We start from the raw sequence: 61,683 nt of genomic DNA, 5'->3' as shown, positions 1-61,683 counted from the left end.
ATAAACGCCTCGTGGGTACGCCCGATAGTCTACGGGCATATCGCACCAACTGTTTTAGGGACCCATCTCGCGCCCATGCACGACACGGCCTCGCGTGCCCCTGCACCACGACCTCGCGCGCCACCAAGGCCCCGCACCACGGCCTCGCGCAGCCACGCTTGCACACCAGGCGGCCTTGCACCCCAGCAGGCCCTCGGCCTCGCGCAGCCACGCCCGCACACCAGGCGGCCTCGCGCCCCAATAGGCCCTCGGCCTTGCACAGCCATGCCCGCACACCAGGCGGCCTCGCGCCCCAGCAGACCCTCGGCCTCGTGCAGCCACGCTCGCACACCAGGCGGCCTCGCGCCCTAGCACGCCCTCGGCCTCGCGCAGCCACGCCCGCACACCAGGTGGCCTCGCGCCCCAACAGGCCCTCGGCCTCGCACAGCCATGCCCGCACACCAGGCGGCCTCGCGCCCCAGCAGACCCTCGGCCTCGTGCAGCCACGCCTGCACACCAGGTGGCCTCGCGCCCCAGCAGGCCCTCGGCCTCGTGCAGCCACGCCTGCACACCAGGTGGCCTTGCGCCGCAGCAGGTCCTCAGCCTCGCGCAGCCACGCCCACAGCATCAGGTGGCCATGCGAATGGGGGCACGCGTCAAAGGAGCCTCGCCCCCAAGGGCCACGCATACCTAGTGGCCTCGTGTGCCTCTCCTTGCGCACCGGCCACGTCAAAGGCCTCAAGAGACATAGCCTCCATTAGACACCCTTCAGCCATATACCAAGGGCCTCGTAGTGTGGGGGCTGCAAAGTGATGGTTTCACAAGATGAGACCCTCATCCCATTTGTAGGCGTCATGCTTCATCACACACACTCCAGGCCCCGTTGAAGAGGTCTTACCTCTCTTCCTGAGGTAAGTGCCACCAACGGGGCACCACTCTCCCTATGAGTCACATGAGATGAAGAGCAATATGAGAGACCCAATAACTATTAGGTATAGAGCCAATAGTGGAATAGATGACTGAGTATATCGTTCATGTCAACACTCTAGCTTCCCTACACTTAGTAGGACGTGGAATAGCCTTGAGCAGATACATGCCTTGGAGAGGAGAGAATAACCATCGGGTGCATAGTACCCGTACGTGTACGGGTGCATGACGTACAACCATGAGGAGGACAGAAGCATGACCCTGACACCTGTATCACACAGGTAGTGGAGGTACGGATTTGTACAGAGAGTGGAGGCACTATATGCATGCCTCTGTCTATGTGCCAGGCTGACACTATGATCTTCTGCTCCACCACTCTTCCCATACCACAACCATCTGTGCTATTACTTTGACAGTGTACTTATGTACTATTTTGTCCCAAGGGACCACCATGTATAAGGGGCCATTAGAGCCCAACTATAAAAGGAGCTTGACCCCTAAGAATGAGGGGTTGGGAAATTCATTGTAAGCAGAGGCTATTGAGAAATATACCAAGACTTGCTCCATCATTTATCTGTGTTTACTTTTCCTTAAAGTTTATTCTCAATTCTTATATAAACATCACCTGACTTACCTTTGAGTTTTCCGATCTAATTTCGTTGACGAGATTTCACCGTCAACATGCCTCTTGAGAACGATTCATTTCCCGAGCCCTAGCTTATACTTAGTCACAACCAAGATAACAGATACCATTAATAATTTTAAAAGGGCTTCTAGATTATGTTCTAGTCTACGGAACATCGAATTCCACCTAACACAGTAGTAGAATCGATTATGAGCACCCTAGGTTAAATTCCCATGCTTAAAATTCCAAATTCCCTTAAGGGTCGTGGCTCAAGCCTCCCATGCCGCGGAATGGCCCCCAAATAGAGCCCATCCAAGCTTAGAACAAGACACGGGCCGCGGCCCTACATAGACCATGCTGCGGCCCGCCCTCCATCTCCAACACCTATCAGCTTTAGAGGACCGCGACTCACCAAGAACTATGCCGCGGCCCGACCCATTCGAACCCAGAAAAACCTCCATTTTTAACTCTCAAACCTCACTCAAAACAATCCAAAACCATCCCAATTATATATCATAACTATCACAAACATTCATGCATGATTTCAGAAGCTTAAGCCAACAAAAACCTAATCTAAAAACTCATCCAAACACCACTTTGATTTATGAAACCCTCACACTCAAGAACTCTAAAATCAATCAAGAAAACACTAGAATTAAAACATTAAATCATAAATTTGAGCTTACCTTCACTGCAGAACCACTCCTTTAAGCAAATTCTGAGCTAATTCCCAAGCTGGCTGTCTTAATTTAACCTTGAAGTTAAGAACTTAAGAACTCTTAGAATTCAGCCCCAACACATCATAATCAACTGATCAAAAACTGTAATTCAATGCTTAACTTATTTTATAGTTAGATTTCCTATCTTCCACTGTGTTAATCCTCCAAATCGTTAGCTCATATCACTAAATTCCCAGCCAAATCTCCTTAGTTTTCAGTGATTTTCCTTGAGAAAGAAGAAGAGAGAAGGAGAGAGAGAGGGTAGGGTCAGTTCTTGATGTTTCCATGGTTTTCTAAGTTTTATCCATCTATCCTTAAGCAATTAAGTCAATCCTGAGGCTCGGGGTGTCGAAAACGTACCCGAGGGCAAAATGGTAAATTTCCCCAGTATTCCCACCTAAGCTTCCTAACCTCAACTATATCTCTAATTATTTATTTCCATAACCCGATAACCTAAATGACCATCCAATACCTGAAATACCCCTTGACTTGCCCCAAGTCAAGTATTAAGCCCCGTTGTGACTTTCCCCCTAACTAGGTCCCTAAGATCGCCTCAAATCACATGCTGCAGATTTACCCACATAATAATGTGGTTCTGACAAATATAACATATAATCGCATTTTCATTCATGTAACCATATAAGCATGCTTATTACATAATCACACATTAAACTTAATAAATTCACACATAAACCAATTATGCCCTCCCGGCACACTAATCAAGGCCCTTAACCCATATTAGTGATTTTGGGTCGTTACAACTATCCCCTCCTACTGAGAATTTCGTCCTCGAAATTTACCTGAATTTCTCGGGATACTGATCCCGTATCACTGTCTCAAGCTCCTAGGTCGCTTCCTCGACCTTGCTATTTCTCCACAATACTTTAACTAACGAAATCTTCTTATTTCGTAGAACTTTGTCTTTCCGATCTAAAATCTGAACCGGTCGCTCCTCATAGGACAAATCTGTCTGCAACTCTAAGTCCTCATACTTCAGTACATGTGTTCTATCTAAGACATACCTCTGCAACATAGAGACATGAAATACATCATGAACTCCCGACAACGACGGTGGCAAGGCCAACCTGTAAGCCACCTGTTCAATCCTTTCCAGAATCTTGAAAGGTCCAACAAACCTAGGGCTCAGCTTGCCCTTTATTCCAAATCTCCTCACCCCTCGCAGTGGTGAAACTTGCAGAAATATGTAGTCCCCAACCTGGAACTCCACGTTCCTACGCTTAGGATCATCGTAGCTTTTTTGTCTACTCTGGGAAGCTAGCATTCTGGCTCGAATTTTCTCAATAGTTTCATTAGTCTTCTAAACCTTATCTGGCCCAAAATAATTTCTCTCACCCATCTCATCCCAATGAATGGGCGACCTACACTTCCTTCCATACAGCATCTCATAAGGGACCACTCCAATTGTGGACTGATAACTGTTGTTATACGAAAATTCAATCAATGGGAGATACTCACTCCAAGATCCCTCGACGTCTATTACACACGCCCTAAGCATATCCTCCAACACCTGAATCATTCTCTCAGACTGTCCATCAGTCTAAGGATGAAAGGCTGTGCTAAATTTCAACTGAGTCCCCATGGCTCTCTGCAGAGCTCCTCAGAATTTGGAGGTAAAGATAGGGTCTCGATCATATACAATAGACTTTGGAACCCCATGGAGACAAACTATCTCCCTCACATACAACTCTGCATACTGTTCCACTGTGTAAGTCGACTTTACTGGCAGAAAATGAGCGGACTTGGTGTATCGGTCCACTATCACCCACACCGAGTCATAGAGTCCCACTGTCCTGGGTAGACCTCCCACAAAATCCATAGTAATGTCCTCCCACTTCCACTCCGGAATACCCAAAGGCTGAAGCAATCCCGCTGGTCGCTGATGCTCAGCCTTCACTTGCTGACATGTCAAACATCTGGCCACATACTCCACCATATCCTTCTTCATCCCGGGCCACCAATATAATATCCGTAGATCCTGATACATCTTCGTGGTACCAAGATGAAGCAAGTATGGCGTAGTGTGATACTCATCCAGTATCTCTCGTTTGATCCCTTCATCTACCAGAACACAAATCCGCCCCCGATATCGAAGAATACCAGTCTCAGAAACACAAAAGTCCTTAGCTGTCCCTGCAAAGACATGATGTCTAACTTCCTGTAACTGTGCATCTACTAATTGACTCTCCTTGATCCGCTCTAGTAGGGTCGACTACAAAGTAATATTGGCCAACTGGCCCACCACCAACTCTATCCTTTCCCTGGTCATCTCATCAGCTAACTCTCTGGAAATCTAAACAAAACTAAATAACTGCCCCGAGCCCCTCCTGCTCAATGCATCTGCCACTACGTTGGCTTTCCCTGGATGGTAAAGAATGTCACAATAATAATATTTAACCAACTCCTCTGTCTAATGTTCAGATCCTTCTGGGTGAAAAAATACTTCAAACTTTTATGATCAGTGTATATCTCACACTTCTCCCCATACAAATAATGTTGCCACAACTTCAGTGCGAATACCACTGTTGCTAGCTCTAAATCATGGGTAGGATACTGTTGCTCATACTCCTTCAGCTGTCGTGACGCATAAGCTATAACCTTCTCATTCTGCATCAACACACAGCCCAAACCCATCCTCGAGGCATCACAATATACCACAAAATTCCCTTCTTCCGAAGGAAGACTCAGTACAGGTGCAGTAACAAGTCGTAGCTTCAATTCCTGGAAATTGTGCTCGCACTTCTCTGACCAAACAAACTTCTGATTCTTTTGTGTTAACTCTGTCATCGGTGAAGCAATCTTTGAGAATACTTCTCCAAATCGCCTGTAATAGCCTGCTAACCCGAGGAAACTCTACACCTCCGAGGTGTTCCTTGGCCTCGGCCAATCCCTTACTGCCTCCACCTTGGATGGATGCACCTTAATCCCTTCTGCACCAACTATATGCCCAAGAAAATTCACTTCTGGCAACCAAAACTCACACTTCTTAAACTTGGCATATAACCGATGCTCCCTTAACCTCTGTAAGACATGTCGAAGATGTCGCTCATGCTCTGCCTCTGAACTGGAGTACACTAAGATGTCGTCGATGAAAAAAATGACGAACTGATCCAAGAAGTTCTTGAACACCCTGTTCATCAAATCAATGAAAGTTTCCGGGGCATTGGTCAAACTAAAAGACATGACCAAGAACTCACACTACAACAAAACCCCATTTCAATAACACATCATTATAATACTATTAAAAAAGTATTATAGTATATATAAAGTTAATGAGTAAAGTAACACGCGGCAAGTGAAAAAAAAAGCGGCAAATTTTCCTTCTCATTTTCCCTGTCTCGGACCGAAGTCTTCATCTCTTTCTCTCTCTGTCTCATTTTCCATCATATTTTCCTTCTCTCCTTTCTCTTCCTACTATACCCATCACCACCTCCTCCACCTCCTCTCTCGGACCGAACCACTGCCTCTCTCGGACCGAACCTCCTATTGGAGCCTTGACGAAGAAAAAAAAAATGGAGCCAAAGTAAATCTCAAGATATATGCCTCCTCCTCATCATTTTCATCTCCATTTCAATTTTCATTTCAGAACCTGACAAAGGTTAGATCTTCCCTTGAGGTTTGATATTTTTTTTTGGATATTTATGTTTTGATTGTTGTGTTCTGCTGTCTATGAGCTCAATATTTTTGTTTCTTCATCTCACTCTAATATTGATCGATGCCAAGTCTTGACCCGCGGTGGTCACTTTTTGAGTATTTATGGTTTTGTTTTGAATATAATTTTGGGATTATACATGACGTGAATATGAATAATTCTTACTAAATGGATTCGGGTTTTTATATATGTATGTATATATTGCTTAAACATGGGTATAATCGTATCTAATTTGCGAATAAGAGTTTTTGGATTGGTAGATTTCAATAAGAGCGTGGCCTATGTTGTGTTTGAATAGGAATGACAGGGAATAGTTGTTTTTCTTTTTGGGTTTACAGCATTTGATGTTTTTCATGAAACACAATTTGAAATTAATGTCTTCTAATCCAGTGAATATTTCAATATGCCCTTTAATCTTTTTAGTAGCTTGTACTTTGTATTGTGTTTAGTTATTAGTAATGACTGCTGAGATTAGATTCTTTGGTTAGATTAAACAGCTTTAGAAAATTCTAAAGATTTCCTTTCAAAGAAACACTTATATTACTATGTTCTGTACCTTTAGAGGATTTCGAGGATGAAGTCTCTCTTTTAATTGCTGGAGACTCATGGTTCGTGGTTTTGACAATGGATAATGATGTAGGATTTTTTAAATCTGATCACAACATAAAACTAAGAACTCACTTCTGAATTATCTTAGCTTGTTTGATCTCACCAAGGAATTATCTTTTGCTGCTGGTTTTAATGAAGTTTGAAGTGGTTTGGTGCTATTATCAGTAATCCTTCCATAACTTTAAATTTCAGCCAAATGTACTGAACTATTGTTGTGGCTGGAAAGCATCAATTATATGTTTGTTTTGTTTTTAGACAGAGCAAAGGGAATTACTGGCTTTGATTTTCTTGTTCTTTTTTCACTTATTGTTTATGTTCTTGATTTTATAATTATCATTTTTCTTGATCTCATTGGTTGTCCTAAGAATGAGGATAATGAAAAGTTGGGTTTCATTTCTTTGTTGTTTGTATTTTTGTAAGAAATCAACATTCAGAGGCTGGGGTGATGTCTTTTATTTTATTTTTTGAGATGCAGAGGTGATGCTTTAAAAGTATTAATTATTATCAAATGAGTTGAGGTATTTTTTGAGCCAAATATTTGTTTGGTTTTGTGATTGGGGAATAGTGGCGTGTATGTATGTTTATGATCATATATTGCTATATCGTATAAAGAGAAAATGAACTCTAGTCTTGGTGTCTGGAGTGTAGAGAGATTTATTCTTCTTCTTTGTTTATGATAGACATACAAAAATTCAAATAAAGAAGACTATAACTTAACTATCCCAAAATTGAGAATAGTTTCTAGTATCCACCAATGTTATTCTTGTACTGACTTGCAAACTTTTTTCTCTCTTGGAAAGTGAAAGCAACTTTGACTATTCCAATTTGATGTAGATTCCTTAAATTTTCAATACAACTCCAATCATAATACTAAATATTTATTTTTTAAGACAAGGAGTAATAACATGTCTTCAAAATATTACCTTAAAAATCTTCATCCACAACTTACTTTTTTTTTAAATAATAATCAAATAGTAACTAAAAAAAACCATTTTTAGCCCATTTTTTATTCTTTGATAATTAAATAATTGTACATGCAAATAAAAAAGCATAGTAACACCTCCAATCGAAATGCTTTGTTCTTGTTGTTTGACAATCTCTTTTAAAGTGAAAGTGACTGTTTCTTTGTTTTGGTGACTCTGTTGAGAAGTTTGCCCAAGTCAGCCAGCCAGCATCACTAATCTTAGACCTAAGAACTACAGAGGGAGTGAAAGAAAGCATTGATCATTTTAGTGATAAAAAAATGTTATTAAGAGAGGGGGAGAACATAAACAACATCATAGAACAGCTCACCAAATCCAAAAAAGAAAAAGGAAAATAGAAATGGGACTTCATGAATGAATGGATTATATTTTTGACCGTTTTAGACCTCTCCTTGAAATCTCACTTTGTCATTCAAAATCTGAATTAGGCTTCAGAGACAGTGAGAGTTGCAAAATACTGTCCTTAATCAGATAAGGTAACAAATAATAGGTCAGTATGGTATCCTCGATTTTTGATTGAAAATGGATGAGAGAAACAAAATAGTAAGGAAAGTATTATGGAAACTGGAAAGGCTTCTCAGATTAGCTGGGGGCTGATGCCATTGTCTTACATATGAATGGTCTAGAATCTGTGAAACTGAGACACTAAAACACAGCTAACAAAGAATAGCACCACATTAACTGAACCATTTATTACTCATGTAGAATAAATCCCAATCTTGAGTTTTGAACAGTGGAGTGTATGTATGTTTATGTTTCTTTGTTTTTGTATTGGAGATATGATGTTTTAGTTTGACGCAACTATCATAGGAGTACAAAACTATTATTTTATGTTAAACTGATTTATCATATGATTATGATTAAATAAAAAATTTCATAGCCATAAATGGCTACTATAATATTTGGCTATATTGTTTTTATTAAATGGTCTCCATATAAGTTGGTTCACCATTTCACAAGAGCCTCATGTTTCCAATCATATCGTGTTCTCAAAAGTGTTGATGTCTTTGATAGATGATTATTATGATTAACAAAGAGAAGTTTTGTTTACTAAAAAAATGATAATGATATAGCTTTGAGGAGATAAGTTTTATGTACATAATGTGATTAGTTTTTTTTGGCATCACCTGTTATAATTTGACCTGTGTATAGAAAAAATTCAAAATCAGCTTCAGAAATTTCACATGGGTCTTAGCAATATCATCACATTTTCTTGGGTCTTTGTAATAATATGGCTAAGACCCATATTTGGCAATTTGTAATCCATGTGAAAATTTTCTTATGGGATATTTTCTTAGGTTGAGTTTAAGTATATATGTTGCTAGAATAATTGATTGTTGGATTAAAAATTTCATTTGCTTGATTATATTCATTATATTCATACAGTTCCTAACACAGACCACTCTTGCAATGGGGATTGGATCAAACTAGGTGCTGGTTCAATTACCATTTAATCCCATGTATTTAGAAAACAATCAAAACTTATAGTTGTGTTGTGTGAAATAGGTACACTCTCCTATCCATTTTGTCAAAATTTACTAAGTCATACTTAAAATGCCTTTAAAGTAAATGTGTGTATATATTTTATCCCCAAATTTTAAGATCAAATTAGATAAATTTTGGATTTCAAAGGCTGTTTTAATATCTATTGACAAATTTTAATTTTGTATTAATCTTTTAAGTATTGATTATATTCTTTAGGTTGGGGATCGAATTGGGAAGGAGCATCGCAAAGTTAATTTGCAAGAGGTACGGAATTTGTTCTTTTAACTCTTATTATTAATATCTTAAAAATGTTAGAGGAGTTTGAATATCTTAAATATTCATCCATAGAGAAGTAGGTTCTGAGTTTAAAATTGTGTGCTGCGGTGATAACGGAAGGTTGAAAACTTGTGTGTATTAGAGAAGTAGGTTCTGGAAATTTTGTTTGTGTGCTGTGGTGATATAAGGAAGAAATTATTGTGTGTTGTTTGAATTTTTTGACTTGGTATTGATAGATGGTTAGGTAAGCTTTTATATGTATAGATTAGATATTTCATTATATGTATAGATTAAATTTTTCATTTAGTCATATTGTTTTCATTATTTCCATATGTATAGATTAGATTTAATTGCCATAACCCAAGCTAAAATCTTGTCTTTGATCCAAACCCAATTAGTTAGTGGCTACCATTTTAGAATCTGATTTTTAAATTAAAAACAACACTAGAATCTCTTGAACTAGAGACTATTAAATGGATAGAAAATAAACAAGCAGAATTAACAAAAAATTGTGGTCAAGACTTGTGTTTAGATGAGCCTCCAATAAGATAACTACATAAGCATTTAGATAAGCCTCCAATAAGAAAGACTTGTATTAGAAGTTGTCTGGGCTGTTAGGTTGGGAAGATATTGTAGATAGAGAGTGAGATTTACTTAGAGAAGAATTTGGTAATCTTTGGGAAAGGGGAGCCTCTCAATCTAACTCAACCTAGTAATGTTTAGGGTTTTGGTCTATACCAGCACTGTCTATTAATTAATAATGAGGAATTTCAGTAGTTCTCTCTAGTATTTGGTTCCTCAAAAATTACTATAAGGTTTTCAATCAAAGGAAAATCTATCTAAATAAAGTGAAACTCACTCTGTCTTACTAATTTCAACAGAAATCTCCATAATAAAATGCAAACAAGCTTTTCAAGCCACAAAAACAAAAGTAATTTACACATTCAGAAATTGTACACAATATTTTACTATTTATTATCTTTAATATTGATCTCAAAATGAATCCTTCTCTAATTCTTTAGTGCAACTGAAGGAGAGCATTAACTAAACTATTTGTATAGCTTTTAGTTAAAAGAAACTGAATACAGAACTAAGACTTTGAGCAGGATTCATTCTGAGATCAATATTACAAAACTTACATAATAAGAAGACCAAAATCATCAGCAATCCCTTACAATAATGTATAGACAGAGAATATAATATAAAATCTTACTCAAAATTACAAATCTATGAAACAAGTATTAGATAGTGTACCCCACGGAACCCCTTTGCTAGCTTGAAAATTTTACCCTTGTTCATTGTTGAAACTTCCTTTTACAAATCTATATTGTTGAAATAGATAATATAGAATTGAGCAGTGGGTTTATACTTTATATTTTTGTGAGTAATTGATGTGGTTACTGGTTTGTATATTGCTTAATATCTTGCTTCCACTTGAGAAGATTCATTTGGACATTTGGTTTCAAATCTTTTATTTTGCTCAGCTTTTCATTTTTAAAGCACACAAGTGTTTGGAAAAATGTGTCAGAGAATATTAAGAATATTTGATGTTTTGAACTTATTGTTTGTTTCACAAAATGTCTCAGAGAATTATAAGCATATTTTAAATGATTGTTTGTTTGAATAGTAAGAATGTCTCAAAGAATATATATATATATGTCATGATCTTTGTAATCAATCTCATTTTTACACACTAGAAAAAACTAAGATCAGTTGGGCATTTTACAATTGGATTTTTGCCACCCGAAATATACATTGGTTTGGTTGAACACTATAATATACATGTGTACCTATAAGATACAAAATAAACATATAAGAATCTGATCTCACTTGGCTAGTGGTTGCTCACTTTTTTGTTCAGTTACCAGAAAAAATATTTGGACATGGAAGTAGTGTGTTTGAAAGTTTCAAACTTTGGATTCTTTTGGCTTTTATTGATTGCTGCTTTTACTAGTAGGCAGAAGTTAGTCCATGTAGATATTGTTGGGGGCTGCTATTTGGTCAGAAGGCATAGATAATGTTTCAATCCGATGGTGACCCATAGTAGAAAGAATCGTTTCCCCGTGGTCAGTAATCAGAGGAGTTCAGATAGTGGCGCCAGTTCATCTGAGATTGATGAAAGATTGCTTTTTAAAGATGAGAGTTCTCTTGACGGTGGAGGAAATGGTGCTTCATAAGACTACTACTTAATGTATTATATGTTTTTGTTTTTATGAAATTTTCAAGTCTTCTGCATTTTATACACATTTTCTTGACTCATCAATGGTTCTCGTCTCTTTATGATAGTGAATTGGCAGAAGTTCCTAGCGTTGTATTACATTCTCCAGATGTCAAGCGTGAGATAATGATGCTTTCTATACCTGCTATTGCGGGGCAAGCACTTGATCCTTTAGCACAGCTTATGGAGACTGCTTACATTGGTAGATTAGGTATGATTCATTGATTCGTTTAAGATTCTCACTACCTCTAGATTGCCTGAGATTTTGATTTCGTTTGACGGTTTTTCTTCTCCTCTATGGTTTTGGAATTTTTTTCTTAATTCTTTGTAGTAAAATTCTGAATGCTTTTAGTCTCAAGAGTGAATTTATAGAAATCCTTAGGTCTACTCTAGGTGATATCTTGACTATTCCTTATGTTCTGCATTTTCCTTTTTTCTTAGGCTCTCTGGAGTTGGGTTCAGCTGGTGTTTCTGTGAACATCTTTAATTACATTTCAAAGCTATTTAATATTCCTCTTCTCAGTGTTGCCACTTCTTTTGTTGCTGAAGACATTTCAAGAAGTGAAAATAATTCTTCTGCTTCAGGTAAATTTAATGCCCTTGTAATTTATTATTGTATATAAAAGTATTGTTCCAAATTAAAGATTGAGATAGAAATGACTATCCTTCTATTTTTTGAACTGATTGTTGTGTAGAGACGCACTTTCTAAACAACAGTAGCAATGGTAGTAGACCTTTTGATGTAATAGCATAAAGAAAACAATTACCATTTGTGTCCACAGCTTTACTGCTAGCTGTTATGATTGGTACTTTTGAGGCTTTAGCCTTGTCTTTGGGATTTGGCTTGTTTCTAAATATCATGGGAATATCACCAGTATGGCCCTAAACACTCAACATACTTGGCATATCGGCTAATAATCTGGTTTCTTTTATCTCTGCATGAAGGTGCTTAAACCTAACTTTTCACTCAATGTGGTTATGTAGTTGTCATTTGTAGCTACGAAGAAGTCCCTCTATGTTTTTTGCATTATATATTTGTGTCAATAAAGTTAAGATTATCACATTTCACCTCCAAAAGCTCTAATTACTGTCATAGATAAAAGCAAAATGTAAGTTTTGTCATTTTTATATATTTTAGTTTGTTCCATAATTAGAAGTTTCTACCAGTGCAATTTATTGGCTTGATTGCTTGTAGGGTACTAGGATTTTCTGAGGTCCATTTTTAAAAAAAAAATATATGGATGTGGGTTATCTTGATACTAAATGGTATATACTAAATTTTGTGAACTTGTATAATTATTAATATTTATGTCATAGTAAGGTTTCCTAGTTAAAAGTAATTTTAAGTCAGATTTTTCAATACTTGCTTCAGTACTTTTAATTTGTTTTTGTCTCTCTTCATAGTTTGATGCTGCAAAATTAAGAAAGCTAAGACCTAGTTTCAAGTAGAACGAGGGCTCTGTTACTACTGGCAATGCTTCAATCATAAGGTTCCCACCTCTCTCTTTCCCCCCGCCACCAATGCAGAAAAAAAAATTATTAACTTAGTGTGGTAATGCAATCAGATATATTGTTTCCTGTGCCTTCTGTTTAGAGGCTTGTACTTTCTAAATACTCATTTACTTTCTTGTACATTTAAGCAACTGGTGTGCAACACTTATTGTAGTTTATGCTACAACAAAACTGGTTTATTTTCTGTGGGCAGCCTTTTTCTTATTTTTATGTGTGTGTGACTAGGGTTTCAGATTTTAACTTGCCTTAATATGGTTTGGTTTTTATCATGAATAGTGATGGTGCAACTGCATTAGTCCTAGTGAGTGGAGAGAAGGCACTTCAACGTGGATTGCAAGTAATTGCAAAGATTAATGGCTATGCTGATGCAGCTCAGGTACTCCAATGAATTGGCTTCCTAGTTCTATTTTACTGTTGCTGAAACATAGCTCAAAGAAGATTATCTTCGCAGGCACTTGAATTCTTTACAACTGCTCCAGCCCTTGTGATACCAAAAGCTATTTCAAATGCTGGTTTAGATGCTTCTCAGATTGATTACTATGAAATAAATGAAGCGTTTTCTGTAAGATTTTAGTACTTGTAATCCCTATACTTTTCCTGACACTACAAGAAAAAACAGTATTCATAACACTTAAAAACTGCTAACCGGGAGTATTGATAACGATTCTGAAAATGCTAACATAGCCCCTGTTATTAAATGTCCTGTCTTTTCTATAACAGTATTCGAATGTTATGTTCGATGTTATCTTAAACTATTCAATAACATATTTTTAGTTGCTATAATATTCAAATAATAACATTTAGTTAGAGTATTTGGTTATAAATTTGAAGCTTAATATTATACTTTTTGCATAACACTTTTCAACTGTTACATTTGATTATTTTGATAACGTTTTTAGTTTGTTATATTATATAAATCATAACAATTTGTTACGCTTATAATATGTTTCTAAATCATAACATATTAAGGTTTTTTATTGTGATAAGAGTACTTATAAGTTTTTTTTTTAATTAAAAGATTTTCATTATTGTATTTGGATAAAAAAAATCAAAATTAATCATAAAATGTAATTCTCAATATATTGATAAACCATAAGTATTACATTAAACAATAACTAATTCAAACTATGAATGTGTCTATTTCATGAGATCTTAGTTCTAACTTAAGTTTGAAAGCATAACATAATAAAGTTTCTTGAACATTTTTTACTTCAAAAATGAAAAACAAAAACATTACAAGATACACAAAAGTAAACCATGCATGAAACTTGCTCCATCCTTCAATTCATCATCCTTTGTGCACTTGTCTGGAAGACAAAATTCTCACATTCTATGATATCCCTTTGGGTCTGGTTGACAAGTCCTGGAAGTGATCTGAACCTAAAACAACACATATGGACATTAGACACATATTATTTCCCTTAAAACCAAATAGATTATTGCATAGATATGGATGAACATCAGATGAGATGAACCTCATACCAGTAGCTATTTTGCACAGCTTAATGATCATATGTGCTAAAGACAAAAAAAAATGGAGATGCTTAAAAATTAACAAAGACCTGTAAAAGATTTCATTAACCCACTTGGAATCCAAACTGACATGTATTTAGCCCAGGTAATGAATGAATGCTATACTATAATTTTTACAGACTTATAATACCTCACCAACATCCATTGCTTCATCTGTTAATGCAGCCACTGTAAACACAACTCCTAACAAACCTCAACAACTAGAGTTATTGCATGAGCTTCACTAGCAACTAAGACTGTAACAAACCCATGGACAAGGCAAGCCAAGATGACAACCCAAGCAGTAACAAGTTCCTAAAATGCCAGAAAATCAACTAGCAAAGAAATATCAAAATATAAATAAGCATAATAGAAAACAAAATGAAGATTCAAACAAAGCTTGGGAACATCTGCAAGATGAAAACTAAAATAAATAAATAATATAACAAGTGAATGCAAATCCAATCCCATAACTATCATATAAACTATAACTTACCAAAGCTATAAATAAGAAAAGAGAGTACAGTGCAAATAAAATCAAACTTGTCAAACAACTTGCTGCCATTAAGACATTATAGTTTTTCAGACAGTAGGGAGCAATGAAGACATAAAGTGTTTCATAACTTTATTCATAAAGCAAGGCAAAGGCTTGATACATTACAAACATAATCAAGCAAAGTTTTTTTTTCAAATAATAAAAAAAACAGCTATATGTCCTTTACTGATATTAAAACAAGGAAATACAAATCAATGCAACTTAATCTTAACTAGAGTTTATAAGAGCAAGCATATTCCTACTGAATTCTCAATAACTTAGAATATAATCAGAATTTGGTATTATTCCATTGTATGCACTACTAGGAAACAAGATCTTAATCATATTAAGTCACACAATAGCCAACACATATATTAACATCAAAATAAAATAATTATAATAAAATCAATGATATTACCTCAAGATCTTAATCATATTAAGTCACACAATAGTAGAGTGAAAAGAGCTTACCCCACAGCTCAACAACATTTTCCAATTTCTAAAAACAAAATCTGAAATAGAATTGAATAGAGAGATGTTAGGGCAAGCGATTGAAATAAAATAGAAAGATTCAGATTTTACCCAAAATTGCAGAAAAAAAGGATGAGAGACTTGGATTTCTAAGAGAAAAATCTAAAATGACAGAGAGTAATCTATATTCATAATTCTACTTTGGTTAGGAGTGCCCAGCAAGAGTCATAGTTGCACACTTAATTGCTACATTGTACCTATAGAGATGAAATGATAAAAGAAAAATTATGTCAGGCATAAAGAGTATAAGCAAGGGAAAATGATTTCACAGCATAATAAGATTAAAACAAGAGGAATTATGTATATGTATAGGACAGTGGTGATGAATGAGAGAGAAAGTACGAGTGCTGGGGCATTTTAACTAACTAATGGGGATGTTTTGGTTTTATTTTGAAGCGGTGGATTACCAATCACTGCTCTAAATCCCCTCTATTATGAGAATAATGTATGGGGTAGGGGAATAAAAACTACTGCTCAAACGAAAAGTTTCCACATATTGCAGTAAAAAGAATCATCTAGTTGTTTTTTATGCCCTATTTTCTTAATTTGTTTTCTATTTCTATTTTTGCTCTTTGCAACTACTAAGAAAATAATTCCCTTCTATTGCTCTCTAAACAACTTCAGAATAAAGGAAAAGCTAGAAGGAATCAAATAACTCAAGAAAATAAAAGGCCAAACAAGAAACTAGAATACACTCAAGCCATATATTATAACAACTCAATGACTAAGAAACAAAATAAAATAACTAAAAAAATATACCAATTCAGAGAAATAAACAAGAGATAACCCCTATAAATTCCAGCTACCTGAGTTAGCAAATAGAGATATATACACATTCATCAAATTAAACTACAACAATCATAAAAAGCACAACCTTTTATTTACTCTCTTGCTAACTAAACTATGAAAAAGAAAAAACAAGGTTTGTACATGAAACAAAGAAAGTTCAAAGAAAAGTCCAGAAAAAAGAGTTAACAGTATGAATGCAGTCCTAATGGAGTGACTAATAAACCTCTTTTAATATGTGGATGGAAAGAGAGGCATACTTGGTTTCAAATATGTATCCAAGGAAAAAGAGTCCATTCCAGAGTTGTCTGATTATTTTGTAGGCAACCCTATATTAACACAAGTAATTAAGTCAAAATTTTTAACACTCAATAGCTTTGCAAGTTGCAATGGCCACAATTAGCAAAAAATCACTAGTTTCCATATATCTCAAGTTCACATGTTGTGCTTACTTCAAAAATAAGAGAACAAAACTAACAATTGTATTAATGTTAATCAATGCAACTATTTTAATAGTAAATTTTAATATATTAATATGCTAACAACAAAAACCGGCCTTTAATACATTTTCATTTATAAGGGTTGTCGCTCTTTAACTTTCATCCCGCTTGTTTATGCTAAAATTGGTAGGAGAAGGGAGAAAAAGTATATTCTGTTAAAAAAAATAGTTTCATAGCTTAAGTTGCTGTTTATTTTAAAATAAAGGGAAACTAAAAACAAAAAATAATAACTGGTAAAAAAATATAGTGGAATGGTTATATTTACAGCCTCTAGAGACAAAGTACTGACCTGAGTTTCTCCACTGGAAGACAGCCCAAAATCAATGGGCATGACCTCTCAACTTAAGAAATATAAGCCATTAAACCTACCCAGGATTATGCCTCCACCAGAGTAGTGATACGTGTTTGGGCATTAACATCAACACAGCCAGCTATCTTTCCAACTTTGGCATTAAGATTGCCTTTCACTTGCTTTTTTCTCCTGCAACAGTGTGTTAATAATTAGAGGAAAACCCAAACAAGAAATTTGATTTTAGAAATATGAAGCAACAAACACACATGACTTCTGACATATTGGCAAGATTGTTATAATCCTAGAACCTACATTAGGAGGCACATTACAGATAAACAATCCGTATAAGCCCATGTCAAAGATCAACATGACAGTCCCAGCAAGATAAACATCTGTGTCATTGGATTACATTATTAGCAAAAGAAGCTCGTAATGAGAAAAAGATAAGACCAGAAAACAAGGGAATGAGACAGTTTTCTGTTCAAATATCAGTCCTCAAATAAACCATTTGGATCAATAGAGTGGCACAATTACATTATTTTTTAGCTCTATAATAATCAGTTGTAACAAGTCTTGGGAGTTGTAATAGTGAGAAAGAGTGAAAGAAGATAAGCCAGGGCTGAGAGGGTGTTTTCTCGAAAGGGCTTCCAAAGGATACTCTTCTCAGTGTGTTTCTCAAGCTTGTATTGAATGATGTTGTAACTGTGTAATTGATAGTGGAGAAGGAAACAAACATCTTTGCATTTTTTTCTCTGTTATTTCTTTTCTTGTTCATTTGCTTGTGTGTGTGTTTTAGTACATAATTGCATACACATTGAGAGAAGGAAAGAACTGTTGAAAAGTTACCAATTGCTTCAACTAGCCGCAGAACCATTTGTCCAGCGTGAATCCCTTTAACACAGCTACTCCAGTAAACTTTATATGCATCAACAATATAAATGCAACCCTACAAAGATTGAATTTAGTCTGAGTATTCATGTACTATATATAGTACCAAATACACTTATGTTCATCACTATAACTTATACTTAAATATAACTAAAATGAATTGTATAATGGCTATGGTATTTCAATAATTTTGTAGAGAATAGAAATTACATTGAGAAAGCACAAGAGGGAACCAGCCAATGAACCTGCAACTACGAAAAGTGCCAAAAATCAGAAGTCGAAAATCACTTGCCCAACAGCAAAAGAGTCAGAAATTCTTTTCATTTTCAACATGGTTCATAACCCATTTGAGTATACTATTTTCTAATTTTATTTCCAAAGATTCAAGCTTTAATTATCATGACAATCGACTAAAATTTAAACAATTTCATAATTGCCAAACCCAAATCTCATAATTTCATTTAGTTTCTTCCACATGTAGTACTGACCCTTCACTACAAAACCCCCAAAAGAACTTAACTTTATACAGTGATTGAAGTTTTGAGCTAGCTAACCCTTTCAATGTTGGATTCAGTGGATCGGAAAATTCAAAGAAGATGGCTTCCGCTGGAGTTGGCGAAAGCGTAATTGAAGCTGAAATTGGGTTGTTTGGGAGAGGAGTGTGAAGAAGCAGAGGATACATGAATGGGGTCAACAATTGGGGTTATGTTTGTGTTTGAGGTTGATTTTGATTCTGGAGAAGAAGAAAGGCTGAGAGAAGAAGTAATGGGTGAAAAAGTATTCAATAATTAAAGAATTAAAGGAATTTTTTATCAAGTAAATTGAGTGCAATATGCAATTTTTTAGCAGAGTCAGGAGAACAGCAAGATTGAGCTCTGATTGTTTTGGGGATAAGTACTCATGGCCATTGTTTTAAGCTGTCAGGACCACATTACAATATGCAAACAAAAACAAATTATAAACACACAAAAGGCACCAGCAATTATGTTATTAAAATAATAAGTTACCATCAATTAGAAGCTGCATGAACAAGACAAACAAAATTCAAGAAACATATCATGTATACCTAGATGCATATTACCATATAACATGCACCCAAATGCATATTACCATATATAATACTTGGCTTTTATTGATTCTGTTTTTCTCAGTAAAAGGAAAAGAAAACTGTGACTACACTTTGTTCATGGAAATTGTTACGTACATGGAAATTGAATAGAGTACTGCATAAAAATAATATATTACACTCAAAAAGCAACAAAACCAGAGATAAGAGAAAACTCCACTTCTTAATTAGCTAGCATTTAGGAGTTAATAGTGTTCATAGAACAGCAAACAAGTGGCCCCGGTACTCTAAATTTCAAACATATGGTTCCAATTCTATTCGAGGCAAAGAATTCAAGATTAAAAAATAAATATAAAAAGTAACAATGAATTTATAATAGCTAATACAATGCCACTGGAATATTGCTTGCACACCAAGTATTTTGCCTCTTCTCTTGGAGGCATCCAACCAAAAAAGTTTTAATTATATTACAAAGAGAATAAAAATATAGAGATAGAGACATATATAAGCTATATGACAGCACCAAACAAAAATCTCATTATTTATGATCAAAACCCATACAATCAATATTATATATTTTCACATAAATAAAAGTCTAATAAAATCATTTTATAGAATATGCATAAATCAAATCTGTAAAATCCAAATTTCATACACAAAAGCCAACAAAAGGACTAAAGAAAAGGTAATCTAAATCCATATTCTCAAATCACAAACATTAAGTATTAAGCACCATATTCTTACACTTACAACATCTCTAATTTTTCTCTTTGTATTCTCTTAATTAGAAACAATTCCAACACAAAAAATTATATAAACCTGAACTAAAGGGGAAAGGGTTTACCTTCATCAGCTGCAGCAAAATAAATTGTTAAAAACAAAAGCAATAGCACAAATCAAAGAAATAATCTTTAAGCAAACCCAACAAATTAAAGCCCACTTAAAGGATCTTGACACAACCATAATGTGAAAATATAAGGTTTATTTATAAAAGTTCTAGCAAAAAAAAAACAAACATATTATAAAGCTAAAAATATAAATAACTAGTATGCAAGAAAACATAAAACTCATACCAAAACAGTTACCAAAAATACAAAATAATGAAGAAAAAAAACAAGAAAATGCATACCAAAACAGTGATAACGATTCCCATAGAGTTGAGAGAGAAGCGGTTCCTACACAGAATATTATATTTACCAAGACTTTTATTTATTTAATTCAATAAAACTCATAAACATTTGAAATCTGAATGTCTAAGAAAACAAGGGCATCAACCCAGTGCTCTTGAATCTTTGAGCTAAAATAAGAATTCATAACCAAACTACCACTACCTCATGCTAGAAACATAACCAACCAAGGATAAAGGACCACTACCCAAAACTAAATACCAATTCGCTCTCACATCTAATTCTTTTGTTGCCTACTATACGTAAAGCATCTTGGAGGCCTATCACATCTAATTCCTTTCCTAATTGCAAAATAAAATAAAAACTAAAACTAAAACTAAAAAATATAGAAAGAATATGCTGATATTGATGATCGTGCCACACTAATCCTTCTCATTTTCTGAGAATGATAGGTCACAGGTGAAATTTCAATGTTTGATTACTGCCATGACTCATCCTTGTTAATATTTAGATATAGTGCCCAAATGTAAAAAGATCAACTTTGATGTTTTTCCCACAAGCAAATCCAAAGATGAGACCAAAAAGAGGGATTCAGGGATGTTAAAGGATAAAGTTTTTTGTCATAAGAAAGTCTAATAGAGGAGGTCATGGCTGTCTGTATGTAGCTGAATTGGGCTGACTCTAACAGATATAGCAGCCTCAGTTTATGATTATCTAACCTTAAGTCTAGGTCCATACATGAAATTGACATATGAAAAAACCATTTGGCAAAGTAATTGGGTAAAATAGCTTCAGTGGCAGCATCACAAGAAAAAATTCAATACAGAATTTCCACAATTGAATCTTAAAATCTTCCGACATTTTAATTAGGAAGGCATTCCACTACTATTTTTATAGAAAATATTACATAAAAGGAACACATCATTGATGTAATCAAATCAGCTAATAGGGCAGCATAACAAAAGAATTGGTCAAAATGAATCATACTCTTTATATATATATATAATACTGGAGGAAAGGAACCCTTTTTGGTCACTAAAACAATAAAAATGGAACCCTAATTTAGTATAATGCAAATGGCCAAATCAAGCACTACCATATTCATATCTAAAATAGAGCACAATTCAAAACCAACATAATTAAGAAGAGTAGAAAATCCAATCCCAAATGATTGAAATAGAGAAGTATCTAAGAGCCAGCAAGCTCCTCAAACTGCTTGACCCAATCATCCATCATAGCATCATTACCCAAGCCCGGAACAGGTGGCCTGGCAAATAATATTGAGCATAACATTTTCTTACTCAATATACAATACTCAGATTCAAGAAATCCACAGATAATAACAAGATTCAAAAAGAAGATATACCTAGATTCAAGAACAAACATTTGATGTGGTAAACAACATATGAAAATTAAACACTGTAAAAAAATTAATACCCTCATACGAAGACTGCGTCCACCACGAATGGCAAGGTCAGCCACCAAAAGAGCACATATATATTACTCGAAGATCGTGAGCTCAAGCACTGTCGCACCCACTGTAACGACCCGGATTTTCAAGACTCGATAATGCGGAAATATAAATGTTTTCATTTAACAAAATGTCTCAAAAACCCATAGAATTTTTTTTTTTAAAAAGTCGTATGGCCATACTTAACATTTAGTTACAAACATGTTTTATAAAGATTAGAGTGAGCCTAGTTTAGGAAAATTACACAGCATTTCCAAAATTAAAAAGGCTTCCCAAAAGGTCGGTCCACATGTACATTTGCAAGGAAGACTCCAGCGCTCACTGCTCTGCCTTGCCCTTGCTCTTACCTACAACATGAAGCTACTAGGTAAGCGAAAACGCTTAGTAAGATCAACTTTCAAACAAAGCAGGTAGAGAAATAGGGATCCGGACCCATCCGGACCCTACACAATCAATTTCAAGAACACTAAAGCGTCCTGGCAAACTTATGGTCATACCTGATAACCAAGGATAAATTAATTCATATCTAGATAAAAAAAAATCCTGCACTCAGAAAAATCCCAGAACAAGCAGATATATTATATCACAACTATATCTTATCAACAATTATATCCCTGCACTCAGAAAATCCCAGAGCAAGCAGATATATTATATCACAACTATATCTTACCAACAATTATATCCCTGCACTCAGAAAATCCCATTGCAAGCAGATATATTATATTAGCATATAATTCGAGACCAACGCTCGACAATTTCCAACAATTCAGGCGTAACGCGCCCTCCAACATAATTGCTAATCTGTAAAAGAGAACCGAGTCTCCACACTAAGATCTAGCCAATAAATATTCTCATCAAGGGTAACTATCGTGTTACTTAGGGTATCGCTACATATTCAAGAGTGTAATCCAATTTACACGGTTTTACGGAGACTTCTATGTTAATCAGTGGTGTTGGTGAGCAGTTTCCCCTAGGGTGTTCAGCCTCACTCAATCTTGGCAACCCCTAGTATCTCTAGGCACTCTCACTGAATGGCCAATATTCACGGTTGCTATCCGGGAATAACTTATCAGAGCACTTGCTCGGATTCTAACTGTCCAATGATTAAGTAAGCATGAGGGCCCCTTGGTCCCATTTATCTTGGCGCCCCTAGGTTTAATCAGCTTATCCTCATCTCATGGCCACTCGTCACGGTAATGAACCAGACATAAATAAAATCAAGCAGTGTGACGGGGATCAACCGTCTAGGATATGACGGACTTCTACCGTTCATATTTTCTAAATCAACACTCACTAGACTAACGTCTCTAAGAAACTTTCTATGATAGCCTATATATATGCATGTATCCCTATACTAACATACAAGACAATCATCATTTCATGTTGCAGTCATACAATATAAGTTGACTTACTTGGAGTCCTTAGCGCTCAGCAGGTTTTCACCCTCCAACATTCAGTCCAGTTACGCTTAGCCAATACTGTAGTTATCCATACAGTATACTCAGATTAATTATGGCACTCATAATTCATTACTATTATTTTGGGCAGTTTGGTCATTTTAATAAAAGTCATTTGTAAGGATTTATAATCCTTATATGGTTTTAAACCTATTAAGGAAAGTCATACAAAATATTCGAGACTAAACCCTAAGTCTCGGGGAGACCTATCCTAAGTTCTCGATACCTAGGCTCGGGTATCACAATGGTATTTTCCCACAATCCGCTAAAAATCATATTCTTTCAAGATATCGCTATTAACCCGCACTTTCGACTAGTCAGTTAAAATATGTAAGATTTTAGCCGGTATTATATCCAGAAAATACTAATAAATTCCTTAATTATTTTTAAAGAAAATAAACTCTTTAAATTTTCCATTTATTTTTCTTAAGGTTTTAATATCTAAAAACCGTTTTAAGAAAATTGCCTAATTTGTCTTAATTAGGAAAACCGTTATAAATTTCTCATCTTGACTAATTAATTTTCCAAAAGCAATTAATCAATTTTACTTACTAGAAAAATAATTCATTTAATTATTTTCTCAAAATATAGGGTTTTAAACCCTCTTTTAATTTATTAACTAATAATAAATTAAATCTCTTATTTTTAAAAAGAATTAAAAGCTCCTTAATAAAAATAATTCATTTAAACTCAAAGGGGTAATTTAAGTGAAAATATGATTTCAAGACTTACCATTTTATATCTTGAAATAAACAAAATTTTACTTTTTACCTTATGTTCCAGAATCTCATTTTTACACTAAGTGTGAAAAACCTATTTTTCACATTTTTAACTACATACTTCGTTAGTTCATAACTTGAAATTTACTTACCCAATTGTTACCAAAATTTCCCAATTGCATTTTTGTTATGCCATTTAGGTCTTTGTAAAATCTTAGGTCAAAATGAGCAATTTTGATTGGTGAAATCATTTTCCAACAATGAGGTAAAAATGACCTTATTTTCAAGTCCTTATTTTTTCCAAACTTTGACAGTTAATAACTTTCAAACCGTTCAATATTTTCTTACCAAATTTTACAGTGGAATAATAGGTTATGCCAGAAATATGTCCACAAAATTTTAGAAAAAACTGGGTTCATTTTCCCTATACAGTGGCTGTCCAAACTTGGTTCCGAAAATAAGAATACAAAGAAACAGTTTTTTACCTAAACTTTGAAATAGCATAACTTACTCATTTATAAACATTTTTTAGTGTTTCAAAAGCTCAATTTTATGTACTCAATCTCAACAACATCACAGTACAATTTACTTTTACAAAACCAATATACAGTGGCTGCTTGACCCCTTGGAAGTCACAGCTCAAAACATGTTTTGTTTTAGGGTATCCTACAAAACCCTTGGGGGTTTTGGTTCCCATTTTCAAAAATCAGTACACATGCATCATAAAAATTATTAAACAACTACCATATCCTTATTACATCACCAACAAGAAACTTTAAGCATTAGATATACAAAATAATGCTTAAAACTAAAAACCCTACAACAAAATCATCAAAAGTAAACTTGTTACCTCTTTGGTGTTCTTGCTTAAGGTTTGGACCTTCCTATAAGCTTTGACTCCTTCAAAACCTTTCAAAAACCCTAACCAAGTTCCCCCAACAACATAGTTAATTAGCTATTTGAAACTCTATGCTTAAACTTTACAAAAGCCTAGATTAGTGAAACTTTACCTTAGGGAAAAATACTTCCTAGACCAAGACTTAGCCTCCAAGTTTTCCTTGGTGTTCTTGAGGTTGATTATTGAGAGAACACTTTGAAAGGTCTTCAAAAATCAGATGAGTGAATGAGAGAGGGAGAGTGGTCGGTTCTTAGTGTGGTAATTGCTCACAAAACTCTTCAAAATATCACAAAGTACTTAAGTGCTTTTCTACCAACTTGCCCACTTGACTTCTTCATTAAATGGGATTTAACCTTTATAATATTGGGTTCACACCACTCTAAAATACCACATGGCCAGCCACCCTTTTTATTTTATCTATGTTATATATAATTTTTTTTTTTTAATAAAGGTTTCATAAGAAGAAAAGTCCAAATTGGCTTTTGACACCTTTTTCACTTTTATTAAGTTTTAATCACCAAACTTAACATTAATTAATTAAATTAAATGTCTATCACATTTAATTTAATTAATCACATAATAAAATTTAACCTAAGGTCCATTCATGGAATAAAATTCCCCATTTCGGTAAAATTAGGCATTTAACACAAAATGACCTAAAATTTCCATTTTCTTTTAGGTTTATTATTTTTGATCAAACTTTAACTTTTATGAATGTATTTTATGCCCAAAATATAATTGCCATGATTTTTCATTTTATTTTCAGAGATTTTTACCCGATCAGGGTTTTTGTGTCGGTCTAGGACCGAAAGTCTTATCTTGACTTTTAAAATCACAAAATTCATATTTTGGCTAGCAAAAACTCATGGAATACTTACAAGCAAAATATAATATTATTTAAAATAATATTCTTAACCTGGGTGAAAAATCCCGACCCGAGTCATTTAAAGGTACCCAAAAACGTAGGACGTTACACCCACGCCGTAGACCCACCGCTGCAAGCACCGTCTCACCCACGAGCGAGCCACGTCGTAGACCCACGAATCAAGCCTCCCTGTCACACGACCCAAGTCGCGGACCCCATCACCTTGTTACACACCTGCAACAAACAGAGAGAAAGAAAGAAAGATTGAACGAGAGAGTTGTTGAGAGAGAAAGATAGAGCATGAGAGAGAAACAGAGGAGGCGTAGGGATATTAGGGATTCTTTTGCTTTTGTCTTTCATTTAGCGCCTAAGTGTATAATTTACCGCCTAAAATTTTTAGTCGTGTCAAACAATAGCATTTTTTAAAATATGTTATATTTTAATGTAATATATGGGCATAATTGTTGTAGTGTGATTTAGTAAGAATTTTTTTTCATTCATTTATATTTGTCCTTCTTCTCTCTAGGTTGTAGCTCTAGCCAATCAAAAGCTGCTTGGTCTTAATCCTGTGAGTTTGGAGAAATCTAGATAATTTCTTTCAAGTTGATTTACTCTTAAGTCTGGAATGTATACTATTTTAAATGTGATCACTCTTCCATTTTCTACAATTTGTATAGTCATTCATCTGTCCACAATGCATTTCAGCTTTGCTCACGGGAAGGTGCAGATGCGGTCATGCTTTCTGGAGAAACTGCCCACGGAAAGTAAGTTAACTAATTCATTTGGCCTTGGTGGCCTCTTAATATATTTCCAATGTGCAATCCGCTATTGAAAAAGTATTATCAAAACTCAATAAATATTTTTGTTTTCTAAATTTTTTGATTTCTTTGTAGTAATGTGTATCCCACAAAAATAATTATAGTAGTATTCCCTAGTTAAAAAAATGTTAATGATTCTTAGACACTTTAGAGTTATCAGTTATGTATGACTTTTTCCTCTTGTCTGATGCAAATTTTCTGTATTGTCATTTCTAATGATGTAACCAAAATAGTGTCAAAATTCTCAATAAAACTAAAGAATGAAAGGGAAAAAACAGTGGAATGCTTGTCAGTTTCTGTTGTCCTAACCAAATTGTTCTCAACATCAAAGATAACTGCCTTACATATCCTCAATGTGATAAATACAAAATAATGCCTGCAATCTGGCATTTATATACTTTATAAAAAAAGTTGCGGCACAAGTGATTTTAAGGTGCCATTCCTTCATCAATTTTCATGGGGCATATAAAGTTTGTGTTTTGCAAGTGCTTACTAAATCTCAAAGTGCAAAAGGTGCATAGGCTATTACTAGGGTAACAACCCCATTGTTCTATTGAGTAGCACACACCAGAGTTTTTCAGTGCTCTTAAATTTGCATTTTAATTATTTATTTATCAAAGTAGGCATTGAAATACCTGATAATTGATAAGGAAGCGCATGTTTATTTCAAAATACTATCTTATTAATTTAGTTGATAATACACATCTTGTTCAAATGGTGCATCATATCAACAATTTTTCTAAGAATTAAAGTCTTATAAATCACCACAATAAATGAAAGTTCCTCACTTTGTCAATGATGTAGGATCCCAAGAATAAGGAACTGCTCGTTTAACTTCCTCAAGCAAAATTAAATTTGGCTTTTCTAGTTTAACTGTAAAGAGAGGAATTATGTATCCAACCATGGCAAGGGATTTGGTAGTTGCTGCATCAACTTGCCAAGTTTGATTTCCTTGCTGCTTTGCTTCCTTTGATCTGCATTCCAGCTCTACTGTCTCTTTCTTGTGGATTTTACAAATGGTTAGAAAACTTGTTCTGCTTTTTGTATATGTAGTTTTTAGTTAAATTTTGCTATAATATCATTTTTTTTTGGTATAGGATGCATTTAGAATCTTAATCATGCAGTTTGCTAACTGTAATTCTATGAGAAACGTATATGTTTTAGGTTATACCTCGTGTCTTGGGATATCAATACCTCAAAATTTTATCATTTTTCCAATAGCAAATAAATTTGGCAGGTAGCTTTTGACTTTTAGTATCATTTGTTTCATTTGGGCTTGCTTGATGTATTGTATTTGAGTACCTTAAATTTGTGCTTATTTGTGGCAGTCATACTCGGTCCTTATGTGTTTTTGGTACCTTGATATTTTTAGTAATGAAACGAATTGGATCTCTTTCTCATTTTATTTGGTGCTAAAGAAGTTACTAAGTGCATTTTTATTTCATTATTTTTCTTTATGATTTTGTTGTATAAGAAGTCAAAGTGTGATTCTATTTTTATTCTTTACTTTTTTTTTGGCGATATATTGACAGAATTTAGAGTTATGGAATCAATTCTTCCTCACATACTTTTTGATCATTGAGAATGATATATTTGTTATCTTGATACATTTCACAAGCCTTGTTTTAAGTTGCATGTTTTGTTGCTTCAGTCGTTGTTTTGCATGGTAGTACATCTTGCTATACCCTGCTATTTCGTCAAGTTTTGGAGTTATTACAAATTTAATTTAAACTTTATATGCTTACAAGTGGAAACTAGCTTAAGTCTTATGTTCTTAATAATAAAAGGACATTTGTTTACAATGTGCAGGTATATTAAGATGATTTCTTTGGAGCAATTCTTGTCAACATTTGTAGTTGAGGCCTTTAGAATTGAAGAATGTATTTCACTAATTTTTGTATACATTTCTTAATTTGTATTTAGTGATAAAGGAATCTGAATTGGGCATAAATTATGTTGTAATATGATTTCTTAAGCCTAGACTAGTAGACTAAATATTGTAATTACATTTGAGTAATTAATAAAAATCTATTTATGTTACCTTATTTGGCTTCAACTTTCATATTTGTTTTCCTAGTTTTGTGTAAGTAAAAAAAAATTATGTTTCTCTAAGCTATATAACACATGTGTTATACTAAAGTGTAGTATAGCACAAATAATGTGTTATACTAAAGTGTAGTATAACACAAAAAATGTGCTATACTAAAGTATAGTATAACACAAAAAATGTGTTATACTAAAGCGTAGTATAACACAAAAAAAGTGTTATACTAAAGTGTAGTATAACACAATTTTATAAGTATTGAAATGTGTTATATAATCGACTATAAATAACATAATTAAACACTTATCTATTTATTAAAATAACACAGAAATTGTGTTATCGTTGACAGTATAATAACACATTTGTATAACAATGATAAAGTGTTATGTAAAGTACCCTGACCTACGATAACATAGTTGGTCTTAACACATCAAAAAGTGTTATGGTATGTATTGAAAACACATTTTCAGTGTTATTAAAAGCATTTATTTTGTAGTGTCATAGTGTCCATACTGCGTTCAGAAGGTCGTCTTCAGTATGTCCTCGTCCTTGATCCTCAGCTGGTGATAACCAGATCGAAGATCAATCTTTGAGAACACCGTATTTCCCTGCAGCTGATCGAACAAGTCATCGATCCTTGGTAGAGGGTACTTATTCTTTATAGTCAACTTGTTCAATTCCCTATAGTTTATACACATCCTCAGAGTCTCTTCCTTCTTCTTAACAAACAAAACTGGCACGCCCCATGGAGAGTAGCTAGGGCTGATGAATCCCAAATCCAGAAGTTCTTGTAGCTGCATCTACAACTCTTTCAACTCTGCTGGTGCCGTCCTATATGGTGCTCTTGATACTGGTTCTGTCCCTGGTGCTAACTCAATAACAAACTGAATCTCCCTGCACGGTGGCAACCCTGGTAGCTCCTCAGGGAAAACATCCAAAAACGCACGAACTACCCTGGTCTTCCCCGGCCCTGCTGGCATAACCCTCGTAGTGTCCACCACACTAGCCAGAAAACCTATACTTCCACCCTGTAACAAGTCTCTGGCTCTCAACGCTGATATCATAGGTACGTGGGGTCCACACACCGCACCCACGAAGACAAAAGGATCCTCACCCTCAAGCTCAAAAGTCACCATCTTCTTCCTCCAGTCAATAGTAGCCCCATACCTGACCAGCCAGTCCATTCCTAAGATCATATCAAAATCCTCCATATCTAACTCAATCAAGTCAACTCAAAGCTCCCTACTATCAACTATCACTAGCTGTGCCCTGATCCACCTCCTAGAAACTACCAGTTCCCCAATCAATAATAAAGTCCCAAACCCTACAGTCCGATATTCACTAGGTCTACACAGTCTATCAATCACTTTACTAGAAACAAATGAATGTGTAGCACCAGAGTCAATCAATACAGTAAAAGGAGAGCCAGCACTAGAAAGCTGACCTGTCACTACTAAGGGACTAGCCTCGGCCTTTGCCTGTGTCAAGGTGAACACTCGAGCTGGAGTCAAGCTGTCCTCCTTTCCTGCTTCCCCTTTCTTCACTGTTGGGCAGTCCTTCTTGAGGTGCCCCACTGCTCTGCATACATAGCAAGCCCTAGCCCTACATTCACCCTGATGGCGTATTCTACACCTCGGGCACTCTGGATAACTCTACCACGCCTCACCGCCGCCCTGACGGCCACCCTGACCACCTCGACCCCTCCTATCAGGACTAGCAGCGGTCGAAGTGTCAGGAGTCTTTCTCTTGAAATCACTGGGGCCTCCGCCCATACCTGACCCATAATAAGGAGGCACCACTCTGCGACCCTCGTGCCTCACTGCACTTTCTTTCCAAATCTTGTTCTCCGCTTCCTCAGCGGTAAGAGCCTTCTCAATGGCCTGGGCATAAGTTACCTTACATCCCTAGCTATCTTAGCATTAAGCCCCCTAATGAATCTGTCTTGCCTAGCAGCATCAATAGGCACAAGGTCTGGTGCAAATTTTGCAAGTCTATCAAATTTTAGGGCATACTCAGTAATTGTCATGTTGCCCTGCACCAATCCCACAAACTCATTAACTTTTGCTGCCCTGATGGCAACGTTGTAGTATTTTTGGCTGAACAAGTCTTTAAATCCTTCCCAACTCAAAGCAGTGACGTCCCTGGTCTGTCATGCCACTTCCCTCCAGATGCGGGCATCCTCTCTCAACATATATGTGGCACAGGCCACTCTGTCGTGTCCCTCTATCCTCATGAAGTCTAGGATAGTAGTAATCATAGCCATCCATTGCTCGGCCTTCAGTGGGTCAGGTCCTCCCTCAAAAGTTGGGGGATGTTGCTTTTAGAATCGCTCATACAATGGCTCCCATCTGTTCCCAACCTCTGCTGACTGAATAACTGGTGCCACTACAGCTGGCACAATAGGGGCAGCACTCCCTGAGGGAACCTGTTGTCGCAGAATACTGATATGTTCATCCTGGCTCTGTAGCCGTGCTTGCATATCTGCCATATGTTGCTGCCAGTTATCATGGACTGGCGGAGGAATCTGGCCCTGGTCATCATCCCTGGTCCCAGACCTAGTGCCGGCTAGTCGTGTAGATTTTCTTGGACGCATACTATCCAAGTCAATCTGCAATCAACGACTCGACAGTCAGACCATGATGACAGAGTAAAAGCTTCTCTGAAATCATCCAATGAAACATAATTAATGACAAACAACCAAGATATAAGCATTTATCCACATGCATCGAAATTTCTAATTAGCATGCCCCAGCATCACCACGCAATAGTAAAGACATAAACATCCATCCATACACAATATGCAGTTAATCATTCAAATATTCATTTACATGCACGGCGATGCTAATAAGCATGCCTCAATATTTTCACACAACAGTCAAGGGCCAGGCCCTATCAGTATCACATGCTTCCTATAAAATCAACAGATAACGACAATCATAATTCATTCCAGGCATACAAGCATATAAGCACATATACACATTATCAAACCCTGAATCAAGCTTGTCTCTACCAGCGAATGTACATGTCTAGCCAGTCTTCAAGAACCCTTAAACCTACGACGCTCTGATACCAAGTTGCAATGCCCTGGATAGCCAAGACCACTACAATGTGTACTTATAAAGGTGCAGGACTTGCTAATCAAGTCATTTAGTTAAAAATGTGTCACAAAAACCATAAATGTGCTAGGGTTAAAAGATTTTGGTCTTGAAAGATACATTTCATAAAACTAAATATTTTTACACATGGGATCTCAAAAGGAACAGTGTTTAAAAGTCAGTTTACAAAATCTCTAGAGTACACACATCCACTAGCCCCTCTAAGGGCAAAACAGACGTTATGGTTTTCCTGTTCCTGTCTCCCCCTCAACCGTGGCGGCTGAGCAGTTGGTCATGTACATTCTGCTCTCAGAACTCTCCAAATGAGGGCTGATCAAGCTTGCCCTTGCCTTTACCTGCACCACGTAGCACCCATGAGCCAAGGCCCAACAAGAAAACATAACATTATATAACAAACGATGATAACAATTGAATAACCCTTTAAGCATGATCATACACTTAACATACCACATTAATCACATAGCACGTAGATACAACCAAAGATTCAGCCAATCAATACTCAGCTATTCAACATGACAAATCCACAAATCAATGATAAAAATCAAATCACATGATAATCAGGGTTGACACCTTAGGTCGCACCCTCTGTTTACCCCACTAACTACGGGTCGTTTAAACCGAGCTCAGTGCATAATAAGTTGTCCTCAGCTACAGTGGCCAAGCCGCGCCCTGTCCGCTAATGTAAACTTCGGCGCTCTTAGGTCGCTCGTTTACTATTTACATGGCATAATACCATCCTCTATAAAGCATACAAAGCAGGGAACCCTTAGTCCCATTATAAATCCACAACTGGGTGCAGTTTTCTTACCTTTAGTTTCCAAGTGTACTGGTTACGTGAGATGTCTCTTGAGCTCGATCTATTTCCCGAGCCCCTAGATTATACCTAGTCACAACCAAGATAAGGGATACCATTAATAATTGTAAAAGGGCTTCTAGATTAGGTTCTAGTCTCCGGAACATCGAATTCCACCTAACACGATAGTATAATCGATTGCGAGCACCCTAGGTTAAATTCCCATGCTTAAAATCCCAAATTCCCTTAAGGGCTGCTGCTCAAGCCTCCCATGTCGCGGCATGGCCCCCAAACAAAGCCCATCCAAGCTTAGAACCAGACACGGGCCGCGGCCCTACATAGACCATGTCGCGGCCCACCCTCCATCTCCAACACCTATCAGCTTCAGAGGGCCGCGGCCCGACCTCTTCGACCCAGAAAAACCTCCATTTTTTACTCTCAAACCTCACTCAAAACCATCCAAAACCATCCTAATTGTATACCACAACTATCACAAACATTCATGCATGATTTCAGAAGCTTAAGCCAATAGAAACCTAATCTAAAAACTCATCAGAACACCACTTTGATTTCTGAAACCCACACACTCAAGAACTCTAAAATCAATCAAGAAAATACTAGACTTCAAAAATTAAATCATAAATTTGAGCTTAACTTCACTATAGAACCACTCCTCTAAGAAAATTCTGAGCTAATTCCCAAGGTGGTTGCCTTAATTTATCCTTGATGTTAAGAACCTAAGAACTCTTAGAATTCAGCCCCAAAACTTCATAATCAACTGATCAGAAATAGTAATTCAATGCTTACCTTAGTTTCTAGTTAGATTCTGCATCTTCCACTGTGTTAATCCTCCAAATCGTCAGCTCATATCACTGAATTCCTAGCCAAATCTCCTTAGTTTTCAGTGATTTTCCTTCAGAAAGAAGAAGAGAGAAGGAGAGAGAGAGAGGGTAGGGTCGGTTCTTGATGTTTCCACAGTTTTCTAAGTTTTATCCATCTATCCTTAAGTAATTAAGTCAATCGCGAGGCTCGGGGTGCTGGAAACGTCCTCGAGGGAAAAATGGTAAATTTCCCCAGTATACCAACCTAAGCTTCCTAACCTCAAATATATCTCCAATTATTTATTTCCATAACCCGATAACCTAAATGGCCATCCAATACCTGAAATATCCCTTGACTTACCCCAAGTCAAGTATTAAGTTCCGTTGTGACTTTCCCGCTTACTAGCTCCCAAGGATCGCCTCAAATCACATGCTGCAGATTTATCCACATAATAATGTGGTTCTCACAAATATAACATATAATCGCATTTTCATTCATGTAACCATATAAACATGCTTATTATATAATCACACATTAAACTTAATAAATTCACACATAAACCAATTATGCCCTCCCGGCACACTAATCAAGGCCCTTAACCCATAGTAGTGATTTTGGGTCGTTACAGGTTAGATCACAAAATAGTATATGATAAACCATCTAGGTCCTCTGTCTACTAATCGAGGTAGGATATATCATTACTCTAATCTACGATAATGATAAAAAAAACCATGGGATTGATTCGCTATCTAAGCAACTATATTTCCCAAGTGACTACAACATAAATCATATACATACATATATATACATAAACATATTATAACACATATAATCTAACATATTTTCCTTACCAAAAACTGGGATATTGGAGACAAGAACGGGATTGGAAAACTCCTAAAACCAACAGTAAGAATCATTTGTTTCGAAAGAAATGGAGATGAAAAGGAGATCTAAACTATCAAGATAGAAACTTACCGAAAAACCTTAAGTTTCAAGAAAATTAAACACCTAACCAAAAGCCATAAAATCAAGTTAGGATATGGATGAAATGAAAGAAAATAAAAGAACTATAATGAACTAAACCTGAGAATAAGAATACCTTGAATAGAATAGAACTTTGATCTACATCTCAATACCAAAATGTCACTTTATCTTACTTCCCAAGTGTTTAGAAAAACTTAGATTGAAAAAGCTTTTAACCCAAAAACCTAGTGTTTTCTCTCTAGAATAAATTTAGCAGCTTGGAATCTCTGGAGAATGCTTGAATGATGAATGAAATGGTTGAGTGCAAGGTCCTATTTATAGAGTTCAAGGAGTGAAACTAACCTCTTTTAAAAAGAAAAAATAAATAAATATTAATTGAATAAATTTGAATTATTAGTTCAACAGATGCCCAGAACTCAGTCAAAAACATCCAGGAGAAAATCTAGGTTGTTGAGGGCTCTTTCTTATTCGATTCCACAATGTTTCAAAAATACATAAGGGAAGCCGATATATTGCCTATCCCTATATCCCAAGCCTTCGTGGTTTTGTTCGTGCGAAGTCGACATGTTTCCCGTATCAACCTTAGGCGACATATCGGCCCCTATAACTACGATATATCGACATACGCTGATATATTAAACATGTTTTTTCACATTTTCAGAACACTTGAAATTTGGTAAAATAACTTTGACTGAGTAAAACGTGATCCTAACAGCTGCTAGAAGGTTCTAGACCTTCTAGATCTATCTTTTATTAATTTAATCATCTAGAATCATTAAATCCTTAATAAACATGGATGTGACAAGTGTCACGCTCTTAATTATTATATTTAAACCTTAGGTTATAATAAATAATATTTCTTGGACCAGCTATATTAATCAAATCTCATGTTAAGATTAATATTTCTAAACTATAGGTTAAACTTATAAAATCGTTTACTATTTCTATGAGTTTCCAACTCAATCCCGGCTTTGAACCAACAATCACGAAAACTAAAATTCTGCTGCAGCTGCTGCTGCTACTGCTCCTGCTACTGCTACTTCTGCTACTGCTACTACTACTGCTACTGCTACTGCTACTGTAACTGCTACTGCAACCAACAATCACGAAAACTAAAATTCTGCTGCAGCTGCTGCTGCTGCTACTGCTACTGCTCTTGCTACTGCTACTTTTGCTACTACTACTACTACTTCTACTGCTACTGCTACTGCTACTGCTACTGCAACTGCTACTGCTACTGCAACCAACAATCACGAAAACTAAAATTCTGTTGCAGCTGCTACTGCTCCTGCTACTGCTACTACTACTGCTACTGCTACTGCTACTGCTACTGCTACTCCTACTGCTACTGCTACTACTACTATCTAGTATATAGCTAAGTAAAATTCTGAGACGCTACATCAGCCTTCATCATTCCCGGCCTTCATCGCTAATTCATAAACATGCATAACACAGCATAACATTCACACATATTCACACATATATTACACATAAACATTAGTGACACGCCTTGTAACACAAACAATAGGATTATGCCCTGCTCTACGGGTACAACAGTATTCTTACCTATCTCCCGAGCTGATTGATTAGCGTGATCTTTAGCACAGTCCTATAACCCGAGCTTTGTTGAAATCCTAGTCATAACACATTTATAATAACCATCCACCAAGCCTTAAACCAAATAAGAACTTTAGAATATTAATCTATCCTCCGTGACCTTGAATTCTACTAAACTGAGTAGTAGAATCCTTCCAGAGCCTTAACATTTGGGTACCCGAGCATAAAACCCTCAAACAACCAATATTTAACATTTGAGGTGCTATCCAGCCCTTAAGGGTTGCGACGCGCTCTAGTTAGAGAGCAAAGCTCTCCCTGCTGAAGGGCACGGGCCACGATGCCCCCAGGCCTCAATATTCAAATGGGCTGCGATGCCTGATGAACAGGGCCGCGACTCGAGCCTCAAAACCCAGAAATACCACGCATTCTTCTATGTTTTCCACAGCCAAATCTACCAATTCTCATCCAAATCAACCTTATATTAAGAATTCAATTTGCAATTCAATTTAAAACAGCTTAACTGATCTAAGCATTCCAAAAACTAACCTCTAACCCCAACCATAATAAAAATCAGACCTAATGTTTAAGACTAAACAAAGTTTGAGAAAACACAGCAGGAAGCTTGGTGATTAAGTGCAATAATTTTCTTACCTCAATGAACAATTCGATCTGAGCTTACTCCAATCACCTCAAGCTTCCAATTCTCCAAATTCCTTAGCCAAACTCAACAAGAATGCAACATACTTTTCCCTCCTTAGCCTAGAGAGAGAGAGACGTGAGGAAGAGAGAGAGAGAAAACAGAGTTTGAGAGATTTCTGTTTGTTTTTACATTGGTTTCAAGAGTTGTGTAGGCTAAGTATAATCACAAAATACCTAAAATGCCCTAAAGTCTATCCTAATCCTTTAGTGCCATCAAGGGCAATCCCGTCAATTTCCATAATCCGCTAAATCCTCGAGTGTTCCTATAAATCCCCATTTTAATCCCAACATACTTAATCAATCATTAAATCAATACATGTTACCCATTAATCCCGAACACCAACTATGTTCCCAAAATACCTCTAGGCATGAACTTTGCTAACCGGTCAAACTTCAAAGCATACTCTGTAACCGCCATCCGGTGCTGGGTTAGATTAACAAACTCATCCACCTTTGCAGTTCGGACTGCAACACTGTAGTATTTCTCATTGAAGATGTTTCTGAATTCTTCCCAAGTCATAACTGTCACAACCCTCCTCTAGGACACAACATCCCACCAGATGCGGGCTTCTTCTCTTAACATGTAGCAGACCACTCTCTCATTCCCTTCCACCTTCATGAAATCCAGGATGGAAGAAATCATATTCATCCACTGCTCCACCTGCAGTGGGTCTGGGCGACCCTCAAAGGTGGGAGGATGCTGCTTCCTGAACTTCTCGTACACGAGTTCCCTCCTATTTTCCATAGCAGGTTGGGCTGGCACTAGTTCCACAGCCTGTGGAACCTGTAACCCAATACCCCGAGGAGGGGCCTATTGCCTCAACTCCCGGAGCTCAGCTTCCGTTCGATGAAGTCATGTTTCCATTTCGGCAAACATTAGTTCCATGGGGCAAGTGGAAGGTCCTGACCCTGATTGTCATCCTCGGCCCTATTGCCGCGGAGTCTAATTTATCGCTGAGGCATAACTGCAATATGCCTGCAATCAATGACGTCGAACATCAGGCATGATAACAGCATCCAAAAATCCACCTCCCAACCCCATCAATTAGCCACAATAACAAATCCACATATCGCACATAGCACATAAAATTCAAGGGGCCATGCCCTAGTATAATGCATATATCAACACATTAATCATGCACTATATATATATTCAAGCAAGCAGGGAAACTTAAATAATAGTTAAGCATATAGTTCATCAAAAACCAACCAATCCTGAGTCGTGCTTGTCATTGGCAGCGAACGTACATGTTCGATTGATCTCTAGGAACCATAAACCTTGGCATGCTTTGATACCAAGTTGTAACTCCCTACTTCCTTAGACTTGTTACCATGTGATTTATAAATGTGCCATTAGCTCGCTAACCGAGGTTTTAGGTTAAAAAGTGTGGCTAAAATAAACCAAAACTCGTTTAACAACACTAATTGCAAAGATTTGGACATTCATTAAAATCATAAAAGTTGTCATTTGGGATCCCAAAAGGTTATTTAGAAAATGTATTATAACTCAAAAATATAATTACGATCGACCTAAGCGACAAAGCAATTCATTACAGTATATTTCCCAAAATAACCCTAGCCGTGGCAGCCAAGTAGGCCGAACATGTACCCGTCACTCCACGCTCTCCATACTAATGGTTGGTCGACCTTTCCTTTGCCTTACCTGTACCATAGATCACCCGTGAGCCAAATCCTAGCAAGAAAACTCAATGCAAAAAAAACATAATCTAATCCAATAATAATAACACAAACAGTCAACTAACTAAACACATGGCGGCCTACGCCGACCCAGGTGCATTACCGGGCCCTGGGTTCATGGTCTTCACCGAACAAGTGGATACAACACCATTGGAGGTTCTCACCCTAGAGGCTTGCTGATCCTGGCCTCATGCCATACCCAACTTCTTGTCATTCTCGGCCTTCGTTGTTCCCAGCCTTCACCGTTCCCGACCTTCGTCGTTCATTCATAAACATGCACGACACAACATAACCTTCACAGATATTCACACATATATTAAACATAAACAATAGGGCCATGCCCTACTCTACGTGTACAACCATTTTCTTACCTATGTCCCGAGCGGACTAATTACCACGATCCCGAGAACAGTCCTCTAACACGAGCTTTGTTGAAAACCAAGTCACGACGCATTCATAATAACCATCCATCAATCCCTAAACCAAATAAGAACTCCAGAATATTAATCTAGCCTCCGGCACCTTGAATTCCACAAAACCGGGTAGTACAATCCTTCCTGAGCCTTAACGTTTGGGTTCCCGAGCATAAAACCCTCAAACAGTAATTATTTCACATTTGAGCAGCGGCCTAGCCCGTAAGTGTCACGGCGCGGTCAAGTTAGAGAGCAAAGCTCTCTTTAGTGAAGGACACGAGCCTTGCGCTTGATGAACAGGGCTGCAAACTTCCAAGGCCCCCAGGCCTCAATATTCAAATGGGCCACATCGCTTGATGAACAGGGCCGCAGCTCGAGCCTCAAAACCCATAAATACCATGCATTTTTCTGCGTTTCCCCTAGTCAAATCTACCAAATCTCAGTACAATCTCCATAAATTTAGTGTGCAATTCAATTTAAAACAACATAATTTGTCTAAGCATCCCAAAAACTAACCTCTAACCCCAACAATAATCAAAATCAGACCTAATGTTTAAGACTAAACAAAGTTTGAGAAAACACAACGGGAAGCTTGGTGATTAAGTGCCATAAATTCTTACCTCAATGAACAATTCGAGCTGAGCTTACTCCATTTACCTCAAGCTTCCAATTCACAAAATTCCTTAGCCAAACTCCACAAGATTTCAGCAAACATTTTCCCCCTTAGCCTAGAAAGAGAGAGACAAGAGGAAAACAGAGAGAAATGAGTTTGAGAGAGTTATGTTTGTTTTTACTTTGGTTTCTAGAGTTGTGTAGGCTAAGTCTAATCCCAAAATACCTAAAATGCCCTCAAGTCTATCCTAATCCTTTAGTGTCATCAAGGGCAATCTTGTCAATTGCCACATCCTGCTAAATCCTTGAGTGTTCCTATAAATCTCCATTTTAATCCTGACATACTTAATCAATCATTAAATCAATACTCGTTACCCATTAATCCTGAACACCAACTATTTTCCCAAAATACCCCTAGGCTCCTCCCAAGCCGGGTATTCAACCTCGTTGTGACTATTAAGCTATTCCGCTCCCTAGGACCGTCTTGGATCGAACATCACAAATATATCCCCAGAATCTTGATTTATCAAGCACAACATACAAATATATTGCATTGATGCCCTCAACCGACCAAAATTACAAATATGCCCCTAATAACAAATTGGGCCCACATGCATATTTAATTCACCTAAACATGCATTTTAAATCACATAATCATTAAATTCAAAAATTAGCATAGTTAAATCAATTATTGTCCTCTCAACACGCCAATCAAGACCCTAAGCCTCATTAGCAAATTTGGGATGCTACATTTATCGAAAATAAAATGACTTCCATACATTGAAATAAAAGTAGATTCCAAATTTTGTAGTAAAAACAACACCACTCAACTACTACCATAACATACTTCATAGGATTTGAAACAACTCATAATTACCCAAAAGTAACATTTGCATAAAGTCATAAAACACGTCAAATAAATGTTGGACCTTGACCCCTAAGGTCAAAATATCCTAAATATGTACTCCCCGCCACTGGGGCTCTCCAACTCATTATTGCCCACACTTTTCCTTGCCATTACCTGCATACAATGCACCCATGAGCCAAGCCCAACAAGAAGAGCTATGTTGGACACAACCCCCAAAACCCAAATCACAGTCACATGCATAATACAATAACAACACATATTCACATTTCATATACAAAATTAACCATCATGTTTACAATATAACCTCAACCTATCATAAACAGATCACGGACATTATACTGCACTTGCAACGACCCACTGCCTTTGCAACAGCCACTGCCCTTGTGATAGCCCCTTGGATCTTAGCACATACCAAGTTACAAGAATATGTATTCCTTTAACCTTTACACACATGTTATACACATCATGACATCTAGTTAACATGATATACAAACAGGTATAACACGTATTTACCTGTACACAAGTGTCCACTCTTCTTACCTCAAATGCAGGAGCGATCCACACCCACAATATGTGTTTTCAAGTAGTCTTAGCAATCCCTATGTCAAACATCATATAACTTTCATCTTTTAGAAAATTATATCAAAACAAATCATCATGCAAGTGCCCTCACACTTTCCAGGACTCAAATCACTCTAAAGTGTTCACAAGAAAGTCCTAAATCCATCACTAGAAAATCCCTAAGAAAAATGGCAAACCAAAATCAAACAGAGAAAAATAAGGAAAACCTAGTTTCCAAGTGTGTGGCGCGGTCGCGCCCGACGTCATTCCAATCGACCTAAACCTCCAAAAATCTACATTTGAACCCAGTTTCGTCCCCAAACTAGTTACATAATGACCTCAACATATTCTATTCATAAAAACAATATCAAAATGCATTCATGCATTCATTATGGTGCATGCATGGTTAGGGTTCAAGAACCCTAACTTTTTCTTCCATATCAAGCTATTTCAAAACTCAAACAACCAGATCTGTAATAACCCATTCATTCACTCTATCATGTTTCTAATAATTAAATAACAACAATATAGACCCTAGCATGTTCTTCTATCATTTAAAAATAATCTACCATACACTTCTACTCATATCCCCATTATCATGCAATCAAACTTAAGAACTTTAATGAAAACTTAAGAGTGTACAAGAAATATTACCCCACAAGTTCAATAACCCTTGACCACGAATTATTTCCTTCAATCTCAGTCCAAAGAACCCTTAAGATCCAATCTTGATAAGAGAATTCTTCTTTTTCTTCTTTAATGATTCAAACCCTAACCTTAGATCATTTTAATCTATTTGTAATCATCATCTATCACAAAATTACCATCTTATCCCTTATCCTAAGCTCCAAATTAATTAACCTAAGCCCTTTTTAGTAATTCACTCTTAAACTAATGTTTCAACTTATAGAATATACAATTTATACCACAAATTTCATAATTGCACTTTAATCCCAAATCTTAGATGTTCTTAAAAAATTATGCCCCTAATAATTGAAAGAACACATGTGATCACCGTCTTTATTCTTTGGACAGCCATAAACATACATAATAATTAAATCATACATTTTCATATCATGAAAACATATTCATCTAACATAAAGCACATGAATCACAAAATAATTTCAAAACTCCCTTGAACCAAAGAAAAATTCCAAAATACCCCCCTTTAAGGAAAGCAGATATTACAACTATCACCCCCTTAAAAGGAATTTTGTTCCAAAAATTTACCTGAACAATTATGGGTATTGTGCACGCATATCTTTCTCTATTTCCCATGTAACTTCCTGAATGACACTGTTTTTCCACAAAACCTTAACCAATGAAATTGTTTTATTCCTTAAAACTTTTTCTTTCTTATAAAACATCTACACATGTTTCTCCTCGTAAGACAAATTTTCTTGTAGGTTTAACGTCTCAAAACTAATAAGGTGAGACATATTCTACAAATATTTCCTTAGCATTGATACATGAAAGACATTGTGAACTCCTAACAATGTTGGAGGCATGGCCAACCTATAACCACTTGCCCAACTCTTTTCAATATCTTAAAAGGTCTTACATATCTAAGGCTTAACTTCCCTTTCTTACGAAATCTCTTGACCCCCTTCATTGGTGACACCCTTAAGAACACACAATCACCCACCTCAAATTTCACATCTTTGCGCTTTAAGTTTGCATAAATCTTTTGTCTGTCTTGAGAAGCAACCATTCTAGCTCTAATCTTTCCCAATGCTTCATTCGCTTCCCGAACTGCCTCTAGTCGAAGAAACTTTCTTTCTCCCGTCTCATCCCAATGTATTGGCGACCTACACTTCTGCCTATAAAACATTTCATAGTTGTTGTTATAGGATAATTCAATTAATGGAAGATATTTATTTTATGAACCACTAAAATCCAGCACACATGCCCTCAACATGCTTTGCAGTACCTGGATTGTTCATTCAGTTTGTCCATCGGTCTAAGGATGAAATGTGTTACAAAAATTTAATTTTGTTCCCATTGCCTCTTGTAATCTTCCCCAAACTTAGAGGCAAATTCCGGATCTCTGTCTGACACTGTCGACTTAGGTGCTCCAAGTAGTCATACTGTTTATTGCACATATAACTCAACATATTGATCTGCTATATATACCATTCTCACTGGTAAGAAATGTGCCAACATTGTATATCTATCCACTATCACCCAAATCGAATCATGTTGCTTCGTAGTCTTTGGTAGTCCTACTATAAAATTCATTGATATGTCCTCCCATTTCTACTCTAGGATATTTAAAGGTTGCAACAACCCTGCTGGTCTTTGGTGTTTGGCTTTTACTCGTTGGCACGTTAAAAATCTTGCCACATGTTCCACCACAACACTTTCAAGTTCTGATACATCTTGGTTGTACCTGGATGCAGTGAATAAGGAGTAATGTGGGCTTCTTCCGAAATTTCTTTCTTTAACTCTTCCTTATCAGGCATGCATATCCGATTACGGTACCTTAGCATACCATTATCTAAAACTGAAAATTTGTTAGCATTTCCTTCCCGAACCTCCTAACGATGTTTAACCAATTATGGATCATCGTCTTGTCCTTTCCTGATCCTTTCCAAAAGTGTTGATTGCCACACAATATTGGCTAATCCTCTTGTGATAAACTCAATTCCCGCTCTATCCAAGTCCTCAACCAGCCTCGTTGGTATATTTCTTAATGCCATCACTTTGATATGTCCTCGGCGACTTAACGCATCTGCAACATCATTTGCCTTAACGAGATGATATAGTATCTCACAATCGTAGTCTTTAACCAGCTCCAACCACGGTCTTTGTCTCATATTTAGCTCTTAGTGAGTGAAGAAATACTTAAGACTTTTGTGGTCAGTATATATCTCGCATCTTTCTTCACAAAGGTAATGTCTCCAAATCTTTAAAGCAAACACAAGTAATTCTAAATCATGAGTTGGATAACGTTGCTTGTATTCCTTTAACTTCCTTGGCGTGTATGCTATAACTATTCCATCTTGCATCAACACATAACCAAGTCCTTGTTTTTATGCATTGGAATAAACTACAAAGCATTTCCTTGTCTAAAGGAAGACTTAATACAGGTGTAGTAACTAGCTTATCCTATAACTCTTGAAAACTACACTCGCATTTCTTTGTCCAAACAAACTTTAAATTCTTCCTAGTTGATTCCATCAATGGCATGGCAATTTCAGAAAATCCTTTCACAAACCATCGATAGTAGCCGACTAATCCACGAAAACTACAAACTTTTGATACATTCTTTGGTCTCGACCAATCTTTTACTACTGCAATCTTGGCCGGATCCACCATAACTCCTTCCTTACTTATAATGTGTCCCAAAAATTCCACTTGGGGTAACCAAAATTCACACTTCTTATATCAGGCGTATAACTTATGCTCCCTTAACCGCCAAAGAGTTAATCGAAGATGTTCCTCGTGCTCTTCTTCCATCCTTGAGTAGATAAGAATATCAGCAATAAATACTATAACGAACCCATCTTGGTAATCCTTAAACACTCGATTCATTAAATCCATAAACACAGCTGGGGCATTGGTAAGTCCAAAGGACATTACTAAGAATTTTTAATGCTCGTATCTTGTTTGAAAAATCATTTTCAGAATATCTTCATCCTTAATCCTTAATTTATGATATCCCAAATGAAGATCTATCTTTACAAATACTAACTTCCCTTGAAGTTGATCAAATAAATCGTCTATCCTTGGCAAAGGATACTTATTCTTAATTGTTACCTTATTGAGTTCTCTATAGTCTATACACATCCTCGTAGAACCCTTTGTTTCTTCACGAACAACACCGGTGTTCCCCATGGAGAATAGCTAGGCCGAATGAACCCTATATCTAGTAACTCTTGCAATTGGGTCTTCAGCTCCATCAACTCCATTGGTGCCATCTAATACGGTGCTTTCAAAATAGGTATAGTCTCTGGTGATAACTCAACGTGAACTCAATTTCTTGACGAGGTGGTAAACTTGATAGATCCTTAGGAAACACGTCCAGAAACTCTCGTACTACTTTGGATTCCTTTGGCTTTTGTACTGCCTCCTTATCTATATCAATTACATTTGCCAACAACCTCATGCACCCTTTTTGTAGCATTTCATTTGCCTTAAATGCTGTGATGATTGGGATTCTTTGTCCAGTAGTTATTCCCATGAACATGAACAACTCTTCTCTTTCTGGCGTGAACCTTACCATATTTTTCTTGTAGTCAATTGTTGCTCCATACTTAGCCAACCAGTCCATTCCAAGGATTACATCAAAGTCCATCATTCTAAGTTCAACTAAGTCTACAAATAGCTCCCTATTGCCCATCCACATAGGCAAGGCTCTAATCCATCTTCTAGATATTACCATCTCCCCAGTTGGTAACATGGTCCTAAATAATACCGCATTTAATTCACATGATATATTAAACTTGTCCACTATCCTATCAGCAACATAAGAATAAGTTGCACCTGAATATATTAATACATAAAAAGAAATTCCAACGATTGATATTTGACCTGCGACCACAGAAGTATTTGCCTCTGTTTGTTCCTGAGTAAGGGTATAGACTCGTGTAGGAACCAAACTATCATCCTTCTTTGGTTTTTCCTTTGGAGCATTCTGCCCTAGCTATGGGCAGTTCCTTTTGATGTGGCCCTCCTTTCCACATTGGTACCATGCCTTAGCACGACATTCTCCTGGATATCGCTTCTTGCACTGGGGAAACTCAAGATGTGTTTTCCCATTTCCTCAATTTGAATTACCTTTGTCATCTATGGCTTTCTTATCTACCCCATATGGCCCTGACCCTTCACTAAACTTCCGTTTCTGGTCATTAGTGTTGTTGGAAGCATTCCTTCTAGCATCCATTCTAGCAGCTCCATCCTTCCAAATTCTGTCTTCCAACCTTTAAGCAGTATGTGCCATCTCCACAACCTAAGCATAAGTGGTAGATCCCCCAGTATAAACTATTTCAACATCACGGGCTATCATAGGTTTAAGCCATTTCAAGAAACGATCTTTTCTAGCCACGTCTGTAGGAACAGGATCAGCTGCAAACTTAGTAAGTGGATCAAATTTTGGGCCATATTATGTTACCGTCAAATTTCCTGGCACCAACACAATGAACTCATCAACCATTGATGTACGTACCGCAACATTATAGCACATGTTGTTAAACGCCTCACAAAACTCATCCCACATCATCCTAGTGACATCTCTAGTCTGCTCCACCACCTCCCACCATATCCTCACATCCTTCCTTAGCATATGGGTAGCATAGGCCACCCTGTCATTACCCACAACCCGCATGAAATCTAGGATTGATCTTATCCTACTTATTCATTCTTCTTCTACAATTGGGTCAGTACTTCCTTCAAAGTCTGGAGGATGCTGCTACTGAAACCTTTCATAAAGTTGCTCAAGCTTGTCTACAGTTTCAGGTTAAACCGCCAACGGTGCAGGTGGCTGATGCACATCCCTTGCCTCACGTGCTGGGACTGCCTATTGTTACTACATTTGCCTTAGCTCCTTATCTTGCTGCCTGATTATAGCCTCCAATGCAGCTAATCATGTCTCAAATACTGGAGGGGCCAGGGGATGGTCTCCATTATCCACATTCGCACGATTGTTTCTCCTTGAAGCAGGTGGTGAATCAGCAGCACGGTTTAGCCCAGCATTCCTTCTTACTGATCTTCTGGGAGGCATTATCCTTACTTAAATCATGAGACCAACCACCCAAAATTCAATATGTCTTACAATCCACTAGCATTGAAATAAATGAATAGAATATTTTAATTTAGGCAAACCAACTCCACTACTCCTTACAAAAAAAAAAGAAATGTTAATGAAATAGTGTACACAATCATTACTAAAATTCTTAATTCAAATTATAAAAGTTTTTCTACTAAATCTTAAATTTATATGCCATCCTATATATCCATTTGATGTGAACCGGGAATGAATCACACAATTTGTCTCTTAGCTCCATAGTTATAGCGGTCTCGCATTGCTTCGTAGCGTAACTCATTCCTTTACACTCGGTGAATTGGTCGATCATGCAGACATACACCTTCCTTGTGGGTGCTTCTTGCTCACTTTCTCCCAGAGGAAATCCAAACCCCCCTCATCTTTGATGATGGTGCGAATGTTACCCTAAGTACTTCAAACTTCTTCTTACAGTCTATTAGTCCTCCTCTCCATACAATGTTCTTAACGCACTTGTTGACCCTTATCAAATGGTCAATCAAACACCTTATATTGCATTCTACTTCAGTGGGCACTTTTGTCCTTTTCAGCTTCTAAATCTTCCTCTTCAGCTTTCGGTGTTGGGCCTTGTTCCACACTTTCATCGGAACTCTCTGCTGACTGGCCATACTCACTTAACAACTCTAGTAAACAAGTAAATTTAAAACTTCACATCAAGTCAATTAATGCAAATAAAACAATTAAGGACTTATAGAGCAATGAGTCTAGTTTTTCTTTGGTGGTGAGTATACATGTTAGGACGGTCTACAGAAAATTTAAAACTATGGCTCAGATACCAATTGTAACGCCCCAATTTCATAAGACATCACTTGTGTGAATTTAAAGAAAAATAATTATGTTTGACTTTTATCGAAAATAAAATGACTTCCATACATTGAAGTAAAAGTAGATTCTGAAATCCTTATTAAAAACAAAATCATTCAAATACTACCATAACATACATTGTAGGTTTTAAAACAACTCATAATTACCAAAAGTAATATTTGTATAAAGTCATAAAACACGTCAAATAAATGTGGGACCTTGACCCCTAAGGTCAAAATATCCTAAACATGTACTCCCCGCCACCGCATCTCTCCAACTCATTGTGGCACAAACTTTTTCTTGCCTTTACCTGCATATAGAGTACTCGTGAGCCAAGCCCAATAAGAAGATCTATGTTAGATTCAACCCCTCAAACCCAAAACACAATCACATGCATAATACAATAACAACACATATGCACATTTCATATACGAAATTAACCATCATGTTTACAATATAATTCAACAATTCATAAACACGTCATAAACATTATACCACCCTTGCAACGGCCCACTGCCTTTGCGACAACCCATTGCCCTTTTGATAGCCCCTTGGATCTTACCACATACAAAATTACAATAATACATATTACTTAAACCTTTACACACATGTTATATGCATCATAACATACCGTTAACATGATATAAGAACAGGTATAACACGCATTTACCCTATACACAGGTGTCCACTCTTCTTACCTCAAATGCAGCAGTGATCCACACCCACAATATGTCCTTTCAAGTAGTCTTAGCGAGCCCTATCTTAAACATCATACAACTTTCATCTTTTGGTAAATTATATCAGAACAAATCATCATGCATGTACCCTCACATTTTCTAGGACTCAAATCACTCTAAAGTGTTCCCAAGAAAGTCCTAAAATAACCAAACTGAAAACCCCCAAGAAAAAATGTCAAATCCAAATCAAACTGAGAAAAAAAAAAGGAAAACCTCATTTCCGGGTGTGTGGCACAGTTGTGCTAAACATCGAGTATGGTCGCGTTTGATGTCATTCCAAAAATCGCAGGTCAGACATCTTTTTCGTGTTCATCTCCTCCAGTCGACCTAAACCTCTAAAAATCTACATATAAACTTTGTTTCATCTCCAAACCAATTACATCAAAACAACATCGATGCATTCATAATGGTTCATGCATGGTTAGGGTTCAAGAACCCTAACTTTGTCTTCCTCATCAAGCTATTTCAAAACTCAAACAACCAGATCTATAATCACCAATTCATTCACTCCTATCATGTTTCTATCCATGAAATGACAACAATATAGACCCTAGAATGCACTTCTATCTTTTAAAAATAATCTACCATGCACTTCTACTCATATCACCATTATTATGCAATCAAACTTAAGAACTTTAATGAAAACTTAAGAACATACAAGAAATCTTATCCCACGAATTCAATAACTCTTGACCATGAATTATTTCCTTCAATCTCAGTCCAAAGAACCTTTAAGATCCATGCTTGATAAGAGAATTCTTCTTCTTCTTACTTAATGATTCAAACCCTAAGCCTAGATCATCTTAATCTATTTATAATCAACATCTATCACCAAATTACCATCTTATCCATTATCCTAAGCTCCACATTAATTATCCTAAGCCCTTTTTAGTAATTCACTATTAAAATAATAGTTTCAACTTATAGAAATTATAATTTCTACCATAATTTTCATACTTGCATTTTAACTGGAATTCTTAGATGTTCTTAACAAATATGCCCCTACTACTTGAAAGAACACATGTGATCACTGTCTTCATTCTTTGGACAGCCACAAACATACATGATAATTAAATCATACATTTTAATATCATGAAAACATATTCATCTAACATAAAACACATGAATCATAAAATAATTTATAAATTCCCTTGAACCTAGGAAAATTATCAAAATACCCCCCTTTAAGGAATGCGAATATTACACATTATTTAGGTAAACCTCAAAGAGACAAATATATCTTACAAAATTAAAAATAGTTTCATTAAACTTTTATATCATAGCATTATCATGAATTCGTTGTGTTTGATGAGGAAAGTTTTATATTGTTTTAGGTAATTTTGTGTGCATTCTTCTACATATGGACTTCTTAATCAAGAGTCAGATTTAGAAATAGTAAGAGCACTTTACTCTACAAATTTGCAGAAAGATGATTAACTTGCCTTCACCAGCTTCTTTAAACCCATTCTTCATTTTGGAGCTCCATTATGTTTTTTATTTTCTTCTTTACATTTAGAGCAGTCTCAGCAGCTCATCTACTCTATCATTTAAAATACATCACTAAAATCTCACTTTCTTAAATTTACATTAACATTTTACAGTACACCATATATCAATTTCTTTATATATTTATTTACATTATTTAAACATTATAGCCTTAAATATCTTTATTAATTAAAATAATAAAAAACTAATATATTTGGAATGATAAATAGAGAAAAGTGAATAAAAAATAGAAAAAAATGTTTAAAAGAGCTCTTAAAAATCTATAATTGTAGAGAAGAAAATAAAGAATATAAAAAATTTCATTTTTGAGAATTAGTTTAAAGGATCTATTGAATGGTAATTTTAACAATTTTCTCTATAAGTATAGAGGATTCTCTCTTTTAGAGGAGATATTGGAAGTGCTCTCATCAGTAGATTTTAAATAAAGAATTCTCTAAAATAATAGAGAAAGATGTTAAAATAGGCCTCCATCACATGTTTTATACCCCATCTCCATTTTATAGATTCTCTAAAATTTAGTATTCTTTCTTTACATCTATAGAAAGAATATAGGTCCTTCAAATAATATTTTATTATTTTTACTTTTGTTTTTTTTTCTGTCAAAAGAGATTTTAATTAATATTTAGTATTTTTATTAAAATAATTAAATAGTATTTTAAAAATATAATATTTAAATGATGTAAAGAAAAATATAGAGTAGCTCATGTATGAAGTGATGTAAAATAGGAAAAGTAAAATTTTGGTGATGTATTTGATGAATAGGATAGAGAAGCTAGTGTGATATGTTTTAGAGTTCCTTTAAACATTTTTTTCTATTTTTTTATTCACTTTTATTTCTTTATCTATCCAAATTTATTAGTTCTTTTATTTCTTTTTGTGATTTTAATTAAATAAAAATGTTTATTGATATAATATTTAAATGATGTAAAAAAATATAAAGAAGTGGACATGTGATATAATGTAAAATAAAGAAAGTGGGATTTTAGTAAAGTATTTTGGAGTATAGAATATAGGAGCGGATAAGAGTGCTCTAACTCATTCCAGTCCATTTGTAATTTTTTTTTAGAAGATTCATTTTGATTGGATAAAAAAAGCGAACTCGTGTGGTGGAGGGAAACTTTATTATATAGCAAATGTACCAAGAAAAATCAGTCCGTACCCATTTATTATTATAATAAGGAAAGATTATATGGAAGGATATTAAAAAAATACTTAATACTTTTTTGTTATCCCCATAATTTCAATTTGATGACGTGGCAATCAGAAGTGACAAGTGGCAATGCATGGTCAGTAAATAGCACATTAATAGTCAAAAAATGTGTTGGCTGTTCGGAGTTGTGATAAAGTGATTTGACCGATCTGATAGAATTTCTGTCCGACAGGTAAAGATTTTTAAATGACCAGTCAAATGTTTTGACTGACCAGTCAAATGCTTTGGCCGACCAGTCAAGTGTTTTCCTAGACCAGAGATGTGTCATGCTAGACCAGAGAAGTGTCATGCTAGACCATAGATGTGCCATGTTAGACCAGAGATGTGTCATGTTAGACCGGTGGAGTGCATGGCCGACCAGTGAGGTGTTTGGCTGACCAGTGAAGTATTTGGCCGACCGGTGGAGTGCATGGCCGACCAGTGAAGTATTTGGCCGACCAGTGGAGTGCATGGCCGACCAGTCAGCAGTTTTGGCCGACCAGTCTTTCTTCAAGGAGTGAAGTTGGCTGACTAGACAGATCATCGTTATGCAAACAAAGTTCCAGTAATGGCTTCGGCTAGAATTCGTCATACCAACGCGGGAATCTCTCATTTTATCCCAAAGAAGTCGCATATTGTTGTATTTTAAATGTTATTATTAATTAAATATTGTGAGAGTAACAGAAATGACCCGGTCAAAGGATATATCTGATGTACGATCCATGAGCCTATAAATAAATGGTTCATGGCATCATTTTAGGGGATCTAATCTTTTTAGACTGAGAAAAACTCTCTAGTTTGAAGAATTTGGGACTGTTACTTGGGGTATTCTTGGGGCATTTTCTAAGAGAGTTTAGAGAGAGAAACTATGTATTTTCCTACTTACACTTAAGAAACTCAGTTGGCTCAAGTTCCTCTGATCTTAAGTGTAGGATATATATATATATCACAACTCCAAGTGGATTAGGCTATTACCAATAAATTGGGGCTGAACCACTATAAAATTATCTGTGTCGTATTTTTCTCTTGAAGGTTCATTGTAGTTTTGATGTCTACTCGTCGTTGGCCAAAATCGTGGTCAGCATCTTGGTTCTTTCATTGAGAGCCTGAATAGAAGAAACACATGACTATCGTATCAAGATGGCACCTAAGAATACCAGTGTGGCATCCAAAAAGTCAGGCACGTCAAAAGAGCCTACTAAATCAGAAGGTCCTGAATCGCAGAACCCAGAGATTGAGCCCAGGGTCTTTCTCGAGGAGACCACTCTAGAAGTTGAACAACTCCAGGAAGCAATAGGTGGTTTCCAAGAGGAGATGGTGCAATTCAATGCTCGACATGAGTCTTTCGCTGAAGAGATGGCCAGGCAGAGAGTTGCGTTAGAGTAGCAAATGCGCGATATGGAGGCCAGAAGCGAAGAGCTCAGATTGCGACAGGAGGAAGTCGACCGGAGACATCGTGAAGAAGCACTTGCTCTAGAAGCGGCTACCCAATTGTCCCAAGACAATGCTCAAGCCACGGCACAAGCAGCCACCCAGAGTAAGAAATAATAATGTTGGTCGGAGGACCACTGACAGGGCCAATTCTCAGGGACCGGACAGAAGCAGGAGTAACGCCCCTGGTCGAGAAGATGATGGGAATCGATCTAGAACTGCCTCGACGCAAAAGGGGCACTCTAGAACCCCCTCCAGGAGCCATCGATCAAAAACTTCTAGATCAGGGAGTCACCGATCGGACAGTAAAAAGACTCCACCCAGGCAGGATCAGACCAGGACTCCTTGAGATAAGAGGACTTCGCAATTCAAAGATGGGCATGGTCGTGATTAGGCTGATGGTCATCACACTGACCAGTCAAAGGAAAAGGAGGGCAGCGACTAATAAGGAGGAAAATATTTCCCGGGGCATACTGAAAGGCCTCCACTGCACCCCGGCCAGCAGCGTAGTGGGAGAGTGCAAGTCCCGCGTAGTAAGACCTCTGAAAAATCTAAAATTATGGTGTTCGATCGGGCAGGAGAGCATGCTTCCCGGAAGGATCTGAGGGACGTTATCACCAACAAGAGGAGGACCGTCCTGGTCGAAGGGAGAAATCTGAACCGCCCTGCCAGTCAAGTAGAAATACTTGACGACAGTGCACCAGATGGTAATGCCCGACCAGGCGGTCAAGACCTTGGAACTTCGTCAGTTGCACCAGCCATCCAAGACCAGCATGACGTGCTAACAGCTGCAGTGCAAGGTTTGTCAAAACGACCTTCCAGGATAGATGCGATAGACCACCGGAGTGGTAGCCCATTTTGTGCCTGGATTAGAGTAGCCCAGCCGCCGAAAAAATATAAAGCATCGGTTCTACAAGTATATACAAAAAAGGCAGATCCCATCAGTCATGTTGGGAAATTTGAGGACCAGATGGAATTTCTTGGAGTAAGTGATGATTATCGGTGTAGAGTTTTCCCGACTAAATTGTCGGATACTACCCAGGAATGGTATTGGAAGTTTAAGTCGAACTCCATTACCTCTTGGGAAGCATTCAGGAAGGAGTTTTGTAGACAATTCAAACTGGCCGGACCCCACCAGTTTATGCCAACCACTTGGCAGATATCAAACATGGAAAAGATGAGTCTTTAAAGAATTATATACAGAGATTCATGAGAAAAGCCAATAGAGCAACTACTGTAGGAGACGAGGGAAATATGGTTGCCATATCCGCTGGGATAACTTATCGGAGCCCTTTGTGGGATAGTATACATAGAAATCCAATTTCGACACTTCAACAATTTCTTGACCGAGTAGACAAGTATATGAAATTGGATGATGCAATCTACAAAGAGGAGAATGGCATAAACAATCCGGGCGGATCGACTGACCCTCCTAAGAATGGTGGAAATAGTCAAAATGTTGGAAAGAAACGTAGGAATAACGGGTCTAACCACCATGAAGAAAAGAGAACAAAGTTGAGTTCAAACGAAAAGCCAACCAAGTATGAGCCTCAGTTCACTAATTACACCACTCTCTCGGCCAGCCGAGCGGAGATATATCTTGCTAGTCATGAAGAGGTTCCCTACAAGAAGCCTCCCCCCATCAAGAAAGAGATGAGGAAGAGAGATATGAATAATTTTTTTCGTTTCCATGGAGATTATGGTCATTACACGAATGAATGCAATCACCTCAAGGATGAGATAGAATTTCTTCTCCAGTCGGGCAAGTTGAGGAAGTACCGGGCAGAGACACCCCAAGGAGAAGGAGGCAATAGCAATCCTGGGTTCAAACGACAAAGATCTCCACCCTTGCAGCCCGGGCCTGTGGACTTTACCTTAGACACTATATGTGGAGGTACACACTTGGATGAGGATAGCAACAAAGCAAGGGAGAGGTATGCCGAGACACTTCGACATGAGCGGGAGTGCTAGGATCAAAAACCACTGGACCGGCGAGCATCGGAGGATATATTATCACTAAGTACTGCTTTCAAGTTATTTAACTTGTTATTTAAATTTGGTTTATGAGCTAGTTATTTGCTGACCAGTCAGCTATTTTTGAACAATTTTTGTTGTTTAAGACTCGTTATTAGACACGTATTGTCCTTTTTTAATTTACGAGTAATAAAAGAGATTACGCGCAGCGTGGTTGACTCTTGCAACAAATGTGCATGTGTGTTAATTATCCGAACAGTGTTCAGCTGGTCAGTAAAATCAGATAGTGTTCAACTGCTTGAATATTTTCCATATATTCTATGTGTTTCACGAGTAATTGACTGCTCGAACAGATTCGGTCAAGTAGCAAGTGACTAAGGATCTTTCAACCCTCGATCACTTAGGAGGCACATGGGGTATACTGGTATATAATTTAATATAGGCAATAAGAGCACGAGTTAAGATATCTGTTATTAGGCTGACTTGTAAATTTTCAAAGTCTAAAATGGCCATTGAGCTAACTTATTTGACAAAGCTTAAGTTACTTGGAATTTTTTTAAATTTCAAGTTAGAAGCAAATATTCGTGTGACAATAAACATTATGCTCATAAAATGTTAGAGCAATAAGAGTGTGAGAAAGTATATTTAGTATGGACTTATGAAATGTCTAGAATTTCTAAGTTAGAAAACTAAGTACTCATGCAAAAATATAAGGCATACATCAGAGTGACTTTACTATTCACAAAAAACTTATAACTTTTTAAGTCTAAAAAGACTTAGAATGTTTCAAGTTAACAAAGAAAAGTAAAGTATAAATGCATGAACCATAAATTTTTGTGCAAACTGGAGGACATAAGGGCATGCATCCAAGCAGTTAGGCAGTGGTGTCCGAGTAGCCAACTGCGCAACAAAGCGGTTATGCGTGTCCGAGTGGCTGTGCTGTGTGTCCGAGGATCTAGGCGTCAGAGGAGCTATGGGCTAGGCATCCGAGGAGCTGTATCCAAGGCAGCATGTGTCCAATAGCAAAAGCATGTATCCGAGCGGATGCTGGGGCGTGTCTGAGTAAACTGCGTGACATCCGAGTAGATGTGGAGTGGTGCTGATCAGATGGCGCATGCGTGTTTGGGCAGCTAGCGTATCATCTGAGCGGATGTGTGAAGTCACCCGAGCGGCCAAGCGCACATCCAAGGAGTTGTTCCAGGTGCGTCCGAGGAGCTGCTGCCGTGCATCCGAGGAGCTGGCAAGTGCGCATCCAAGCGGCTGTGTCGCGCGTCTGAGAAGCCAGGTGCAACAAGGGAGGCGCGCATCCGAGGGGCTCTGCCCTAGTGCCGAGGAGCCAGCATGCCAAGGGCTACTATCCGAGGAGGTTATGTGCCCCAATTGGAGAGGGAATTCCCAACCCACAAGGCGGGTGTCCAAGTAGCTGGAAACAACGCACCCAAGGGTCAGCAGTTAAGAAATTATTTGGGTCCCCGAGGACCAAATAGGCATTTCCAATCAGCTAAGCAAACACAAGTTTACTAAAAAATGTGGAGCAAACATGTTTTCCTACTCATGGGGTACTACACAAGATCAAAAAATGGAATTTGAAGAATACAAAAGTGAAAGTTACTGACCGGATGGAAGATTTTGGATGACCTCAAAAACATTTTGCTAGAGAAAAAGTTTATCATACGAGTAAATCATATAATCAATTTGGGGGGCAAATGTTATCCCCATAATTTCAGTTTGATGACGTGGCAATGAGAAGTGACAAGTGGCAATGCATGGTCAGTAAATGGCACATTAATAGTCAATAAATGTGTTGGCTCTTCGGAGTTGTGATAAAGTGATTTGATCGATCTGATAGAATTTCTGTCCGACCGGTAAAGATTTTTGACTGACCAGTCAAATGTTTTGACTGACCAATCAAATGCTTTGCCCAACCAGTCAATTGTTTTGGCCGACCAGTCAAGTGTTTTGCTAGACCAGAGATGTGCCATGCTGGACCAGAGAAGTGTCAAGCTAGACCAGAGATGTGCCATGTTAGACCAGAGATGTGTCATGTTACACCGGTGGAGTGCATGGCCGACCAGTGAGGTGTTTGCCCGACCGATGGAGTGCATGGTCGACCGGTCAAGTATTTGGCCGACCGGTGGAGTGCATGGCCGACAAGTGAAGTATTTGGCCGACCGGTGGAGTGCATGGCCAACAAGTGAAGTATTTGGCCAACCGGTGGAGTGCATGGCAGACCGATGAAGTATTTGGCTGACCGGTGGATTGCTTGGCCGACCACTTAGGTGTTTGGCCGACCGGTGGAGTGCATGGCTGACCAGTGAAGTATTTGGCCGACTGGCGGAGTGCATGGCCGACCAGTCAGCTGTTTTGGCCGACCAGTCGAGTGTTTTGGCTGACCAGTCGAGGGTTTTGGCCGACCAGTCTTTCTTCAAGGAGTGAAGTTGGCCGACTAGACAGATCATTGTTATGCAAGCGAAGTTCCAGTAACGACTTCGACTAGAATTAGTCGTACCTACGCAGGAATCTTTTAGTTTATCCCAAAGAAGTGGCATATTGTTTCATTTTAAATGTTATTATTAATTAAATATTGTGAGAGTAGCAGAAATGACCCGGTCAAAGGAAATATCTGATGTACGATCCATGAGCCTATAAATAAATGGCTCATGGCATCATTTTAGGGGATCTAATCTTTTTAGACTGAGAAAAACTCTCTAGTTTGGAGACTTTGGGACTGTTACTTGGGGTATTCTTGGGGCATTTTCTAAGAGAGTTTAGAGAGAGAAACTATGTATTTTTCTACTTACACTTAAGAATCTCAGTTGGCTCATGTTCATCTGATCTTAAGTGTAGGATATATATCACAACTCTAAGTGGATTAAGCTATTACTAATAAATTGGGGCTGATCCACTTTAAAATTATCTGTGTCGTATTTTTCTTTTGAAGGTTCATTGTAGTTTTGACGTCTACTCGTCGTTGGCCAAAATCATGGTCAACATTTTTCTAAAGCAAATCCTAAAAAAAATTAATCCAAAGTTTATCAGCCAACTTCTAAACTGAATATTATTATGAGAATGTTTTGTATACATATCTTTCTTCTTTTTCTGCTTTAAAAAAGAAAGTTTTCCAGCCATGTATCAGCTTGACAACTAACAGTTCTATTATTTCTCTTTGAGCTATTAAATAACTATATTTAGCTTAATCCAAGAATATTGCTAAAGATTTATATCCTTTATGGAAATTTTTCTATACCTTTGTTTCTCAAAAAATTTCTATACCAAATTTTGAAACCGTCAACTACCTTCATTCTCACCAGAGATTTATATCCAAGAATATTGCTAAAGATTTATATCCTTTATGGATTCTTCAATTAATTTATTTATTTCAAATGATTATCCTCGTCTTGTTCTATGAAGTTTTTATTGTTGGAGTTCAAACAAATCTATCGCTCGTTTATTTCATTTATAATTAATGATGTTATTAGAAATCAACCCAATCGACTTATTTGGGACCACATTTTTTTGTTTTTGGATTGTTCATCAAACTTTTTGAGCAGCAACCAATTTTCCAACCAAGTTTTCCATAGCACTGGGATCATTTTGGGGGAGAGTAATTCCAAAGAACAAAATAAATTTTGTTGGGAGTTAGTTTACTTAGTGTGTACAGTTAGTTAGTTTGTTATGAGTTTGTTGCTTGTACCGATGATAGTCTAATTAATTTACTCATGTATATATATTTAATTTTTATCTCTAAGTTAATGTTAATGAGAATTAGTTTCATTCCTACCAAAACACTTTTCCTAATATGGTTTCAGTGCCATTATGATTTTCTCCTTCGTTCTCTTAATCCTTCACATTCCTGCACTTTCTTACATTTTCTTGATCATTTATTCTCTTCTACTTCTCATTATGACGATCATGAATCAATCTGGTTCAACTGCTTCTTCGACCACTCCAATGGTGTTCACTTACAACCTTTCTATCAAGCTTGACAATGACAATTTTTTTCTTTGGCATCCTCATATCTTAGGAGCCATTAAATGTCACAAACTTCAAGACTAGATAGATCCAGATTTCACTTCACCTCTCCAATTTCCCTGTGATGAAGATCGGGTAGCCAAGAAGATCAATCCACTCTTTTGTGATTGGGAACAACAAGATCAGTTGTTGTATACATGGCTTCTCTCATCCATGAATGAAGGCATACAAGAGTGGTAAGCTGTCATACTACTGCTCAAGTTTGGTCCGTGCTTCAGACCTATTTTACCACTTAAACCTCTGGTAAGATCAATCGATCAATATGGCACTCAACTCCAAAATCTGAAGAAAGGTTCTCTCTCTCCCTCAATCCCTATCTCCTCAAAGTTAGGTTGATGATTGATCAATTGAACTATGTCACAACAACAAAAAAATTATATTTCATTGATCTTCAATGGCTTACCTCCCGATTATGAAACATTCATTGTCTCAGTCAACTCTCGACAATCTTCCTATATAATCGTTGTGTTATCCCTATTTTCCCCCAGAACACGTGGCACAACACACTAGGTCCATGGGCAATTTTAAAGAAATCCAAGGCTCAGGCTGAGCCGAATGGATGGGGACAGAATAAGTCCGGATGGCCCAATTACCAGCAAGCCCAACATTGTCCACTGGGCACCCCCACACGAGGGAACCGGGACCATGACGTGGGCCCAATTTGTCCTCCCGAACCCAGTCTAATGCATCATCCGGGATGCTATTAATGGTGGACTCAAATCTAAGGATGGACCAGCGACGATAGCGGATGAACTCAAGCTCTGGTAAACGAACCAGGGTTCTGGTAAATGACCGGGATGTAAGTAAATGAACTCGGACCAGGCATCCTGGTTGAGCGTGATAGACTATCCCTGACACTAACGTCACCTCGAGAAACACGGAGTTTTGTCTCATCAACTAACCTATAGAAGAGGTTACATACGTAATGTACATCGTTATTCAGAACAGTATTACCACTACTTTGGTGGATCCTGTCCCAAGGATCTCCTTAGAAGCCCACCCGGACCAGACTGAAGCTGCATAGTGTTGTCAGTTGAATGGCATGGTAATGCACTAGCCAACCCAATGGGCTGACTTTAGTGTATTTTGTTTGATAGAATCTTTTGTATTAAGCCTCTGTTAGTGAGAAAATCATAATTATATCCGCATTAGGCCCCAATTACTCTAGCCCAAGTCCAGTGCATCCAACTACCTATAAATAGGACTAGTTGTGCACTGTAAAAAGGATCCAATTTTTCTTTTGTAAGCACATACTCTGCTCAAACTTACAGAAAATTCAATTGCTAAAGCTCTCTAAGCTCTAATACAATAGGCACATGGACTAAGGCTTTCAAATGCCAGAACCACATAAAAACCCTTGTGTGATTCTCTTTAAATCCTTTCATTTTGCTCTCTTATCTTTGATAATTCTAGTTTCTGAAAAACTTGGTAAACATTTTGGTGCTTTCATTGAGAGCCCGAAGAAATCTTGAAAGAAATCTTGAATATCTGCAACAATGGTGAACACCAGACACACTGTGTTTGATCCTGCTCACCAATAACAACAAGGCAATGGGGATTCATTGCCCAATCAGCATTCCCTCAGGACCATCCCGAGGACACACCCTATCAAATGCCTCAGCCTGACGATTCCCAGAATTTTGAGGACGGAGCAGACTACGAGGAGGGTTACTATAGGGAAGACGAAGAAAATGAAGGGGGATACTAGGATCACGATGCTAAAGATCCTATAATCCCTGAAGAGATGAATCCCGAATAGGAGGACCCAAAGGTGGTCAGACTGAAACAACAAGTCCTAGATCAAGAGGCCTGGATAGCTGAACAGAAGGAGGCCACCCGCTAGATGCAAGAATCCCTCCTGGCCCTTCAGGCCTTCATTGCTGCCTAAGGATTGGCAGCCAATCCTCCAACCATTCCAGCTCCAGGAACACAACCACAGGCCCCACCACTTAGGATCGATGTGCCTGAAAATACAAGATCGATCCCTCCTCCAGGACCCCATCCTGGAGATGGCCCATCAAACCCAGCTCAAGAAAAAGGGAAAAACAAGATGGCTGACCCTATGGGAAAAGCAAACCTCCAAAGGAAAACTCATCCCATCTCGAAAACTGGAGCCAACCCAGGGTAGCTCCCCAGGAAAGAGCGGATGCGTCCCGTCCCAGGACAAGATCATCCAATCGATCCACAAGGGAAGTGCCTATAGGAAGCCAGGCCCCGGATCATCCCTGGACAGATCGGACAGGAGCAACGTCTTCATCCCAATGCCTCCGTGAACAAAAATCATCGAGGGCGCCAGTGCGCAGAAGAGCTGGAGGCCATCAGTTAGGGGGAAGACACATCCCGGATAGACTTGCGTGATGGTTTGAATGCCCGAAAAGAACGGACCTGCAAGGAAAACATCTGCCCCCAAGGGGGAGATCTAAGGAATAACCTCAACGAAAAGAGAAACGAAAGGGTCCCCCTGGACAACAGAATGGCTAGACAGTTCATGGAACAGTTGGCCACATTAAAGAAGGTCACGGACCGTCTGGTCCAAAAATAACTGGGAGGAGGTTCTGATTCCGAGGAGGAGGAAAAAGAACCATGCGCCAAACACATCTTGGATGTGGTGCTACCAAAGGGATTCAAAATGTCGAACCTGCCTATGAACACTGAGAATACAAACCCCAGGGACCACTTGTCCTACTACAATCGGCTGATGACCATAGCCCACATCTGTGACAACGACAAGTGCCTATGCTTCTCAATCACTCTGGACGCACCTGCGGAGGAGTGGTGGAAGAGGCTCAAGCTAGGATCAATCCAATCCTGATCTGAATTACAATCGCCATTCTGTAAACAGTTCGTTGCCGCCATGAGAATGGACATGCCCTATCCAATATCAAGCATCTCCCCACTGAGACCCTGAGGGCCTACATTCAGTGCTTTACGGAAAAGCCTCAAAAACCAAGGTGGACGACGAACAGTGCCTGGTGGCTCTCAAGTCCAGGATCATAGTCGGGTCCCCTCTCTGGGACGACATGCAGCTCAACAAAGCGGCCACCCTCGAAGAATTTATAAGGAGGGCACAAGGCTTTATCAACTGGGAGGAGGCACGAATCCAACCTTTCGGATGGAAGCCAACCCCCCAGCCAAATGCCCAGACCTTTCCCGGATATGGGATGCAATACCCTGCAAACCATTATCCGACATCCCCGATGGTGCTAGGATCAACTGGCATTCACAAAATGACCTTTACAACCCCGACAGTCTACGGCCCCACTTCCTTGGAATATGCGCCAGCACAATCCACCCTATTCTCCGAATATGATATGGCGCCAGTCGGATACAATGCCACTCCCAGTGGTGCCCAGTCGTCCCTAATGGGGGGGATGGAGGCAAGCGTGAACCTCTCTCGGGGAAAGAGATCAGGGAAAGGAAAAAACTGATCCGAGCCCTCCAACAAGGGCAAGAGGGGTAATGAGCCCCAATACACAGAATACACCACCCTAGTGACACCAGGGAGAACATATACCTAGCCACAGGAAGTACGGTCCATTACCAGAAACCCACCCCCATGTTCAATGGGGGAAAGAACTCAAGGGACACCAGCA

At 37.5% G+C, this 61,683-nt stretch overlaps 1 protein-coding gene and 1 long non-coding RNA gene across 2 annotated transcripts; both read left to right on the top strand.

The window, feature by feature from the left end:
* Positions 1-11,156: 11,156 nt before the first annotated feature.
* LOC133779137 (protein DETOXIFICATION 45, chloroplastic-like) lies at positions 11,157-12,261 on the top strand. Its single transcript, XM_062219130.1, has 4 exons — positions 11,157-11,236; positions 11,500-11,702; positions 11,933-12,076; positions 12,187-12,261. Exons 1-4 carry the CDS (start codon positions 11,157-11,159, stop codon positions 12,243-12,245), a joined length of 486 nt encoding a protein of 161 aa, XP_062075114.1. The 3' UTR covers positions 12,246-12,261.
* A 633-nt stretch (positions 12,262-12,894) lies between these two features.
* LOC133780407 (uncharacterized) lies at positions 12,895-26,219 on the top strand. The gene is made up of 3 exons (XR_009869291.1): positions 12,895-12,981; positions 13,280-13,565; positions 26,177-26,219. It is a non-coding gene; the product is annotated as an uncharacterized LOC133780407 (long non-coding RNA).
* Positions 26,220-61,683: the final 35,464 nt, after the last annotated feature.

This window comes from Humulus lupulus, chromosome 5 (assembly GCF_963169125.1).
Source record: "Humulus lupulus chromosome 5, drHumLupu1.1, whole genome shotgun sequence".
NCBI lineage: Eukaryota > Viridiplantae > Streptophyta > Magnoliopsida > Rosales > Cannabaceae > Humulus > Humulus lupulus.
Note: the sequence above shows the minus strand (reverse complement) of the source record. Positions and strands in the feature narration are given on the sequence as shown.

Bases quoted from the DNA above. Each gene is read 5' to 3' on its own strand.
- LOC133779137 (XM_062219130.1), top strand. From the start codon at position 11,157: ATGGAAGTAGTGTGTTTGAAAGTTTCAAACTTTGGATTCTTTTGGCTT. The intron at 11,237-11,499 runs GTTAGTCCATGT...GAAATTTTCAAG, and splicing joins GCTTTTACTAGTAGGCAGAA to TCTTCTGCATTTTATACACA. The intron at 12,077-12,186 runs GTAAATTTAATG...ATTGTTGTGTAG, and splicing joins AAATAATTCTTCTGCTTCAG to AGACGCACTTTCTAAACAAC.